Here is a 72089-nt window from a genome sequence, read left to right on the forward strand (position 1 = left end):
GCAGGATATTGATCAAGTCCAAACAATATTTGAACTTGATTGTTGTCACAATTTTGGTCAACATATCTGTGGGATTTTCAGCTGTAGCAATCTTCTGAAGAAGTATCTTGCCTCCATCAACAACTCGTTGATCAATAGTATTATTTTTCTCAAATACTATACCAACATCAATCATATTCATAATATATCTCAAAAACCATTTCATAACTTGCCAATGTCCTTTACCCGGATCATGCATATACCTGCTCACAATCCTAACAACTTGTGAAATATCAAGTCTAGTACAAACCATTGCATACATCAAACTACCAACAGCACTTGCATAAGGAACTTGTGACATATACTTACGTTCCTCGTCTGATTTAGGAGATAAAGTTGTACTAAGTTTGAAATGAGGAACAAGAGGAGGGCTTGCTGGTTTTGACTGCTCAGACATGCCAAAACTCTGTACTACCTTCTTCAAATACTGTTTCTGAGACAAACTAACTCTTCCTATCATTTTGTCTCTGCAAATCTCCATGCCAAGTAACTTCTTTGTTTCACCAAGATCTTTCATCTCAAACTCTTGATTTAACTAACTTTTCAACTTGTTGATTTCTTCCCTGTTCTCTGAAGCTATCAACACATCATCGACATACAAGAGTAAATATATAAAATATTCATTTTGTAGTCTACAAAAATAAACACAATGATCATGTTTGTTTCTGATGTACTTCTGACCCATCATAAACTAATGAAATCGTTTGTACCACAGTCTTGGAGGCTATTTTAAACCATACAACGATTTACCCCATTTACATACCTAATGTTCTTTTCCAGCAACCTAAAATCCATTTGGCTTAGTCATATAGATTCCCTCTTTCACATCACCATGTAAAAATGCAGTTTTTACATCGAGCTGAACTAGTTCAAGATCAAATTGTGCTACCAAAGCCAACAAAATTCGAATGGAAGAATGTTTAACAACTAGAGAAAATATCTTATTATAATAAATGTCTTCCTTCTGTGAGTAGCCCTTAACTACCAATCTAACTTTGAAGCGAACATTATTTGCATCTGGAAATTTATGGTTGTATCTGAACCTGCATCTTTCTCAGAAACAACAGCTGCTTAGCCAATAAATGTACTACCTTGTAAATAATACAAGTTATTTTTCCTTATTCCTTTCATCACCACCAAAGCCCCTGATTTAATCTTTAAGGTTCCATCTTTCAAAGTGATAGTGAACCCTTTAGATTCTAAAGCACCCAATGAAATCAAATTTTTCTTTAGGCTTGGAACATACCTAACATCAGTTTAAGATTTTAATAGTTCCATCTTAACATTTCAACTATATTGATCATATTCCATTTGTTTTATAGGTATTATCATTTCTCATAAAAACAACCCCACCATCTAATTCTTCAAAATTAGAAAATCATTCCCTATTGGGACACATGTGATAGGAACAACCAAAATCCAAAATCCACTCACCAAAATAATGTGATGAAGATGTTTCAACAAGAGAAAAAGTTGACTTACTTCCATCATCATTGGCAATATTGACATTAGAATGTGCTTTGCGCTTATTCTTCTACTGTAATTTAGGGCAATCTTTCTTCCAATGCCCTCTCTCATGACAAAGGCGCATTCATCTTTAGCAGGTCTCCTATGAGTTTTACTCCTCCCATGAGATTTACTCCTCCTTCCATGCTTATGACTCTGAGGACGTCTGCTTATTGTTAGTACTTCTGTTGTTTTCTTATAGACCCTTTGATCCTTCTTTCTGCATTCAATACTAATCAATGCAGTACAAACAGCATCAAAAGTAACTTTATCTTTCCCATTCAATAAAGTGGTGGTCAAATGTTTATAATCATCAGAGAGAGAGAGAGTTCAGTAACAATATAACTTTATCCTCATCTTTCACCTTTTTCATCTAAATTTAAAAAATCGGCCAAAATTTTATTGAAAGCATTTATGTGGTCATTAGTCGAAATACCTAGTTGATACTGGAAGTGAAACAATTTCTTTTTCAAATAGAGCCGATTTTCCAAACTCTTGGTCATAAATGTATCTTCTAATGTTTTCCACAATTTCTTTGCGGATGTCTCCCTCATAACACAATATTTCTGATTTTTAATGAGACACAGACGAATTGTACCACATGCTTGACGATTGATGTTTTTCCAATCTCTATCACCCATATCCACTGGTTTATCATCCAAAGCAATATCCAATTATTGCTGATATAGGATGTCCATCACCTTACATTGCCACATACCAAAATTATTGGTACCATCAAATTTCTCCACCTCAAACCGAGCATTAGCTATCGTCTTTGACGATGACGTCTAAGCTGAATGGGTTGGAGTTTGTGTGGAAAGAGTTTCTTCTACTACTGCACTAGTTTCTACCATCTTCTATATATTCAATAGCAACCAACAAAGCAAAAGGCCTAGGATGAATAGTACATACCAACTGTGTCTACTCTGTTTTATCCTATAAAATTCCACTTTGACCAAGCTGATCTCCAAGGAGCGACTGAGCCGCAATGGTTTCTGAGCACTCGCTTAAACAAGGTCTTTCTTAGGCATCAAACGTGGAATCAAGGATCCTAATAGAGGAACACCTCTGTATCGACACTATTCAACCTAACTTTGATACCAAATTGTTGTGTCGTACACCCCACTTGTGTCAAACATCAATACTACAACTAATGCTATTGAAAATATAAAGAGCTATAGCAAATGCAAAAACTAATAATAAAAGACAGTAAAAAGAACAAGACAAGAATTTAACGAGGTTCGGTACGAATTACCTACGTCCTTGGGCGCCGATGATCAATCCACTACTTCTTGACAAAGTACAACTTTGAGATGTGTTTTAAAAATGGAGAGTTTAGCTCTTATATAGCTTCAACCTCGAATGCAAAAAACACTTCTTACCAATGTGGGACAAACAAAGAAAAAATTCAAAACAACTTTTTATATCAATGTGGAACTATTCTACCAATGTGGGACAAAAAGCAACATGCTTTATAGAGACCAAAGAACCAGTTTACAACCCATGTTTTTTAAGAAGACAAGGCGACTAAAACAATCAAGCTTACAAAGAGAATTCCTAATAAGGAAGGATACACAATTAAATCTCACACAATAAACTCTCAAGAAATAAATAATTGAAAGCTCAAGAGTTTCCTAAACTATATATCAAGGATTTGCAATTAGAGCACAAAGAGAGATTGAGAGAGAATCAATATGGATAGCTTCTCTAACGTTCTCAAGGCTTAGGAGGGCATACATATATATATATAGAAATTGGATGAAAACTACACTCCCCCCCCCCCCCCTGTTAGAGTCTTTTTGTTGACCAAGTCAGTTGATCGCTTACTGGGTCCGATCGACTAATTACCAACCATTAGAGGGGAAAAGTGACCATTGTAAACAAAACCTACAATATCGGCCGATCAACCTTGGCATAAAGGTCAGGTTTGACCTACTTTCGTTCTCCTTTTTTCAGTTTAAGTCCAAATGTGATATGCCTTGTGTTTTCTCATGATTTTGCACATTAAAGTAGATTACAAAAGGGAAAAAATATTACAAATAAACCAATTATAGTCTTTAAATATCTTCTCTCGGTTCTTTAACTTCTTCTCTCAAATCTTCAACTTAAATGGCTTTACTTCTATAAAACACAACTTAAGCACCGGCTAAAAAATATAAATATTCTATATAGGAATTGATGATAATATTATCCTTTAACTAAGGCTCTAGCCAAAGAAAAGGCTTGGTTGTTTCCAAGAGAAACAAGTTTAAAACTCAAAAGTGAATGAAACTATATATATATATATATATATATATGCATACCCTCCTTATGTTAATTGAATTGTTCAATTAAAAGATTCCAACATATAATGAATCATTGGTGTATTGTGGGAGAGTGTAGGTGTGACACCACTTCTTATGATAATAATAATTATTTTTTCTTGTTATAACCAAGATAAGCATAGATTCATGATGTGTAGGCTTAGATAGAATGTGGAAAGCTAGAATACTTTGTATATTAAGAAATTTAATTTAGTCATAGTTTCAAATTTACTATGGTTAGAATTTTTGTTGAGGCTCAAGTTGTGATAACCTTCATTATGCATATTTTGTATTATATTTATGTTTATATTTATTTTGTTAAGATAAGTGGGAGAATGTTGATAGGGGTGTATAAGGATCAAAATTAGAGATCTAGCTTTGATCTACCTTTATAAGGACAAATTTGGGACTTCCTAAATAGATTTGGGTAGTAAATTAAACTTGTATTTCCTCTTGGGTGCAATCTCCCCCAATTAACAAAGAGATGGTCCACATTTTTATCAATGCCTTAAGAGGACCATTTTAGAGAAAAATGATTGGGTCCATAACTACCAATTTCTCAAACATATTGTTGATTGGCAGATAGGTTAAAGATGCTACTCAATGTGGACCTTCAAAAGAGAAGTGAGGTTAAGAAATATTTTTTTTTTTTATAAAAAGGAGTGAAAAAGATGCAAGCTATGTCAAAAGGTTACCCAATTAATGTTCTACCAAAAGTATGTACCCCTAAACTCCAAATCAGATAGCTAGGTCATTCAGACATAACGTATTACCTTCAACATCCCCCATATTGTGTCTTTAGTATATAAATCTCCCCTACCTTACTTTTTAGTTATGACACCCCTTCAAGTGTCAATGGATGAGACACGTTCATAAATTTTTCTTATCCCACAATTATCCCTGCAAATCTTGACCTCCTAAATACTAAAACAATATCAATTGAGCCTATACCAATCCTATAAGCTCAAGTTCTTCAACCCTATGTGGAGAAAAGGCTAATAGCTACTCAACTATCACATAAGGTCCCTAGTCCTATGAAGAAATGTTGTGATAGTGTAAGTACCTCATAGAAGCACCTAGGAACTCCATTGAGAAATGCTAACATTTTAAAATTAAGTTACGCCCTATAGAATCTAGGATTAGTCAAGTTTGAAGAAGTAAATAGAAGTCTAGACAAAAAGCCTGCTATGGAAGGGACCCATTGCCAAAGCACTAGTCATGAAGAGTTCCAAAACTACTAAGTTAATGATTTTTTTGTTCGGTTTTGCTTTTTCTTTTTCTTTTTTTCTTTTTTTTTTGTCCTTTAACTTTCGTTTCATGTTAAAATCCATTCTCCTAACACAATAAAAACTTTTATATTGACTTTTTCAAATTAATTAAAGCTTGTTTTTGAAAATTTTTCAACCATTAAAACATCATTACATGCAAAATGTTGACTTTAAGAAATGTAAACAACATGAATTAAAAATCATATATCTTTTTTATCACAATTATCATCTTAGATCCATGCTATACTTTTTTCACTACATGCCATAATCATCCATTTGCCAAGTTTGATACAAGACAGACTAACATAATGCAAACAAAGGAGTGGGGATTTGAGATAAAGAATGAACATTGTTCTCCTATCTCTCATAACTAATAAAACTCACAAATGTCCCAAGTTAAACTCATTCTCCTTCTTTTTAAATCATGGACAAGGATATCCCATGGATTCAATAGACTTGATTGTATCAATATTTCATTTGAGACTCGAGGCTAATTAAACATTAGCTCCATCAAAGTAAATTCACATCAAATTTAAAGAAAAGATTCAAGAAAGAAAGTAAACCTCGAGAATTTTTGACCAAATGTTGACTCCTTTAGTTGTTAGATGACACACACTCTCTCTCTCTCTCTCTCTCTCTCTCTCTCTCTCATTGTTTTGAGATAATAATTACGGATGCAAATAAAGTATAATAAAAAGGTAATTAATTGTGGGCTAAAAAAGAAATAATAGATGACCTAGATAAAAGAAAAGAGATGAAAAAGAAACAATTCAAGAAAGTAGCAAAATAAGTGAAATTCAAAGAAATTTTAGTTTAATAGAATTTTATTTCAAACTATGTAAACACTTGATCTTATACTGGGTAATCACACAACTTGTGGGAAAATAACAAGTTAAATTCAAATTTCTAAACATATTTAAGATTTTGATATTTTTGGCAAGGCACAAGCGAACAATGCACATTTTGAGCTAAATTTCCTTTTATTTGCTACACTCTTCTATGCATTTTAGGATTGCTTTGCCACAATTCCAATTGGGTTACTTGAAAAAGGTTTGTTCATAGACTTTGAGCTCAAACAAGTACCTCTAGGATTTAGGTTTAAAATTTGAAAAATTAAGCTCATAAGGAGGGAGAAAATAGGGAGGTAAACAAATATAGATGAAAAAAAGGTAAGGAAAGGATAGATAAATATATAAAGTGTTTGGACTAGTGTGCTTATGTTTGTGTGTGTGTGTGTGTGTGTGTGTGTGTGTGTGTGTGTGTGCGTGTGTGTGAGAGAGAGAGAGAGAGAGAGAGAGAGAGAGAGAGAGAGAGTGGCATTGTGGTTGATTTTATTTGCACTAGTCATGTTGAATAATATTTGAGGTCCTATAAGATTAATATCGAATCCACTTATACCCATCTCAAGTCAACTTTAAGGTAACAAATAGCTCTAATATTTGCACAAAATCTCGCTAATTAATAAAATTATCCTCGATTGGCACAAATTCAAATAAATTCCTAACATAAATGGATTAAATTGATATTGGCATTGATTGTGCCTTTGACCATTCTTGACTTTCCTTTAATAACTTCTTTGCTTCAAAAGGCTTCGCACATATTAGGACCCTTCACCTTAGTTTGGTAATTGGGACCATGCATGTTATCTCCCCTAGGCCAACCCTTTCGGTTTTGTGCAACCCTATGGTTCATGTATATGATTGACCTTTTGAAACTTTGAGCAATGACTTGATCTCCTCAACAGTCATGTCAAAGGTGAGTGTGTGTTCATGCCTTGAGATCATGCTCATGACCTTTCTAGTTAGGCAAGGCATTAACCCAATGTGTGTCAGCTCCATGAGCCATGTGGTCTATTTGGACTCCACCTTGCATCTTTGGAGGGTGTACAAAGATTCCACAAACAATGACCCATACGGTTACCCCCTTTGAGTGCAATTATTGCCTTTGAAAGGGGGGTAACTGTCATAACTCCTCAATCATGCTCATATCCAAGCTTTGGACCTTGGCCACGTGATAGTATGTAATATCCATTGATAGCCTAGGATATACCTCTGGTAACAGAAAACATAATAGGTCCCACCATGTGTGACAAAACTATGTTTGTCCAATTTAGTGCAAACACATTTTAAATGTGGTGAGATTTTGATTTGCTATAGGAATATGATAGAAGTGGATGTGTTTGGGATCCTATGCCTACTCCCATCAAGGATGCAAGGAACGTTGTCCTATTTTATGTAGAGTTACCTATGAAATAAGGGATTTGGAATTACAAAAATCATATCAAATTGTAGAAGGCGATGGAAAAGAAGGAGGTGAACTTATTCATATCAAAAGAGGTAAGGAAAGGATGGATAAAGAAGTAGAGGGTTTGCAATAACAAGAAAAGGGTGCAGGAGAGAGAGAGAGAGAGAGAGAGAGAGAGAGAGAGAGAGAGAGAGAGAGATAAAGTAGCATTGTGGGCGATTGTATTAGTAATAAACTTGTTGAATAATGTTTGAGGTCCTATAAAATTAATTTCAAATATACTTATACCCATCCTAAGTCAACCCTAAGGTTACAAATAACCCTAATATTTGCACAAAATCTCACTAATTAATAATTATATCCTAAATAGCACAAATTCAAACAACTTCCCAAGTTCAAGGGAGCATATTGATACTAGCATTTATTGTGTCTTTGACCATTCATGGCTTTCCTTCTTTCCTTCAAGAAGCTTCACACAAATCAAGATCATGCACCCTGGTTTGGTAATTGGGTCTATATAAGTTCTCTCCCCTAACCTAACCACCCCCCCCTTTTTTTTTTTTTTTTTTTTGAGTGACCCTGGTGGTTCATATCTATGGCTAACCTTTTGATACTTCGAGTAATGGCTCAATGCATAGGCAGTATTCATGTCATTAAGTAGGTGTATCTTCATGTTTTCAAGCTATGCTCATGACCTTTCTTGTTGGATGAGGTCCTATCCAAATGCACGAACCATGTAGCTGACTATTTGGCTTCCACATTGCATCTTTGGATGGTGCACAAGGATAACAACATTAGGTTGAGAACCTACAATTAGCCTATGAAAAATTAATGCAAAAGATGAAAAGCTTTGATTAAAGACTCATGCCAATCCAAAGTTTTAGGACAAAGCTAATTACAAATTCAACTAACAACCACACATAATCAATAATGATAATCAATTATCGTATTGTTTGAGTACATTGTACCATTATTTGACAGACTAGAGCCTAGCCTATGTTATATTCTTTAAGTCTTTATCATCAATGATCCATTACTCATGATATGAAGTTTGAATTTCAAGTTATTCAAAGACACCTTTCAAGAAAACATTCACTTCTCACACTATTACAAAAGAAAATTAAAATTTGCCTTTGATGATGTATTTGCACATTGTGCATTATCTCTTTGACCCTACTTGGGATAAAACAACCTTGAAACACAACTTTAACATATGCCTAGATTCTTGTGATGAAGCATCATCATATTGAGCCCATTATTGTCTATCCCATCACTCTTTCAATACTCACTTCTTAGTGTCACTCCATCCTATCCCATCTAGAGGCCATTAAGTGTCACTAGTCCGTAATTTTTTTTATCCTAATAGACTTAATCAAGATAAGAAATTAAGACTCAATAAAGCAGATGAGTTGTAAGCGGAAACCTACAACCAAAAAATTCTAGAAAAGAAGGATTGGAGAAATCTTTTTCCTAAAGAGGCTTTTTACTGTATGTTATGAGGTGGTGTAGTCTAAAAAGAAAGATTTATTTTCGAAGAAAAATTTCCAAACTTCAAGACTAGACACCTTGATTTGTTCTCCATAAGTCATTATTAAGTTTCCATATCTCCCAAGGTTCAATCATTAATCTTTTCTCTTTTTCATTAAGGTGGTGATTGAGTTTGATTTGAACCATTCCGTTTTACTTAAATTCAACAGTTAATCGGGGTTGATCTAAGTTGCTCCTGAATTCACTAGGAGGTGACTATGTTTACTTCATATTGCCCCCTGCACCCTTGCATTTAGATATGTTCTATTTGAATCAACCATTTCCATCTTTGCAATCAAGAATAAGTTGAGCTCTACTTAAGTTTCTTCTCATTCTATTAAAAGGTGATGGATTCAATTTGAACTAACCTTTTCATGTTTGCAGTGAAGGAGTTGATTGGTGTTAATTTGAGCATACTAGTGATTAGTTTGACTTGTTTCTAAGAATTGACTAACCACATTTCTACAAAGGCAATGCCTAGTTTGGTAACTATAAAGATAATTTAGCTTCCTAATTAAAATCCTATACTATGAAGGATTTTGCATCAGTTCACCATCATATGTAGTAAGCTTAGTGTTGGAAGCCATTGATGTATCAATGGGCAATTTTGTTACACTAAACAAATCTAATATACACGTTCTTTATGATAGCAAAATTCCAAAAAGTAAGCAAGATACTTCAATGCCCATAAAATATTTTTGCTGAACCAAATCTTTGGTTTGAAATATGCTCTGCAAAGACAATTTCAACTTTTGAATTCTCTTACTATCATAATCTTTAATGACAATGTCATTCACTTATACTATCAACAATTTTTTCTTGTTATGGTATTAGGGAAAAATATATATTGACCTAGGCTACATTTGTGAAAAGCAAAATCAATTATCGCTTCTCTAATTCTCTTAAAATCATGCACAAGGACATTGTTTTAGACCTTATAGTGACTTCTTTAGATGACAAACCAACATGGGCTCCCTTCAACTAACAAAAGTTGAATTCTCCATGTAAACTTCCTCACAAAGATCTCAATGCAAATAACTCTTTATGTCTAATTGATACCATGAACAATTAAAGCAGGCAACAAGATACAAAAACAAATGCACAAATGAAGTAATCTTGGGCATAATTTGAGTATATCCTTTAGCCACAAGGAAAACCTTCATCTAGTTCATAGTACCTTTCCTGTTAACTTTCATTGTGACCACCAAAAACAACCCCTAGCAAACATACCAAAAGAAAAGGCACCTACTCCTAAGTATTATTTTGCAACAAAGAACTCATCTCATCTTACATATGGGCACACCATCCAATATGGGACATAGTTTAAAAAACAAAGGTAAGAAGAGTAGTTGAGGAAACAAAAGCATAATATGAAGGTGAAAAATGATTGTAAGACACAAAAAACACAGGACACAAATTTGTTATAGGATAAAAAGTCTAAGTGCTCTTATTGTTAGAAACAACAATTGGAAGATTTAATTCTTAGGAATTAGATCAAAGGAAAAGGCAATGATTAGTGAAGTAGGTGAACCTATAGTCAACAACATAGGATGTCATGATGCTACTGAATATACACTTGAAAATCTAGAGATTAATGGCAAAAGCGAAAGGAATCAAAGGTACTAGGGGTTTGAATGAAGAATCAAAAACAAGAGTAGGAATAGGAACAAGTAATTAATGAGATTCATCAAGATCTATAAAATGTAGCGTAATAAAATAGTAGACAAAGAATTCAACATTAACAACAATGAATACTTTAGTCAATGAATGATTATAACATTGATGCCCATTTGATTGTAAAAATACACAAAAAGAATACAATTGACTGTACAAGGGTCCAATTTATTGATAATTGAAGCAAGATGATGTACAAAGGAAACACACCCCAATATACATGGATTTCCAAAAAAAAAAAAAAAGTTTTTAAGAAGAAATAATGAAATAGGGAGATTTTCTATCAAGAACTAGAGAAGGCATCCTCTTGATATGATAATGTGCTATGATAATTGCATCATTCCATAAGGTTTTTAGAGCATTCACGTGGAGCAATAAACAATGAACATTTTCCAAAAGATGCCTATGTAATATTGTCCTCGCATAAGTGTAGCTCTGTTATACATTTGGCATATTAAGGCAAAGGGAAATCTTATGGCCTTGGTATTCCTTCATCCCATGACTCCTCGCATATGATTAGTAGCTAAATCAATAAGTCTTGGTCTAAAAGGAAAAGAATTGAAGGAAACTCATGCTATGGGTTCACCTAAGTATGATATTGGAGGAACTTGACATACATAACATCTGACACTATTATAATTGTTGATTCCACACAAGCAAAAGAGGATGAATCAAATTTAAAGGGGTTATATCACACAATATTAGCGAACTATTTTGGCGTACCAATTAAATCCAAGAACTGTCACGAGTATGATTCTCGAACCTATAGTGAGTACACTTGTGAAATGAACCCTCTTCATGCCCTCCTATGCTGCTACAATTACCATATCAACCATGGAAGCATCTATCACGACTAGATTGGTCACCTCTATTTGATGATTATGCCACTAGTGTAGATTTCTCCATAGTAGAACTAACATCACTCAATAAACCTTATTTAGACTGTAAAATCCTACCATTAAATCAAATTTAAGTTTCAAACCACCAAAAAAAATGATTACAATCATTTGTTGCCTTTATTGTTGCATCTCTCTAACATTAGCAACAAGAAGTTGAAGTACATTCAACTCCTTACATACACATTTTGCCTCCGTAAATGCTCTAATATTGATTTATCTTTTTTATTGCAAATTAAAGAAGTGTCTGGGATATCAAACTTCCTCATTAGTATACAATGTAATTCCATAACTCCTTACATGCAACTAAATGTGTGATTTGGGCCTCTTCTCGACTCCATATGTTTTTTTTTTTTTTTTCTCAAAGGGTGATTTATCACTTAGATGACCTTGCTTTCCTTTATTTGTGTGAGGTATTTTAACAAATTTATACCGCTAAATATAATTAAAAATAATATTTTGTGGAGGTGGCAAGGTACACACAATTCTTTGCATAGGGTTCTTGTAGTTCATAAGAAAATCTCAGCAAACATGAAGAACAAGAAAAAAGCACATTGATAGATAGAGCACACCAGATGACCTAGATATTCTATTTGGACTCCATGATGCATCTTTGATCAACTCAAGTCAAAATCCAAAATCTTTCTAAATATGGGATTTATAACTTAACTTCCAGCTTTTTTACAGGTGGATTCAATTTCAATTCACAGATTTGGGAGAGATTTATAGTTGAATACTTTTGGATTGAGTTCCGAAACATTTTGATATGTTATATCTACACACACACACAAAGTCAAAACAAAAGTTGATTGGCATGTTGGGTACAGTTGACATTTTGGGAGACAAAACATGACTTCCCAATTGTGTTACATGTTTTCGAGGGTATCAAATTTTGAAACAAAAAACAGCTCAAACTAAGACGTTCCCAAATTAACACACCCACACATACTGACCGCACAATGAGGAGCTATCAAGGAGCAGTTGCCAGAAGTGGATCTGTCATCCCCACCATTTATGACGAGAGCTATAACAGTAATCTAATTTCTAAACCCTTCTTGTTTTTATTAGATATTTTATCACTCGTATGCTACAGCATAAGACAGTATCTAGTATTCAATGCACACGAGATGATGAGTGAAAAAAAAATATTTAAATATTTAAATTACGTAGAATGTGGGCACATTGCATCATGCCCCTATGAAGACACATTAGACGTCTAGGAGTCTCATACCTGAATTATAAATACAATGAATTCATTAATAGGAAATCCTAGATGCCCAATTCTTCAGGATGAAGCAAGTGGGAGCATCAAGAATTCTCAACTCATATTGCCGGGAGATTTGTTAGTGCTGCAATCTCTCCACCACTGCATCAACAGTACATATCCCAGTCTTACATTGAAGCAATGTTCTTAATACAGGATCTGCATGCACCTTATGTTTGCACATTTGAATCTAACATAGCCACAACATGCAATCAGGTATTGAAACTCCCACCAAGTCCAAACCCAAATATCTATTGCTAGCATCAATGCTAAGTGTGAAGCATTATATTTGGAATATGTGTGAATTGAAATTAGTCTAAATCGATACAAATTCAAATCCAAAGTATCAACTCATGCAAATATTAAAGATCCAAGTGGAGAACATATAATCCAGAACACCCCAACTGTTCGCAAATTCCTTAATTTTTTAACAAGTTAATGATCATTGATCGCAGCTACATCCTTGATTAATCACCTAATTTCCTGAAAAATAAACCTCAACAGTTCCTGGAATTTGAGAAAACCAAGCATCATATTTTCACTGGTGTCCAAACATGTCACATGGACAAGCGCATGCCGTCCACAAGACTATCACAAACACAGGGTTTAGATGGAAGCAACCAAGTTAAGTCAATCAATATGCAAGAAAAACACAAAAATAAATAGATGCCCTGAAGCATAAATCAATCTTGATATATAAAACCCAGAAGCTTTACACAGCTGACTCTTCTCAGGAAATCAACTTGCATCAAAGCAAAAGTATGAACGCTATATACCAAAAGTTGGGCAGGGGTGTGAGCTTAAAAAAAACTTAGGCAATGGTTAAATGCAAAATGCATCAAACAATATCCACATCTACCATCTCCTCCTCAAGCCCTTCCACATCCACATTTTCTTCATCACCCTCAAACTGCAGCCAATTTAAATTTCCCATGTTAGACTCCAAATTAAAAGGGAAATAAACAGTATTTATTGTTATTTTTTTATACTAGATAACATATTCAAAGTAGACAATGCTAGCATGCCAGTGTTAACTGATCAACTCAATTAACTGCCAGTCAAGAACTAGTATGGTCAAAATAAACAAACCTGTGAATAAGCATTTTTTGACACAGGAGGCAGCGGGGGAAGTGGCAATGGAAAATATGGGATCTTGTCTGTAGCTCCTTTCTCAGCCCTTGCAGAAGCAGTTTCGACAACCTCAATCTTCTCCTCTGCTTCAGTCACATCAATAAATTCATCAACAGCATGAGCAGCCATGCTGGTCAAAGGCAACACAGGTCCCAACTCCTGACCCTTCAACTGACAATCATGCAAAGCATTAAATTTCTCTTGTTCAAAGGGATTTTCGGGAGAATAAAGACACAGATAACCTTCAAGTCTGTAAACATCTAACATTAAAATGTCTTGGTTGACATTTGCCATGTGTGCACACAAAACTGCAATGCAGCATGAGTTGATCCCATTGGTTTCAGGATTCCCTTCTTTATCAGTATGTATCTTTATTTATCTAATAATCAAAATCGTAATGTACAATATTATGTGCTTCCATCAGGCAGTCAAGAATGACTGGGATAATAAGAAAAACTTTCTAATAAAATCATAATCAACATCATGTGTTTCAATAGGTCAACAATCACAGTATGACATGCAAAGCTTTCTGCTCTTCATAATAGATCCCCCAAAATAATTTGATGGTTTGATCTGTGTCATGAATTTTTTTCTATTTTCATTAAGGATAAGAATTCACCTTGAACCTATGTAACCATTTTGACTCATGCCAACACGACTCTAATATGACAAGGTTGGTAATCATCAAGATGCTGCATTTCTAGCCGGCTGTAACTCTACTACAAAACTTCAGATGCCTTTTGACAATGTTACTAGCAATTGGTTCAGTGGTCCAATGATTCATGAGATTTTTTTGGCATCATTTGAGACCCACTTTGCACTATATGATGATTCAGAATGAGTAGAGATGGTAGAAATTCAAATTCAAGCATTAGGAATTTTGGAAATTATTGTAAATTTTTTAAAAATATATTTGTGTTCCTTTTTTTGCTATAATTTTATTTGGTTATAAATTAGGATTAGGAGAGCCTAAATTTTATTTGTTAGGAAAATGATATCCCAGCAATATTAGGTTACCCTATTTTTATTTTCTCAGTTCCCAAGGTATTAGGCTTTTAAGTTCCACTATTATATAATTGTTTGGACTTGGAGGCTTGGTTTTGAACTGAATGTTGCTTTACGGTTTGTCCCTTCGGTGTAGATAGTGCATCTGCATTTACATCCTTATCGTTTGTTCCTCCCCAACCATCACCCATCTGCGTGCACTTGGGTGTGCGTGCACTTGGGTGTGAGGGCGGGGGTGTATACCAAAGTCTTTTGTACACCAGCAGCACCACCATCCACCTCCCTCACTCTGAAGTGCTGCAAGCCAGTGCAATAGTATCCACTTAAAAGTCAAACCCAACCGTCCCTTGCAAACCACTGTTGTGATCAAACCTCCTTCCAAAAAGGAGTATGTGAACCTCCATCGAAATATTGATTATTTGTCACCTAACTGCAATTATTTGCAAGGACTGACCATGAGATAACAAAAGCAGCTAGTGATTTAGAAGTGAAATGCCTTATTGAAAGATGTTGTAGGTCACAACGTGGGCACTGAGATGATCAGCCCATCCTAACTCAGGAATCAAGATGGCGGTGGAAAGAAATTGGTTATAGGTTCAATGGAGTCACCACTAACTTATTATTTTTTAGATGTGATTAGTTCACCTAATTACTACCAATTGAGTTGTCTCTAGGCTAATCCTAAGCTGAAGGAGTCCTTCCAACTTTACTCTTTACTAGTGTCGGTTAAGGAGCATGGTCATGCAAGGGGAAGATAGTAGCACCCCCTATAACTGTTCTATGCACAATACCTAATTAAACTAGGAGTATCTCATATCAAATAAAAAAAAATTCTTCCCATTTATTAAATTAACAAACATTTTAATATTGAGCTCACTTGTATCCATCTGGAAGTTCATTCAAGAGCACATAATAATCTCACAGGAAAACCTATGAGGGCGCAATTGCCCCACTCTCGAGCTCTCTCTTTGGATTAATTATGTATTCTATGGAAAAATAGATAAAACATCAGGCAAGCAGGAATGTTTAAATAAACCTTGCATTTGACATGAAAAAAGAAATTAGGAATTACAATGCCACTTGCAAATCATGAACATGCAACAATTCAACATGCAAAGAGGACAAGCAAATGCATGCAAAAATAAATTGGAAATGCTACCTTATTTTCTTGAAATTATCAAACATTTGGAATTTTTGGAAAATTGACAAATTTTCTCTTACAGGAGTATTTTGGCCATTTTTCAAACTTATGACATCTTTGGAAGCATTCCACTTTTCTTTTCTTTTTTTGTAGTTTTCTATATTTCTTTTTCTTTGGGATATTTTAAGGGAGTAACCTAATTAAATGAAACCAAAGAGAGGAAGACACCTCATTCATGCACGGAACGCGTGGATGAGGAAAGGGTTTCTGTAACTCAAACAGTAATATACTAACCTTCCTCTATCTTCTCTCGTGTTTGTACAGTGCTTGTTCATAAATGACTAGCCATCCCTACTGCAATCATCAAACCTGCGATGCTCTGCCCCCACAGCCACAAGTTTGTTTGCTGCCTGCATGCAGTACTGCTGTAGGGAACTAGCCATCCTTAGGCGCTCTCTCTCTCTCTCTCTGCGTGTTATCCTGTCTTTCTCCTTCAGCTACTAAGCCATGAGATCCTTCAATTAAGAGCCCTTTCTCTAGGTTCTATTAGATCCCTCAATTCTTCCCCTTCCTCTCCTTCTCTCTCTGAATGTTATCCTCTCTTTCTCATTCAGCTACTTAGTTACGCGATACCACGATTAAGAGACCTTTCTCTAGGTTCTCACAAGACTTCACTTCAAAGCTCTCTCAAGCAGTTCTCTCACTCACTCATCTATTATGCTCTTCACTTCAGCCACTCTCCCTCAATCCCAGTTTGCTTATTTAATTTTTTTCTCATGCCCTGCCATTGGGCCTGTTACAAAATTGAGAGCCCAATTGGGCCTTAATTCACAGGCTAGGAAGGGAATGAATGCTGAAGTCTTGACAGAGAAAGAGACAAATCATTGGGTGCCTATTTTTTTTTTTCCCAAATGGGAAATTCATGGGAAGTTACAATCCCCACCACATAATAGTGCTCCTACACAATGTTTTTTCGGATTTTTGAATTATGAAAACAAAATAACAATAAAAATGAAGAAATAAATAAGGGGTGGTAAAGGGCTAATCCTGTGTTTTTGGTAAATTGGTACTCAGACAAAATAGGGTGTCTACATTATGACAAGATTATTAGTTTCTTAGGGAGATGTCAGAGGCACCTCTAAACCTTGGCTAGTTCCTTGAAAAGGGCATGTGTTTTGTAAAGGAAAGGACCTGATGATCTCTTCTAACAATCTAACCTTTTGAGCTTGATGGAAAATTTTGTCAAAGTTCTCGACAATCTTTGTAAAAATTTATTTTCTTTACTATTTTCTCTACAACTAGAATTTAGGGATAGTAGTGACCATTTAAAAATTCTTGAGAGCACAAGACTCTTTTTAAGCCTCCTTTACAAGTGCAAAGTAATTTAAGGTAATCTTTTGAAAATTATGCATCAACTCCTTTTCGTGTATTCGCCTGATTCAGCAACATTCACAGATAAGACAACGCAGTCTATAAGCTAGATACGGGGGAACCTTTTGAGGCCAGATTCAAAGTTTGGAGTGTAGCCAAGAAAAGTTTTGGAAATACCTCATGAAATGAAAGCTAAACTGTCACAGATAGTCTCATGACAAATCTAAACAAAGGGGAAACGATGAGAAAATGATCAAGAAAATCATCCCCACCCACCAAGGTTCACACCAAGGGGAAACCATCTAAAATTGAGTGGAATGTGGCAGCTCAAAACGTCCTAGAGAATTCCAAAAGATGTTTTCTAACCAGCAACCTATGCGGCAAAGTCATCCTCACATTCACTCAATTTCTTTCCATATGTCAATTGCATGGCCTCTTTACCCCATGCAAAGAGTGCCCCCAATGGAGTCCGCCCAAAAAGCCTCAGCGCCTTAACCACCAGCAACTGAGCCAGAATCTATAGCCACAGGGCACCCCAAGAAACAATCAAGAAAGGAAAACCATGAAGATTCAGCCCATCCCCCTGACACATTGAATTGTTTCCCTAGTGCAGAGCCTCCTTCTTGTTCCAATATGAGTCCTTCTGCTACAAGCCTACAACCATCATATCCAAGGAGGTATGATTTTAATCCGTATTGCGAGTATCATGGCAGGGCAACCCAACACAACGAAGAATCATATTCAAACAAAAAGTGCAATTTCTCATAAATGCCAAGTGGCTATACTTTTCCAATCCTCTAGAGGAACCTAATACCCACTACTGAAACATTAAAAAAAAAATTTTTTAAATAGTGAAATTAGCTGATCACATAATTGAAAGAAAAAGAGACTTCTCATAGGTGGAGATTTTGAAGGTTAAATATATTACCCTAGTCAAGGCTCAAGCTATTCAACCCAAGCCTTCACCGCCTAGCCCAGGCATTTCAGTCCCTCTTGGAAGAAATATGTGGGTTCCAAATGGAAATACCTGGGCACTTCATAGAAGATTGTTAGGAATTAAGGAAGGAACTTGGAGCCCAAATACACTCACATTAAATAAAATTTGAGCAAGTATTGGAGAATTCTGTTGAAGGGGAGATGAAAATAAGAAGAATGGCATGTCTACAATGCCATGGCATCAATTGTTTGTCCCAATGTGTCATGAGCCAAGCTTGTTCAGGGCATTATGCTTGTCTATGACCACTTATCTCATGGACATGGGGTGGGTAACCATCATGTAGATGTGTTTTATTCTTTGAGTAGGATAATGCCTTGGTCAAATATGAGAGTATGACTCCTTAGTCAATATGGTGTTTCCCAGTGCTAGAGCTAGAATAGTATAGAAAGATTTATGTGAGGGTCAGTGTTCATCAATATTTGTAAACTCACTAGCTATTGTAAACATATATAACCTACTTGCCACCCTTGCTAAACTCACTAGCTAGTGTTTACATACATGCTCGTTTACTGCTTCCACGGATGGTTGTGAATTTTTTTGTGGTGAGACTGCAGCGTACTATTGGCTGACTAGTTATGAACTATTAGCACCACATAGCCCTTCACAAGGTGTGAAGTGTTTCGCCAGTGATAATTGAGGGCATCAAGGTACCCAAAACAATCTTGGTGATGTTGGAACTGAGACTAATAATGATCAAAGTATCCGGTCCCTCCCTTTACAAAAGTGAAAATTTGGTATCTTGGTAGTACAATGTTCGAGATGAAAGAGAAGGATCCCATCATTGAGAATTCAGCCAGTATCACAATGGTAGTAAACAGGGAGAGGAATAGAATGTGTGACCAAAAGCGGAAACTATTATTCTCCAAAGACACTAGAACATTTAAGGAAAAAGAAACTAAGGAAATATGGGACTAATTGATCAACAGAAGGAATGAACTTAAAAGGCCAATCACAAGAGAAGCACAAGAACTTTTAAAGATCATAAAGTAGAGAGAATAAAGCATCATTGAGAAACTAAATCACATGTCAATTGCGCTTCTTGATAGTGTCACTGTTGATGAATTCCAAGTCTCACCAAAATGCTCTTCTACATTAGCTCAATCAAGCTTATGTCCCTCATAACAGTTGAGAACCTCGACCATAGTAGCATAGTGGCTACAAAATACATCACAGGGATACCAAAGCAATTCACATCTCAATAAAATGCAAAAATCAAGTGTCTAGGGTCCTCACTGACAATGCTACATAACTAAATTTCATGTAAAGATCCATAGGGTCTCTTTAAGCCTACAACCATTAAAATATAACAACTAAATTGTACAAGTTAAAGAATAGAATGTAGCAACTAAATTTGCAACCCCACAAGGTAAGGCAATCATTAAAGAATAGGAAGGCATTCCTCAAACAAAACAAGGAGATGAGTCGAACAAAAAGAAAACAGTAAAATGACCCAAACCTTTCCTTAAAGAAACCTTTCATGCTTTACTTTCTTTATCTACTTAATAATTACTACCATGGAGATTTCACCTAGTAGTGCAGAGACTTTTACCTCAAGCATTGTCATTTTTCAAGAACATGCAAAACAAATGAATCACCAGATTCATTCTCCCACACATGCCTTGAGGAATAAGCCATTGAATATTTCAAGTTAAGTCAATAGCATATTGGTGTTGCTTACAAAAATTATATGAAAGGCATTTAACCAAAGGGGTGAAACTTGATCTTAGGCAGAATGATTGAGGCATCCTAAAAAGAATCCAGAAGGAATGACCTCATAAACCCATTTCATGACAATAAGTGCATATCCAATTCCTCATTTTGATACCCATATAGGAATCTGTGGTGACCTAATTTTGGGATCCTCCACATTGATGCTTCACGTTCAATGAGGTTGACATGAACCCTACAATAGAAGAATAAGCCTGTGCTGGAAATTCACACACCATCATGGCGATGAGAATAAACCTTACTGCCCCTAGCCATATCACAATTATTTCCCTTATGAGTTATGACTACACTGTTCCCCCACAACATCACTACCACTTGCTTTGCAGTCCTACCGCCACCAATGAAAATCGATTCTCATTGGCCAGTCTTTTATCATGAACACAGTTCTCACCCACAAAGGAATTGGATAGATCACCTGAACTACCAGAATTGCCTGAACCACTTCTGAGTTTTTAACGGAAACTGTCATCAAAGCCCATTACCCCTCACTTATGGTGAAGATTTAGCCTTTCACTCTTCCAATTGCAGAACAACCCTATTACGGTGGCTGCAACTTTCATTCATGAGGAGCCAAGCCTCCACCAATCACACCATCTTTTGGAAGAGGTAATCTCTCCTTAAACTTAAAAGAGCCAAAACCTGGAGCAAGTGACTTAGGCAGATTATGGGCCTCAATAATGTATACTAGTGGAAACAATGGCCAAACGTGCTTCATCCTATGTGCAATGGGCTAACTGAATCCTGCCCTCTAATCTTTGTTGGATCTAACTAATGGATACCCAAAAAGCTGGCCTTTTATCTTTGCAGTGTAATATTGAGAACACCCAGCTCAACCCACTCCAAGGCCACACTGTTCCCCTCGCACTCGCAGGCCCCATTCTTTGCACAACCCAGCCCATTCCACTTTGTCTTCTCCATACATCCATCCTCCAAGGAAACCCTAGCCACAACTGAACTGACAGCAGTCAACCCTAAACACAGAGGATTCCCCACCAATGCATGGATGGGCATCACAACCTGTAACCACCCCCCCCCCCCCCCCCCAACACACCAATCACAAATATTGTTGCCTCGCGTCATCATAGCCTTGCTCCATGAACAAGTATTATTCAGTAGTCCCTCATCATTACAGGCTCCCCTACCATCACACTAAACTCCTTCGCCATTACAGGAAAATCCTGCACAAGTCCTCACCATCAATTTCCTTTAGACTCACCAGGAACAAAAACTGAAAGCACTTAACTTTCCATCCCAACCCTAACTCCAAGAACTTTTCAATCTTCATTGATCAAATCGCCAGCCAATACATGATGCTACCAAATTTGCATACTCCTCTACCCCTGTCCCAACCTTACAATCACCAAAGAAGTACCCTCCAAGAACCAATTCACTAACAACAAAGATAACCTCACCCATCAATTATGATTTAGGTTACATTCAAGCACAAATAAAAACTCAATCTTTCCCACTAAACCAGTCCCAGATCAAAGGTTTTCCCTTCAATCTGGACTGATCTTCTGCGATGCCATTCCTTAATGGCCCACAGCTGCCATAGCGATAGGCTGAAGCAATGACAACTATAGGGAGAGGGGGGAGAGAAATGAGAAATCTCAAAAAGAAAGGTCTCACAAAGCCATAATTTTACAAACAAATATTTCTCCTCACTGCTTATGTAATCAAATTTTGGCACAAGTAGTTCCACTTAACACTATGATTTATGGAAGCCAAAATGTCGGAAACATAAGGACGATTGCACCCATGCTGCATAAAATGGTAATATTACAGTCCATTACATACCATTCAAAATCATTCATGGATTGCATTTCACATCAATGGTTGAACAATCTAGGATATTTAAGGAGACAAAAATTAAAAAAAAAAAATTGAAATAAATTAGAACACCTTATCTGCAGAGGGGATGGTAGTCAAAACATATTTCCCTTGCTTATTCTTGCCTTCATAGGCTAGGGAACCACAACCATTGTTTGCATCATGTACTATCTCAGCTGCATTGTAACTATTTGATTGGACATGGTGCGCACTCCATCGAGAAGATTTCTCTGATCTGATTGTTCTCGCCATGTATCCTTCTTTTGTTAATTTTGCTGGTTCAACAAAAAAAATTACTAGACATCAGGGACACAGCAGACATGTGCATCTGACAAGGAATTGCATGAGCACTAGAATCATAGACAGAATCCAAAGAAACTTGGAAGATTATGATGATAAGTATGAAACACTTTCACAGGCAAAAATGTAACAAAAATAACACCCGTTCATTTCTGTTCATGAAATATCTTAGGGATAAAGGTTATGCATGCTTTGAAAGTATGCTGATGAAAGACAGGAAACGGGATAGAAGAGAAGGAATTGATGGGAGAGAGAGGGGGAGAGGAGGCAGAATTTGTCTAATAATTCATTTCCATTCATGCCAAGCTACTAATTCATTAGATAATAGATCATACTCATGTTTAAAGAACTAACTTGATAAGCTTGGGAAACAAGAAAAAAAAAAATTAGGAAACCTAATAACATTAGGATACCACTTTCCTAATAGATAAAATCCAAGAATTGTGATCTAATATAATACCACCATAAAAACATAACAAAATTTGAAAATTGTTGGAAAATAAAAATTCGCGATGTCCAAATATCCAAAACATTCCATATTTCCCAAATTTGAGTTGCAGGTCTCATCCCCCAGATTGATTAATAACCTCAGGTAGGAAAAACTCAACCTCGAGTTTTACAATGTCAGATGATCAAAAACCAAAGCTTTTCATGCAAGATAGGAATAGAGTCATCCCTTTTCAAGCTTCATCAAATAAATAAATAAAATTTGAAGATTGATGATAAACTCAACATATGGGACCTCTTCAAACAAATTCAGATCTCATAAGTGGAGCTTCATAGACTCTGCTGGACTTTCACCAGCATGAACTTTTTCCTCATTAAACTAGGAACCTCTTTGCAGTCTTAAGAGAGAGAGAGAGAGAGAACAAGCTAAAGATGACAAGAAGTCCTAAAAAGGAAAGCTAAAAAACAAAGAAAGAAGGAAACCCCAAGAGAGAACTGCCCACCAACCAAAAACCCAACAGGCATTAATGAAAAAAATCCCTTTCAGTCCCTTTTCAAAATATTTAATAGAGGACTGCAAATTTGCCAATTCCTGTTGTCACTTAGCCTTACTTTTACCACCATCCAAGCAGACTTCCTTTGCTCCCTAATTAGCTAACTGCAAAACCCATTTTTATCCAGCAAATATTGAAAACTAGATCCAGGATCAGGCTCAGTCTGCTCAAACTTGTCTCTTTCCTCGCCTATTCTATCCTTCTCCAAACTAGAAACTCCTTCTAAGACCTCCAATGGGGAGACACAGGCTTAAAGGAAAATACGCCCAATACATCAGAAGAATCTAACTCAAAGAATCTCATCATTAAGTAGCTCTCCACCACAATCAAAATCACTGTCCAACTCATCCTCCTCATCTGAACGACTTCATCAGTCTTGCTTCACACAAAATAGAGTCCGTATAAATTTTAATAATATGCCATCATTTTACCCCCTGCCAGAAAATCTCTGATCTGGGCACAAGTCTCAAATAGATGCAAGAAAATAACAAAATAGGTAAAAGATTATTATTTAATGCTGTTGGCCTTACAAGGCTTAATATCTTGTTTTGATGCTAACAAACAAGTAGAACTTAATATGCTTTGTTTAAGTGATGTATTTTCAGGACTCAATGATGAATGCAAGGTTAAAGAATTCATGAAAGCTTATATTTCAAATAAGGATGATCAATATGAAGCTTAAAGCATGGATTCAAAAATGGATTTAAAGATAAAACTTGAAGATCATAAGAGCATAAGGATTAAAGAGAACTTGATGAAAGCTTAAAGAAAGATGAAGCAAGCATAAAGACCTCAAGGAATTCAAGAATTGAAAATTTGAAAGACTTCATAGGAAATTTCATGCAAATACTTCAAAGAATTTCAATATGAATGCATGAAACTCTTAAGTAAATTTATTGGACCTAGATACCTTTGAACATACTTGGAAAATATTTTTATAAGGTCAAAAATTGTTTCAAAAATGTTAGAATCTTTTTTGGAATGAAAGGCACCAAAAAGAGGATTTTCCAAATGCTGTCAATTTTTTCTACATCCGCATTGAGGTGCATTTTTCTCGATCCAAAACTCTTTATTTTAAAAAGTGTTCAACATGAAAGTTGTAGGATTTTCTCTTAACTTTCATTTGACACCAAGATCATAAAATTTGGAGTTGCACAGAAAAAGTTATGACTGAAAGACTGAAGGGTGCTCGAAACTGACAGCAGCCTGGGTGGTCAAGACAGGCGACTGCCTGTGTCCTGGCAAGCAACTGCCACCCTACCGCCCCTTTAGAATAAACTAGGCAGGCGACTGACCAAATCAGTCAGTCTACTGCCACGCGGCTGTCTTGAATTTTTTTCATAACGGTCAATTTTTTAAATGAGGTTGCTTGGGGCTCAAAATTTGTGAAAACTTGGGGAATACTTCAGGTCACTTGGGAATCAAGTTACATACTTTTTAAAATCTATAAATAAGCCTCAAAGATCATTGAATTAATGCACCAAGAATTCAAATTCTGCAAAAATTCAAAATCTCTCTCAATTGTTCTCAAATTCTCAAGGCTCTCTCTGGCTCTCAACTTGCACGAATTCAACTGAGTTTTTACTGATCTTCTTCCACTGGAATTGTGCTACAAATTCTAAATCTTTCAATCATTGAAAGAATTAATCGGTGATATACTTCCTTGAGCTTCAAATTAAATTCCATATTGTTATTTACTTTGAAGTATATTATAATGCTGAATTGTTGTACTAATCAGCTCTTTGTGTGAGCAATTCTTTGTACACAAATATTTGATTTATTTCTTGTAGATTGACGATTCCAAGGATTGTTTGGATCGTTGGCTAAGCATGGGGATATTGCTTAGAGAGGTGGGCTCTAGCCTAGTTAAGGAGTGACCAGACGAGGGGATATCATTTGGAGAAGGCGGGCTCTAGCCTTAACCAAGGAGTGTTGTAAAGGTATTGTTCAGCCCGTCAAAGGAACAGGTTTAGTAAATCCTTTGGTGGTTTGCGAAAGGCGAGGACGTAAGCTGGGTATAAGCCGAACCTCGTAAAAATCTCCTTCTCACTCTCTCTTTCCCTTACTTTTTATTTTCAGCATATTTAAATTGCGTGGATGGTTTAATTGATAATCATATATACTACGAAATATAGAAATCAAGTAAACTTGAAGTCTAATTTTGATTTAGGTTGCGGAAACCGAAAGAGAGTACGTTGGTTATACCATACCTTGCGGAAACCATATGAGAGTATGTTACTTGGTTAACAGCTCAAGGATAAATTAATTGAGAGTTTAGTTGAGTTTTGAATATTGAGAAGAGTGTAGATATTATGTTGATTGGATGTTATATTGCACATCATATTGAAGAAGCAAAACCATCAATACAGGGCTTTATATCAGCAAGTACAAATTTCATATATACAGGGCTTATATAAACAAACAAACTATTTTAAGTGCTTAAATTGCCAAAGTGGTGTATGTGTTAATTTTGGTTTGGTTGTTTACGTTTAATTTGTTATTGATTGATTGGCTTGGCTATTTGGTTGAATGATTGATTACTTGTTTGGCTAAGAAATAGTATTGTTGATTGGATAAAAGAATCTAAGTTCTTTTGTGATTAAAGAGTTAAACAAACAAGTCAAGAATTGTTTAAAAGAAATAAAAGAAGTTTAAGAATTCTCAAAAGGAATTAAAAGAAAATTTTAAAATCCAATTCACCCCCCTCTTAGGACTACACCTTGCGTTTCAAATGCATCACATTCAAGATAAAGCATTGCCAAACAAGGCTTAACCCTTGCAAGTGTCAAGAATGGAGATCCTCTTGTTGTATGAATGACTGGACTTGTCATGGATCTCTTCAAAGTTTATGCAAACAACTGAAATACATATTTCATTTTGGTATCAGGGTAAGAAGTATCTAGAGAAGTGATCCTCACAACTTCACTTACACACACAGCAACATCAACCTTAATATCTAGATTTGAATTATGAAAAAACTCAAGTAAACAAGGGTGAGTTTGGCCCACTTTTTCGGATGAATTTCTCCTTTTAAAAAATAAAAGTAGAGCATCATATGTTTGGTAAACAGTTCTTTCAGCTTTTCGCTTTTAGCGAAAAGCTAAAAACTAGCTTTTATCTTTTTTAGGGAACTTCTAAAGCTACAGATTTGTGGCTTCTAATAGCTAGCTTTTTTCCTAACAGCTATTCTATTTCATGGGTATCCTTGGGTTTTGTCCAAATTATCTATAGATTAATTACATCTTCTAAAATGACATCCATTTTTGTCATCTTAAACATCTCAGGCACCTTACATCTGTTTTATTAAACACCAAGGCATTAGGATTCCCAAATCAATTGGATTGAATCCATTAATGACTAGGATTAGGATATTTTACATTCCTAATACGAGTAATTTTCCCTACCCTATATATATATATGTATGTATGTAACCCTATGGGGTTCCATCCAATCAATAACATAACGCATAGCCTTTGGCTAATTTGGAGGCAGATTCCCTCGAACTATGGGGTTCCATCCAATCAATAACATAACTCATAGCCTTTGGCTAATTTGGAGGCAGATTCCCTCGAAGTGATCAAACACTATTTTCTCTTACTATTTTCCCTTACTAAAATTCCCCCAATCTCTACACAATAAAACCCTAGAGTCTTATCATTTGGTATTTAGAGCCAGCATTCTCGTGGATGCCCTTGACCCGCCAACAAAATCAAGATCTTGGAATTCTTAATCTTCACTCATACGCAATGGCCTAAAAAAATTCAGCAAAGTCCCAAATGGAAGCTAGGCTAAAGGCTGAACTTAGCAATATGTTTAAGTCTCAAGTTGAAGAGATCCAAACATCACTCTCTAAACTACTCATTACATCTTCCCACAAGGAGAGAGAAGATGATGCCTCTAGATTAGCTAAACGTAGGGAGCATCATGCACGAAGGAGGTTACCAAGGAGAGCATGATTGTGGTCCTTTACATATGAACGTGGAATTTCCTCAATGAGGCAGTGATGAGCCTCCCAGTTGGGTTTCTTGGGCTAAAAAATACTTTCACTTTCACCCACTCCAAAAACATCGAAAGTTAAGAATGCTTCTATTAGTCTGGATGGCGATGCTATTCAATGATATGACTGGTTTGAAGCTCGTTATGGAATGCCTTCAGGGGAAAAATTTGTTTTTGGATGACTTGTCCGATTTGGGCCCACTGGATATAAGAATATTGATGGAGAGCTAGCTAAAATACACTCAACTAGCACTGTATTGGAGTACCAAACACAATTTGAGCAGCTATCAAACAGGACTAAAGACTGGAATGAAAGCCAACTCGTCGATACTTTTATTGAAGGGTTCCTTGATATTTGCGTGAGGTCAAAGTACGTCAGCCACGAACTATGACTATAACAATTTCCTTTGCACTATTAGAAGAAGAGAAGTTGGGAGAAGAGCGACATCGCTCCAACAAGACCATTAGCAAGCAGAATGTCAGCAGCACTATCACACCACCTGCTCCTCGGAATCCACTTGCCAAACAATTGACTCAAGAAAAACTTAAAGGTATGTGCTGGCATTGTGATGAAAAGTGGCAGAGAGGGCACCATTGCAAAAAAAGGACAACTGTCGATGATTGAACCAATGGAGAAGTAATACGAGGTTGAGGATGATTCCCCTTATTTAGATTAGAAAGGTATGGAATCTGATGATAATGATGACTCTATCACTTCTTCAATTCATGCTTCAACCTTCCAAAGTCTCATGAATGACATTTTTTTACCATACCTATGTAAGTCTGTTCCTGTATTTTTTGATAATATCCTAATATATAGCTCATCTCTTGAAGATCATTTAGGTCATTTGCAAATTGTACTAACCACTCTTCGAGAGCATCATATGTTTGTCAAGAAATAATGCAGTTATGCTTGATCACATGTGGAATACCTTCGGCATATCGTTTCCCAAGAAGGTGTTTCAGTTGACCCTTCTAAAATACAAGTGATTACAAACTAGCCTATTCCACAAACAATCAAAATGCTACATGGATTTTTGGGGTTAATTGGTTACTACTGCAAGTTTATTAAGGATTACAAAAAGATTAGCACTCCATTGACCGCTCTACTGAAAAAGGATGCATTCAATGGAGTGAAGAAGCTGAACAAGCCTTTGTCAAGCTTAAGCACACAATATCCACCACACCAGTTCTTGCTCTACTAGATTTTAGCTAGGTGTTCATCATTGAGTTTGATGCATCAAGAGTTGGCATGGGTGCAGTTTTAATGCAAGATAGACGCCCCATTGCTTTTACCAGTAAGGCTCTTTATCCATCCCGCATCGGCCTCCCTGTTTATGACAAAAGGATGCTAGCCATAGTGCATGCGGTTACAAAGTGGGGACCTTATTTAATTGGTTAGCACTACCAAATCTGAACTGATGGTCAGCACTACCAAATCTAAACTGATCACAAGAGTCTGAAGTATTTTTTGGAGCAATGAATCTCTTCCATGGAACAAAAAAAGTGGGTCACTACGTTGTTGGGTTATGACTATGAGATTATTTACAAGGGACCGAGAATGTGATGGAAAATGCACTTTCACAACTTCCTAAACAAGTTAAACTTACATCTATTTTGTACCTGCATGTACTACTTTTGAACAAATTATGAACGAATGGTGGCAAAATCTAGAGACGAAAGGTATTATCCCAAATCTACAAAAAGAGCCAACTTCAGTCCTCCTTACCTTTGGGGCTCTTTAAACTTACTATAAAAAGAGAAGATTTTATTTGTGCCTAATTCAGCCCAAAAGCAAACCATATTGCAAGAATTACATGCATAATTGGCTGCAGGTCACTCTGGTTTTCTTAGAACCTACAAGCACATTTTTCGAGAATTTTACTCGAAGGGAATGAAGGGTGAAATCAATGTGATTGTCAACAAAAAAAAAGGGAAATGATGGCAAGTCCAAGCTTTCTACAACCTCTTTCTATTCCAAATGAACCTTGGACTGATATCTCCATGGATTTCATTGAGGGACTACCATCTTCTCATGGTAAATCTACTATTTTTGTTGTTGTGGACTGTCTCACAAAATATGCTCATTTTTGTGCCATAGCTAACCCTTTTAAGTGTTGCTCTAATTTTGTTGAGAATATTGTCAAGTTGCCTGGGATTCCTCAGTCTATTGTTGGTGATCGTGACAAAGTCTTTACCAGCAACTTTTGGAAGGAGCTTTTCCATTTACATGGAACACAATTGAATATAAGAATTGCATATCATCCACAATTAGATGGGAAAGCTGAAGTTTTTAACAGGTTCTTGGAGACTTATCTTGTTGCTTTGCTAGCGACAAACCGAAGGATTGGGTGCAATGGCTCCCATGGGTGAAATGGTGGTATAATACCACTTATCAGTCCTCCATCAAGTTGACTCCATTCGAGACTGCTTATGGTCAAGCTCCTCCTGTTCTTGCTGGCTATTCAGCTAGATCATCCAGAGTTGATCAAGTTGACAACGAGTTACATGATCAAGACAAAGTGCTTCAACTCCTCAAGGAAAATCTTGTTGTAGTTCAAGCTCGTATGAAACAGAAAGCTGATAAGCGCCATAGTGAAATGGAATTCTCAGTGGGACATTGGGTATTTCTCAGGCTACAGCCCTATAGACAAATATCTGTGGCTATTCGTTCTTCAATGAAGTTGTCTCCTCGATTCTACGAGCCTTATAAGATCCTAAAACGTATAGGCCCTATTGCTTATCGTCTTGACTTACCAACAGGTTCTAAGGTACATCTAGTTTTTCATGTCTCTTGCCTCAAAAAGAAAAAAGTTAGGGGAGCAAGTTACTGTGCAGCGCCACTTGCCTAATTTTGCACCTACGGGTGAGGTTTAAGTGCAGCCACAAGCAATTTTGGATCTCCGGATGATCAAACGTGGAAGTCGAGACATCATAGAAGTTATAAATCACTGGTCTCACTTACCATCTGAAGATGCAACTTGACAAACTTATCAATCCTTGCAGGAGAGATTCCCAGAGTTTATTGTTGCTCAGCCTTGAGGACAATGTGGATTTGAGAATGTTAGGATTCCCAAATCAATTGGGATTTCTAACTACTCTATTATGATTCCCAATGAATTCTATTCAATGTTAAGATTATTTAATGTTGGGATTTTTATTTAATGTGACAAGATTCCCAAATCAATTGGGATTGAGTCCATTAAGGACTTGAATTGGGATATTTTACATTCCTAATATTCTAATAGGAGTAAGTTTCCCTACCCTATATATATGTAACCCTATGGAGCTTTTCCATCCAAGCAATAACATAATTTGGTCTTTTGGCTAATTTGGAGGCAGATCCCCTCAAAGTGATCAAACCCTATTTTCTCTTCTTAAAATTTTCCAATTTCCCCACAATAAAATTGTAGGGTTTTATCACAAGGTTTGGCTTTTTCTTTCTAACAGATTTTTTCTCAAAGACAAACAATTTTTTACAATCTGAATTCCTTTTCATTGGATCCTTCTTAGAAGTTCCTTTTCATCAACCACAGGCAGGCCAAACTAAGTTTGAGGCCTAAATCATTGGAGAGATTGCATCTTTCAATCACTTCAGAGAGTTGCTCCACTTGCATCAAGGATCTCTCAATTAGATCCAACAAGAGAAAAGCATATTCTATAGAAGATGGAGTGCACAATAGTTGAAGACCAACCTTGAGAAGTTGCTTCGACTTCTGTCTCCATAGCCACCCACGAGGACTCAGTGAACAATTTTTTTTTTTTTTGTTTTTTTTATTTCATGCAAGATGTTCTATGTCTTTAAAATGAGAAAATCCAGCTAATCAGTTCATTTGTCCCTGTTCCATACATTTTCCTGCAAGCACAATCAATTTCTTGAAAGCAGAATCAGGTTATCACGAAACTGTTTCATTTCTCGTGGAATGCCATCAATTTCTGACAACTATGATCCAGTCACAGGCGGTAGGGAGTGGTACGTGCTAGGCCGATGGGGTTTTAAATGAAATGATCATTACTGATCGTGCTGGGCAAGCAAGATAGAATCTAGGTTGGTCAAAGGTTGGTTACATGGATCAGTTAAAAGCTAAAAAGGGGGAAGAGCAGGACATCACCCTCAGCTGCTTCAGGAGGATGAGCAGCTCATAGGTAGGGCCGCAATGATTAGAAGGTCGTGCCTGCCATCACGGAGAGGGCAATGTCAGGGAGGAAAGATGACATTGGCAACCAGTGAGTTTTGGAAATATTCAGTACCTATTGATGGTTGCCCTTAGACAGATTGCAGCAAGATAACTTCCATACAAGTTCCTCAGCCCACAGTGATTATGCTTGAATGCAAGAAAGGTGTGAATGAAAATATCGGCAAGGTCTGGGGATAGTGCATGGTGGTGAGTGACTGAAGCCTCAGAATAAGCATGGCTGCACAATCAGTGCCAGCTGACAGCTGGAATGGAGGGTTTTGCTAGTTGTTGGGCTCCCAACACTCCTGTTGAACTTTGAGAATGAGGCTTTTGGATCAAAGAAGAAAGAAAAATGGGAAAGAAAAAATAAGCAAAGGAAAAAATAAAGGGGCCAAGGGGACATTTTTCAACAGTTAAATTCAATTTAGTCCAAGCTACTTGTTCTTTGCAGACTAGGGTCCATGATGAGGCACATGCTACAGGCACGGCAGAAGCAAGTTCAGAATAGCAATGGTTCAGGCCAATATGGGGGGCTGACTGGAGTTTCTGTGTTTTCAATGGGAGAGGGCTACTGTCATGAAAAGATCACTTAACATCCATTTTTATTTTTATTTTTATTTTTCTTTTTTTGGTTTTTTTTTTGTTTTGGGGGGGGTTGAGGGGGGTTGGGGTGGTTTTTGACTAAGAAAGTAAGAATCATGAAGGATGCGTGGAGGATTTTCAGGGTAAAGAAGATGATGTAAGGGATTGGCTACAAAAAAAAAAAAAAGAGTAGGGGAAAATGTTAGGTCCCATAGGCAGGATGTTGAGGCAGGTGTACATTATGATTCCATGTTAGGAGAGGACAAGAAAGAATTTTAAAACTAGCCACCTCTGATTAAGAAAACCCCTCTTAAAACCCTTCTCTTCATTATTAATAGACCTCTGAGGTTTAGCCAGTTCGTGCCGACTTTTATTTGCTTTTCTCTTAGCCCCATCCAACCGGACCTCATTCCCTCCATGATCCTCCAGTCACAAACCCAATTCATCCAGAAGTTTTTGAACACCTACATCCTGCACAGTAACCTCCTTCACAGGAATAGGTAAAAACCCATCACTACGTTTTGATTAATCACAGCCAAATCTAAGCCCAAACACCCCCCCCCTCTTCTCCCCTCTCAAAAATAGCAATTTCATCGACAAAAGGCCACTATGACAGGTGAAATCACTACCAAACTCACTGTCTTCATCTGAAATATCCCCAATTTTTATCCTTCTGAAGATGATTTCCTCCTTTATCAGAATCAGATGTTGATCAGAATCAGATGTTGATCAGTTCTGAGATTCCCCAACATATAACATTCCCACCTCATCTACTTTTAGAAAATTTAACTCCGTGTAAGTTTGAACTCGTACAATTATTAACAAGTACAGTCTTCTTTTCCCTTCCTGCTGTACAACACTTGTAGACCTTTATATCCTCAGTCATTTTACGCTCTTTTGCATCATTCTTTTACTAGAAAAACTCATATCCTGTGTATGCAAACCATCACCAAAGCAGTCCCCAATCTGACCTTCAAGTGGCTGCAAGAGATTCTGGCCTCCAGCTGATTGGAGGAGGTTCTCGTCTCCAACTGGTTGCATCTCCTGCTCCTCCAGAGAATTTCCAACCGTGACTCTTTCACACATGGACGAACAACCCTGCTTTTTATAGCAATCAATAGAATTTCAGGCCTCTCAGATAGTTGAAATCCCACGGAAGGAAATCCTTTGATCCTTCTTAGAAAATTGATCAAGTCTATGGATAATTACAGCTACCTGCTGGGCCCTATAAGCACTATTCATACACTGGTCCTGTTCTTGGCCCAACTGGGAAGAAATGAAGCCCTCTTTATTATCCAGAGAACGTTTCATGTCCAACCCTTTTTTATCATGAGAATGGGCCTGTTGGAGTGGCAGGCCCAGCTTCGACATCAAAGAGCCTCCCCCTTTTTCAAGAATCTGGCCCAGGTCTAAAACAACAAACACCCCAGCCCAACCTTCATCTCTTCATCCTTCCCAAGAGAAACCCTAGGCACCTCTACCAATCTCACAGCCCCTTCTGTAACCCTAGCCACTTTGACTGACAGAATATTCATCTCTGAGCAAGAACTGAAGGTTTCCAGCAAAGAAATCCCAACTTCCTTAGATTGTCACCCACTACTACACCAGGTACATAACTGATCCTTGTCATCCTCCCTCCATATCTGCTCATCACGATAGCTTCCTTAGCCTTAAATCAATTTCTCTACCGACACCACCAGGCTCCACGATCTGTAGACTGGCTCGCTTTGTTCATATTTGCCACCACATTCAAGATGGAGCTCTCTCACCACCTCACAAAACCCATTAACAATGCTTTCCTACCCATCACCCTTCAACCAAGGGGACGAACCAAATAACTCTTCCCTGTCCACCCCAGCCCAAACTCCAAAACCCTCCCCACCTTCGTTGGCTGAATCGACATCCAATAATGGACAATAACCTTTTGAACGCTTCTAAATCCCTTCCCCATCCGCCCAAAGTTCAATAAACCATCATAGAGCCAGTAAGTAGTATCTTTGGGAAATCTCACCCACCTAATGCATGAATGATTATGTTCCCCTACTTTGTCCAATCTCAGATTGAAGGTCTTCCCTTTGATTTGGATCGAAGGGAAGAGAGAGAGAGAGAGAGAGAGAGAGAGAGATGTCAAAATGCAGAAGGAAGTTTGCATATTGTGGAAACGTTAGCAAAGCAAAGGATAAGAAAAAATGATTTCCTGCATTGGAGAGAGATCGTGATGACAAAAATCAGTTTGATCAAGGCAGTGGTTTGCCCCTCCATTTGGGAACAATATGTCTACAGTTCTGATTCATCTGATTTACTTGTGGTTTTATCATATATACTTCCTTTGCAGATGAAAAGTCTGGAGGATATTCCTATCTTCGAGGATGACGGAATGGGTAAAAATCAGCAGTGTAAGGATGGGATTTTACCTATTTCAGTGGAGGATATAAATGAGAAGGGTTTAGAAGCTCAACAACTGCTGCATAAGATGGGCCAGTGGCTGTCTGACACTGGAAATAATGAAGTTTGTTTGATAGGGGTAAAAGGAAGACAAAAAAGTGTCAACAGAACTAGCGAAACTGCAGTGTTTGGAGAATAATGAGAAGAGGTAAAAGAGGGGTTTTCTAAATTAGTTTTCTTATTTCTTTTGTTTTCTTTTGTTTTTACCTTCAGGATTTCTTGTCCTTTTTTAAAATTGTAATTATTCTCCTTTTCTAATACAGTTTCCACCATCATCAAAAGAAAAAAAACAAATCAGCCCAACCTACTAACTCATTACATAAGAGATAATACTCATATTTAAAGACCAAATATGTTTGGGAAACAAGTGAATAAAAGTTATTAAATTAGAAACCTACAGACCAAAAGCCCATATCCACATATTTTAGATGAAGTTTGGGTGCCTACGAAGACTTCCACATTGTTTACTTAAATTTAAATAACAAACATCCAATCAGTATGTTACTATTCTATGGTTTTACCACATAGAGAAGAGAGTTCCAATATAGACAAATACAAATCCGGATTAATCCAATCATATACATATACTTGTCCTATAGTATCTAGAGTCTTAGGAGTTTCTATGCCCAGCACCTGATGTCCATGTCCACAAATCATACAGGTTTACCCATTTTGATGTTCCAAAACATGCCTTAGGATTGAAAAAATTGAACATTAAGATTTCTCCCGATATTTATGAGAACATATAATCGAGAGAGAGAGAGAGAGAGAGAGATGCTATAGATTTCACATAGTCCATAAAGCTTTATGAGCATAGATATTAATTAGAGAAATACCCCGTTTTGATTCTTCAGCAGCCTCCAGGTTAATATGCTGCCTTTTCTTGTTTGGGGAAGCATCATTTTGCAGATCATTCAGCAGGCCTATAACATGATTACCAGTAAGTTCACCATCACTCACGATATTGATGCTAGAATCATCTCCATTAACTCCAGGTGCAGTAGCATCTGAGCCAAGCAGATCTCCCAACTTCTGAAGCCGGGCTTGTGACCTACATAGGTCAAAAATACTAAGTCGTGAATGAGAATCATCAAATCCTAATCGGGATCTCATCAAACTACTAAATCTAGAAAATTTTAAATCTGTCCAACCAACGAAAGCACACACAAGAAACAAAGTAACAATGAAGAACAGGAACTTGCCTCTTTAGCGCATCTTGTATCCGTATATGACGATTATGTGATTTGATGAACTTCTTAATTTTTGAAGTAATCCTAAATGTATCATCATCCCAGAGAAAAGTGATTAGATCAAGGAATAATTCAGCATTAAATTTAAGTCACAAGAACAAAAATCAATCCTAAAAGAATAGCCATGAGCACCTTTTACATTCTTCTTTCTCTTTGTACAACTGCGACTCGAGCTCCTGAATTCTAGAAGCAAGACTGTCAACTTCTTGGCCACGGTCTTCCAGGTAACTCTTAGAACAGCATGTAGACAACACATCAAAGACATGAAAATACTTTTTCTCTATTTTCATCTCGTTTAAGCTTCATCTTAGATATAAGTCAACATTAACATTTACTTTTTATTTTAGTGAAATACATCAACTGGTTAAGCTTTTAACAGATATCCTCACATAGAAACAAGACCCTTTGCATTTAAACATAGAACTGCAAATGCATTACCAAAATCATAAATAAAGTATGTTAATGCAATTTTTACAACATAAATTACAAATATACAACCAAATTCCAGCAAATATTCCACATCTCAAACCACCTGCAACAAAATGATAAGCTTGCAGGAAAGAAATGTAAAATCATGCCACAATAGTTGACAACAAATAAGTATTTGTTTCCAGCAAGTAAAAACACAAATTGTAGATAGCAAAAAACTCTCTATCTTGAAGATCAAATTTTCAGTTCAAAACACAATAGAAAGGGAATACAAATATATGAAGCAGAAAAATATCATCTGGCAGAGCCAAGACCTTTTATCAGTGGGGGCAATCACTTTAAATTTTTTTTACAATATTAAAATTTTATAAAGTGTTAATTATCACACACTATAGAACTCATGATGTCAATCCAATCATAATTTATACTTGAGGATTTCAAGGTTGCAAGTTGGTGTATATTAAGATTTTATAGTGCCATAGAGATGAAAATAAAATTGAATGTGGGTGCAGTCAATTAGGAAGCTTATTGATACTATGCAAGGAGCAACCCAATTACCCTCATAAAACCTTATACTATTTCCCAAGACTTCAACATAAGACGTTTAATACAAACTTGTCATGATATATCAAACCATTGGATGTCTTTTATGTAGTGTTTCCTTTGTTGATTCAACCAATGACTCCCAATAAGCTTCATTGTTTTTCAGGTATTCCTACGTATAATTCACATTTTATAATCGGGAATCCCATTCTTGAGAATGATACATATTTCTAATCAGAAGACTCTTCAACATCAACTTCCCTATTTTTAAAAGGTTGTATCCGGATTCCCAACCTGGAGAAATCCCCTAAAATTATAAAGTGACATGTATAAAACAACATAATAAACTTGAAGCAGGCTTTGAATTATGAGTAATTTATAATCTTATTCTAATTATTACTCTTGATATTGTTTTTTTAATGAATTGAGCAATTTTTTTTTAGAATTTTTTTTATACATTCGAATTTTGAATTAAAATACTCTGTACAAGAATTTTTCGGTGAAGTATAATTTGTCCAACTTAAGGATATTTTGGTAATAGAAAGTTATGTATCGTTGTTCCTATAGGAATACCTGTGTACTTGGAAATCTATCAATAATATATTTCTAAACCAAAATTGGAAATCCCACATTCCAAGTATCAAGATTTTTTTTACTCACAATGTCAGAGGGCATCTTAGATGTTGCAAGTGAAGTGTCATATTAGGAAATGAAAAAGCAAATATTTGTATCTATTAGTTTTAAGTTTGTTACTAAAATTTTAAAATATTTAATAAAATTTAGCACTCTAGGGTGACCCCACTATTTTAAATCTGAGTGGGGTCAAGTTGAAAAGAAATTGGACAATTGCCTTGTATACCTACATAAACACAAAGCTTTTAAGAAAAGTTTTTAAAATCCCATAGGGGGCAATTGACCACACTGGAATCTATATAGCTCTGCCCATGCATGCATGCACACACACACACACACAAATATATGATGGGGAAAAAGAGGAAGCAGAAGGGTAGCAACTTGTACTTCAAATGTCACCAATAAGAAACTGTGACTACAAAGATGAAACTGACCAGTAGTTGACCCTTTTGGTCTTCATGCTTGTCAATATCCAATAGCACTTGTTTTAACTGCAAAGATCCAAATAGAACAAAAAGCAGAACATGTCACACCAGAAGCAGCTGCTGAACATTACTCAAGACTAATAACTTTTCCATTATACACTCCAGGGAAGAGATTCCTTTTTCCTAATACAAGTTCACTTGGAACAAGATAATTTGCACACCTGTTCCTCAAGAACATATTTAGAATCAGAGGACGTCTTCTTCTCTTCTCTGGCTTGGTCTTCAGTCCCACTTGAGCTTTTCAAACTTCCTGAATGATCGCTTTGGCCATCCAATTGTTGTTTATTCCATCGTTTTCTATCACCACAATAAAGAATGTATGAACATTTCAATTATATGTGCAAAATGGAACATTAAGGTGTGTTCAGAGGTTCTCTGAAATTCAAATGGCCCCATTGCATCTTCGTAATCATAACATTAAATTTTATCATCTCTAACATGCTCACCAAAAAAAAAAATTGAAAGCTTCACAAATATTTTTTTATATAATAAAACAACTTCATTAAAGAAGAGAATAAGATATCATCCATTCAAATTTTTAAAAAAAATTTTACATAATTACTAGCTGGTTAAGTTCTTCTCGAAGGCTTCATTCAAGATGAAGGATTTCTTTCTTGGAATGCTAAACAGAAGCAAATGCAGCCATTCAATTTCCATGGGACCCTTACTACTCCTATAAGCATTTTGTAAAATTAGAAAATGATAAATAAATAATAAATAAATAAAACCATATAAATAGCCACAAGCACGTGCACACAAAGACACGCAGGATTCAAAAAAACACATAAAATAATTTAGTCCATTTTGGAAAATGAGAATTACCTTCCTCCAATCAGGTTACATGTGTTCACACGGCATGCCTATAGCCTTATACACAGTTAAAACACGATACACATTGTAGGCCCACAACTTAACAGCTTAAGCTAAAGGTTAGGTGGGATCTGAAATGAGACCTTTGGCCAACTTAGTGAGTAAAATAGGGAAGAGGAAACGAAGGGGTAATCAGTTGTATAATGTATTCCATTTTTTTTTTTCCCTTATTTGTTTATACCAAAGTATCCAAAGTGGTTTCTACAAAATTAAGCGCTATAAAGCAAGTGTTTGATATCAAAGCAACAACTAATTGATGTTTCTTCTCCATAAAAATCATTTGTGAGGGGGTATCAAGTGATGTGATGAGCCTAAATCACCATTGATTCCAGCAAGTGATTCTCACACCTGATTGAAGTTATTGCAATTATTATGGGTTTTCATCAAACTTGTTACATTACCACTTTACCTAAAAACTTAAGTTGTTAGGTTGTGGACCAACAATGTATATATCAAGCTTTAACACTCCCCCGCATGTGCAACCCAACAGCACATGAGCAATAAACACACAATAGATAACACCCATTACAAGGAATACAATAATTTTTTAAACACCACATATTAAACACAGGCAATGAAACTAGAACCTAGGACCTCCTAGTAACTAGCTCTGATACCATGTTAGATTACAACTTTACCTAAAAGCTTAAGCTGTTAGGTTGTGGGCCAACAATGTATATCAAGCTTTAAAAATACTTTCAAAGTATTAACCTTGATTGTTTGGATATCCACTATATTTCAAAACTCATGGGAAGGCACACATCAATAATATTTCTGAAAAATGATAGAGTTTAAATGGGTTTTAAGGAAGGCGGTCTTATTTTGGTATGGACCTGGCAGGTTTGATAAGGGTTTAGGAGGCCAAATTTTAGGGCAGTCAGAGGAGCCATCAGACTGAAACTTTCGTCGAATGGAAGGGGTTGACTGTGATTGGACTTAAAAGTAACTCAAAGCAATAGGTCAGTATCAATCTGTTCATTTCCCAGAGAGAATGGATGCTTCAGGGTAGTGGATCCTTCTTCAAGCTTTCAAGGAATAGGAACTGTCAGAGTAGAAGATGCAAAGACGAATGGTGAGTTCAATTTGCAACTTGCCAATTGTAGTTCGTTGAACATTTGGAGAGTTGATGATAATGGGGGGAGGGTGAGTGCTTTTCAGAGGTATGCTGATGTGCTCAGAAAACCTCCATTGAAGGAGTCAAGCATCGCTGGAAAAATATTTGTCTGGAATTGTAGGGGTTCAAGGGCTATTATTCCTGGAACAGCTCCTTCCACTGTGCAATTTGGAATGATGAATTATAAACAAATTGGGTTTAATAAATTTGGGCATTTGGTTAATGGGCCTAATAAAGAGGCAGGCCATTTTTAGGTGGATTGAACAAAAATGGTCATTGAATCCCAAGGAACAGAATTTTTTGACATATGTAGTAGATGACATGGGTTTGTCCAAGCCCATGGTGGCTAATGGAGTACATAAATTAAGAGATGCCTATCAGGAACAAAGGGGGCTGGTTTTATTGCTCAAAGGCAGAACATAAGTTCCAGAAACAAACAAAAGTTTACCAGTTGAGAATTCAGTCTCCACAAAGGGAAGCTAGTTGCAACAAAAGTGCGAAGCATGACTGTACACCAGATACAAGTATTCCAGTTCAATGAACTCTTATCTTCCCTTTTGATGGCTTTAAGGGGTTTGTCGCAGTCTTGTCAAGATACAGGGGCAGGTAGAAACTCCTGTTTTGGTTCAGAAGATGAAATGGGGAGTATATGCGTACCTGGTAAAAGGATTGCTATTAGATCAGTTGTTAGCAAAAAATGGGCGCAAAGGAGAGGATAAGTTGCCTGCAAACTCTAGATTTGATATTGAAAATGATTCAGGTAATCAAGTAGACTTGGAAGACTGGTCTTGGTTCAAACAACATGAAGGTGGGGAAGGTAATCATAAGAAGCTCTCTGAAGAAACATAGGTCGTTTTCCCCATTTGGAGAACACTTGACTTCCAGGTAAGAGACTTAACTGGGCAGGGATCCTTGGCCACTTTTCCTATTCTTGAAAATAATCCCATGGACATCCTGGATGATACCATCTCAGATGGGGAGGTGGGTGATAACGTGAAAGAGCTTCTATTGGAGAATCAAGAAATTTCTATTTCTCAACAAGGTATTCTTCCCAATCCTAACTTGTTTCAAATTTACAGATAAAACTTTAAGCCAAAGGGAGGATTCCAATGAGGGAGGACTCATTGCCATATATCTATTTGGGAGGGAGGGGAAGAGGTTGGAATAGAGACCATCAAAAACTCCTAGAGGAATGGAATTTAACTTAGTGAATCCTCTAGGACAAAAGGTGAAGTTGAGGGGTCAGTCCTAGAACCTATGAGTGGGGGACAAAAAGGTCCAGAAATAAATGAATAAGTCAGCCTCATCTATCAAATCTGGGGCCGCAGAGGGGGAGAAGACGTAAAAGGAGGAGGTTTAGGGGGAAGAAAAGGAGGGGGGGGAGTTAAGGGGCCATTTGCTATCACTGAAAATTTATGAAAACAAAAACTAAAAACTGAAACTAGCAACTTGTTTGGTCAATATTTCGGAAACTAAAACAAATAAAAAATTTTGATTGAACAAATGCTAATTTTGTCTTTAAATCAAATAACGATTAAAAATATAATTAAAATTAAAAAGAATATAAATTACAACTAGCAACTTGTTTGATCAATATTTCTAAAACTAAAACAAATAAAAAATTTTTATTGAACAAAACTTTGTCTTTAAATCAAATAACAATTAAAAAACATAATTAAAATCAAAATAATACAAACTAAAAAAATTATTATTATTGCAATTATTTTACTTTATTATTATGTTTCAGCACTCATTGCTTAGTGCTACAAAAACAATTTTATTGTACATGACAATTGAAAAATAGTAAACATATTTTGTAAATGACTTATTATTTTTTTCAATTTTTTTGCAATTTTGTTGATATTTTTTATTTTAATTATATTTTAACTTCACACAGTCATTTTTTTTTATTTTACTTAAATATACATAATTAAAAAAAAAAAAAAAGGCTAGCAACATAAATAAACACGTAGCCATAATATGTTTCATTGTGCAAAAACAAAAATAGAAAACAGAATGATACCAAGCATACCCTCAGATATGAGGATCATCAGTTGGAATATTAGGGTTTAGGGGATCTTAGGAAGAGGGAGCTGATTAGGAAAGTCTTGGTTAGACATTCTCCTCTACTTCTGTTTTACTTGAGGAAACTAAACTAGAGAGTGTAGATGAGGAGTATATGAGACGGCAGGTGCAAGGAGTGGGAGCTTCTCCCTTCTCAGGGAACAGCAAGGGGCATTGTTCTTGTTTGAATTATTCATTCCGTTTATAGAATTGATAGCCTTGTCAGGTTTTGTCCCTTTCAGTATTGGTAGATGTGAATGTAGGGATTGTAGCATGAGATATATTCCTTTGGGTAATGCTTTATTCTCTTGGTTAAAGGGTAGTAAGACGTCTGTTGCTAGTTGTTTAGACAGCGATTTGTTTTTTACTGATTAGGAGGATGAGTTTTCAAATTTTTTAAAACTAGTCTGTCTATACTGATGTCTAATCATTTTCCTGTTTTGTTGGAGACTAACAAGGTTGAGTGGGTCCATCATCATGATTCTTTTTCCTCTTTGTCTGGGAATTCTTGGTGGAGGATTTTGAGAGGGGTTGGGAAGAGTTTTGATCATAAGGAAAAGAGGAAGGATAATGTGTCTCAGAGAGAGAGAGGTTGAGTTGGGTTTCTTTAAAGAATGAGTTGGGGGGATATGATTTTTATGGAAGGAATTGGAGGCAAAAGACAAAATTTAAATGGGTGAGAGACGGAGACTGTAATTCAATATTTTTCCATGGGTTGGCTAATGGAGATAAGAAAAAACTTTATCAGGGAATTGGATTATTCTTTTTTTATTTTGGTTTGCTTTTGTGGGGCGGGGTTTTTATCCTCATTGATTGCAAATGAGATCACATATTTTGTCGAATCTCTACACTAAGGAGCATGCTTGTAGACCTATGATGAGGGTTTAGATTGAAACCCATTATTAGACACCACGTGATTTGGCTGGAAAGACCTTTTAGGAAGAGGAGTGAGGATAATTGTGTTTTGAATGGAGATGGATAAGGCTCCAGGTCCCTATGATTTTAATTTGGCTTTTGTTCACAAGATTGTTGGGATGTGATTAGATTGGATTTTTGAAGGACTTCAATGCATTTTGTTGGAATGGGATCCTGCACAAAAGTATTAATTCCAATTTCATTACTTTGGTGCCTAGGAAGAATAGATATATTAAGCTTGCTGATTTTTAGACCTAATAGCTCAATGACTAGGGTGTACAAAATTATTGATATAGTGCTAGTTGATAGGTTGAGTTCAAATGATATACTCCTCATGTACAAAGTACTTTGGGGGTTAGGCAAATTGTGTATGCTATTTTGCTAGTTAATGAGGTAGTGGATGATGTTCATAGGAAAAATGAGAAGGGGAATATTTTTAAATTAACTTTCAAGAAAGCTTATGATAGGGTAAGTTGGAACATTTTGGGTAAGATGTTTGTTAGGAAGGGATTTACTAAGAGATTGTGGTTTTCAATGAGGGATTGCCTGTCTGATTCACTCTTCTGTTATTGTGAATGCTGAACCTAGGTCGTGGTTTAGAGCGTCAAGGGGTGCTAGACAAGGGAATCCGCTATATCTTTTCTTATTTCTTATTTGTAATAGTTGTTGATGTTTTGAGTAGAATGATCGATATGGCAGTTCATAACGATCTCATGGAAGGGCTTGAAGTGGGAAGAGAAGGGGTAGTTGTGTCTCACGTTCAGATTGCTGCTGATGACGCTATTTTTTCCTTCGGAGATCACAGAGATTGTTTTTTGAACGTTTTTACTCTCCTTCAAATCTTTGATCCGTTCCTGGGGTAAAAATTAATCTAGGGAAGAATGATATTACCCCTATTAATCTGAGCTCCAATGCACCTAGGGAGTCGACTTCGTTAGCGAGTTGTGGTATTTTGGACTGCCATCATCTTATTAAGGGTTCCCTTTGGGTGCTAATCCTAGGTTGATGAGTTTCTGTGATCCAGCGATGGAGAGGGTGTCTATACGTTTGGATGATGGAAAAGTGTGTATTTCCTTTAGGGGGCCATATTACTCTCATTCAAGCTAGTCTTGCTAATATCCCTCTTTATTATTTGTCACGAATTGCTCTAAATATAAGAAGCACAGATTGGTCTGAGTTGATAGGAAAAAAGGATTGAACTTAAAATCTTTTCTAGAGATATCCATTTTCCTGGAGAGAAAGATAAGATATCCCAACACAATGGCATCTTGATACCACCAGGATAGCTAGTAAACTTGAGAAAAATATGATTTGTCTGGGGAAGGGGAGAAGAGGGATCACTTTGTTAGTTGGGAGATAGTGTGTACGTTTAAGTTGGATGGAGTTTTGGGTTTTAGAAAGTCGGTGTCTTAAAACGATTCTGTCGAGGTAAAATGGTTATAGCAGTTTCTCTCAGAGAAGACATCTCGTCAATATAAAGTCATTAAAGTAAATTTAGACTGCATGTGAATGGGTGCTATGCTATGGAATTAGATGTTCTAGAAACAACCCCTGAACATGTAGTTCTCATATTTAACCCATCTTCATTCCTTACACTAAATTTGTTTTGGGAAATGGTTCCACACTTCCAGTATTCATTTTTAAGAAGATATTTGGGTGGGTAATATGGCGTTGTTCATCTCCTTTCCTCGTCTTTATCATTTGTCTTCAAGGCATAATGATGCTGTTTCCTCCTTTTGAATATATGATCGTCTATGATTATGTACAAATCTGATGCATTTTTATAGAAGTATGGTGTCAAATCAAGAAATATGAATGCAGGCATCAAATGTAGATCAAATCTATTTGTAGAACATACATTAATAATGCCTATAATGCATCATCAATTTATTTTTCCCCAACATTATATATCTAAAAGAAAAAAACAAAATCAATACTAAATATTCCAAAATTAGTCTTTTTTAAAAATTAATTACTTGACATATCCCCCACTATTTTGTATGCATGTTTTTTGAAAATTGTTGTCACCATATCAGTATTGTTTCGTGCCTGTGACACATGTCAATATAGGTGCTTCTTAGATGATGACTGTTACCATTACATGGACCAACACATTTTCTCAAATCATGGTTACAATTTTACTTGAAATCATGAACCGTGTCAGTCAATACACTCACAAAAGTATTGCGTCAAGTCCATTGTAAACCACTTAATGCAAGACAAACATCCAAACAGGCTCAGTTTCAAATTCCAAATTGCACTCTCTAAAATTAATACACAAGCTTTTTCTAGGTTGAGTCTTGTGGACTTGTGGCATCTTTGCAGTTTTATGGGAATTTGGATGAAAACAAATGCTCATACCTTTTCTGGAAAGAGGAATTCTGGTACTTTGCTTTGTAACAGCATTCAGTACTTAGATTCTCTCTGTCTTTTGCCGCTGGCAGTTTTAAAGGGGTGCCTTCCTCTGGTCTTCAAAGAGATTAGAAGGTGGTTTTATTTTGATCGTTGCCTACTCTACTTCAGTTTCTTCTTTTTATAGGAATTTTTTTCTCCTCTTTGTACATTCTTTCCTCTTCAATGAATATCTTCTTTTTCTATTAAAATGCTTGTATAGAGCAAGAAAAATAATTTTACAAACCTAAAAAATGAGAATACTGCTTTCTTAAATAATAATACCATAGAATTTGGGGATTTTGGAAGATAATATCCTAATAAAAATTATCCTATAGAATTACTAAAATTACAAAAAAAAAAAGAGTTAAAACTGTATAGATAAATATGCATGGTCACCTACTGTGTCAGTGCATCCCTATTACAAATTTCACCAGCTACAAATGGTTCCTTGGGGCCACCCTAGGGCTTGTATGGCCCACTTTACCCAATGTCATGGATGGGGATACTATGGTACCCAGAGTAGCCCACTACCTTACAGTCATACCCCAAGAAAAAAGAAAAATAATCATCAAATTAGTTTAAACGCAACCAAAGGTGCCCCAAAATTGAATAAGCAAAAGAGCAAGCGTATGGTTGCCAACTTTCAACAACTTCTTGCTCTAGTTAAACCACTTAATCAGTAACATAAGTGAATCATCTCCAACCAGAAAAATATTGCTTTATAGTTCCAATATACCTAATCTCCCCTCCACAGCCTAACATGAGCAGCCCAGAGAAATGTTTTTTTTTTAATAAAAAATAAAATAAAATAAACAATTTTCAGCAATACTAATAATACTAATGCTGGGGAAAACCAAAAAAAGGCTCCACAAACAGCCTTAACCTCCATTTGCCCCCCTTTGAATTCCAAAAATCAAATGAAAAAGGTTGGTTGAGATTATTATAAAAATTGTAAACCCTCCCCCCCCCCCCCCCCCCGCCCCATGATGAAAAAGGCGCTTTTAGAAAGAAAAAGTAAATTCTAAATGTTTGGTAAAAAGGCTACTATAAAGAGCCTAAAAGTATTTAAAATGTCTAGAATGGATATGTATTTTTAGAAAATGTAATTAATGCATTGATAATTTTGTAATTTTGAAACAAATAGGTCAACGACTCAACAATGGAATAAAATAATAGAAGGCTAGCATTTAGCTTTTAAAAGCTTCAAATCTGTAGCTTTTAAAAGTTCCCCAATAAAGTTAAAAGCTGGGTTTTCAAAAATCATACCAGCTTTCACAAAAAGGAGAAGTGAAGGCAAAAAGGGGAAGCCAAACTCACCCTTTTACTGGTGGATATAGCTCATGATTTTAAATAATGGCTACAACCATTACGTAACGCTGTTATGTAATGGTTTTTTGCGTTTCCGATACCGTTACTGCATAATTGGTGATAAGAAAAATCACAGTCGTAGCGGCCGTTACATAACTGCTACAGGACTATTACACCAAAAAATCTTTTATTTTTATTTTTTTAACTTTTTCTTCTCACTTTTGTTTTTCCCCTCTTTCATAAATCATTCTCAATATACTATGTGGTGAGAGGGGGAAGAGATTCTAATAAGGATGATAATGATACAAAATTTACTATTATTTTTAAATACTCACAAGAAATGCATTAATTAACAGTTTGAAAATATTAACTTGTTAGGAAAATATTTTATTTTGACAAAATTAGCAATTTGATATTTATGTTCTATATTTTTCAACTTCAACCTTCTTATCTTTTCTAATCATTGTATATTTGTATTATTCATATAACTGTATGTCTTATGTGTCTAATAGATTAATGGAGTGTATAATGTATTTTGCTTTATTAATTAATTTATCACACGTAAGAATTTATCATGCATAAGAATAATGAGAAAGTGTAAATACACACACACACGTACTTTTTGTGTCAATTGTGGTTTAAAAAAAATGTAATTTTTTTACCTTCACGAAACAACTTAGTTGAACTAATGGAGCCAAAATGTACTAAAACTCTTTCTAAGAAGGGTTAAAAACTTAAAACATGCAAATACACTAATGAGCACAAGGTTGTGCATGTTTGAAAAAAATTCACAGCCATTACACACATTCCTATATGTAACATGCGCCACTGGGCTCACTCCTGCTTCCCATTACACCCATTAACATTACATTACGCTATCCACTACTACGATGGAAAACCATGGCATAGCTTTAAAAGGTAGAGGTGAGAGATGCATGGAGAAAAGAATAAAAAGAAAACCCCACAGCCACACAAACGAACCACTTAATTTGATAGAAAAAGAAGACCTATTAAGAAAGGAGAAGAGATACAAGGAGGGCAAAGTATCGTGTGAATACCTTTAGAAAGTGGGGGTGAAAGCCCCCCCCCCCCCCCCGGTGCGGCGGGGGGGATCTTAGAAAGAAAAAACAAATTCTAAGTGTTTGGTTAAGGAGTTCTAAGTAAAAAACTAGCATATACGCAATAATTTACGCATAGCACTGGTTGAAAATAAAATAAGAGAGGAGCAACTTAGATGGTTTGGGCATTTGAAATGCAGACCTAGTAGAGTACCTTTGCGGAGAAGTGAGTTAGTTATTGTTTCTAGTATGAAAAGGGGTAGGGGTAGGCCTAAAATAACTTGGAATGAGGTAGAGATGAAGGATTTAATAGCCATTAATCTAATCAAGGAAAACACTCTCAATCAGGTGAATTGGCGAAAAAGGATTCATGCAGCCAACCCCACCTACTGGGACCTAAGGCTTCTTGTTATTGTTGTTGTTGTCGTTGTTGTTGTTGGTTAAAAAGTTGTGAGTGCTTAACAGTATTTAAAATGTCTAAAAAGGATATGTTTTTTAGGAAATATAATTAATGCATTGATAATTTTGTAATATCTAACAAAATTAGGGCAACAAAGGAATAGAATTATTGGTTGGAAAAGCTAGCATTTAGCTTTTAAAATCTTCAAATCCGTAGCTTTTAAAAGTTACCCGATAAAATTAAAAGCTGGCATTTTAAAAGCTGAAAAAATTGTTCACCAAATGCATTATATCAGCTTTCACTTTTAAAAAGGAGAAGTTGGGGCAAAAAAAGAGGAGGCCAAACTCACCCTTAATCAATTACTGGTCTGCATAACTTTAAAAAGTGGGGGAGAGAGAGAGAGAGAGAGAGAGAGAGAGAGAGGGAGGGAAAGAGTGAGAGATGCATGGAGAAAAGAACAAAAATTAAATTCCACAGAAAAACAAATAGACCACTTTATTTGATAAATGAAGAATAACTATTAAGAAAAGAGAGGAGATACAAGGAGGACAAATTTTCGTGTGAAACCTTTAAAGAGTGGGGGTGAGAGAGAGCAAGAGAGAGATGCATGGAGAAAAGAACAAAAAGAAAACCCCACAACCACACAGACGGACCACTTTATTTGACATACAAAGAAGACCTATTAAGAAAAGGGAAGAGATACAAGGAGGGCAAAGTATTGTCCTAGAAGCATAAAAGAAAATAAGGATAGGACACAAGAAGCCGCACAAAACTCACCAGTTCCATAAAAATCCTACATCAACATGGAAGGCAAAGTTTCATGTGAATACCTTTAAAGAGTGGGGGTGAGAGAGAGCAAAAGAGAGATGCATGGAGAAAAGATTAAAAAGAAAACCCCACTACCACACAGACGGACCACTTTATCTGATAGACGAAGAAGGCCTATTAAGAAAGGGGAAGAGATACAAGGAGGGCAAAGTATCGTCCTAGAAGCATAAAAGAAAATGAGGATAGAACACAAGAAGCGGCGCAAAACTCACCAGTTCCATAAAAATCCTATATTAACATGAAGATCCTTCACAAGTGTGACAAGCATTCACAGTAACTATTTGCAACCAGATGGTGCTATAGCCTATAAATCGTTAAACACATCCATAAGCTGTCCTACTTAGCAAAAAGCTACTGTTGGGCATCACATAAAGAGAACAAATCATTTGGAAATCTCAACTCAAGCTCGCAAAAATTTTGAGAAAGACAAATACCAAAGGACGGACAAGGAGAATGCAGATTCATGGAAGGTATACTTTAAAAAACACGCCAACTATTTAAATAATACAATAATAAAACCAAGCCAATAAATGACTAATGAAGTTGAAGGTAAATTGATACCAGCAATATTAAAAATGATGGGAAAGTTCATGCGGATTACCTCTTTTTCCCAAGGGATCTAGAAGGACTGTATCCTGCAAATTATTTTTCCAATATAAAAACCAAGAAAATAGTTAGGGAGTTATAAGATGCACAACAAGAATACAAAATGTTACATGGATTCTAGGAATTATTAATTGGTCTTTTGTAGCAATCACTATTCACCAAGTTACCTAAAAAGGTAAAAAGGAGTGAAGGAAATTAAACGCCAAGCACCATAACCTTTATATTGTGCAAAAAAAAAGAAAAGTGAAAATTAAATTTATAATACATAATGCTTGGGGCTGTGTTAATTTGGTCCAAAAGTTTCAATTTAACCACACCAACCCCTAGTTTTCAAACATTATGACACATTGGCCCAATCCTAATAGAGCCACCAATCTGCAAATGGAATCAGCTAGGGTGAACTTTTATAGGGCTAATATACCAGAGTGTGTTAATGAATGCAAATTAAAACATTAGAGCCCAGTTTGACACAACCCCCAAACGCCAGGAACTAAGAGCCCAGTTTATTATTATTATTATTATTATTATTATTATACACCTTCAATAGACAGCAAGCAATCTCTAAGTAGGGGAAAAAAACTCAGATTAAGGGGAGGAATAAAGCTACAGCAACAGAATTGCCAACAACCTCCCCAGTGACTTATGAGCTGAACCCACAAGCTGAACCATGCAAATGCCACCTCTCCATTGATAAACTGGCAATCTTGCAGCCATTTTGTTCAGTGAGCCCAGAGCTAAACCACCATCTCCCATCAATCCAGCAGCACAAGGTTGCAACCCATTCTCTAACAACCCATCAACTGCCATAAATTTTTTTAATTTAAACTTTGCAAATAAAATTTTTAAAATAAAAATTCTGAAAAATTTTTAAAAAAAATAATTGATTTTGTAATTTTTTCAAAGGGGGATTTATGTGGTCAAACTCTGTGTGTGTGTGTGTGTGTGTGTTAAATGAAGAAAATATTAGCATGTGAGGACAAATTTGTCATTTTAATAGTTTTATATATTCAAAATTAAAATTTTAAATTCTACATCACGAAATACATTATGTAAAGGGAATTTTGTTATTTTAAAATATTTTAAATTTTTAAAAATGTCAATTTGTGAAGTTTGAATAAAGAAGAAAATTATATAATTATAAAATCATGTTTTTAGGCATTTTACAATTCCATGGGCCCTTACTTCTTCTCCACCATCCCCACCTCCTTAATGACATGGGCTGTCAGAGATTGAGTTGCAATCTTGCAGGACTGCACCAGTGGAGTTTGTAGTTCAACTCATGAGTTGCTAGAAGAAAATGGCCATAGATCATGGCCTTATTGATGAGGAGGAGGAATGTGTCAGGTTCGGCTCATAGGTCATCAAAAAAATGGTGGTTCATTTTACGGGTCACCATAGAGGTTGTCGGCAACTTAGTTGCTTCATCCTGAGTTTCCCCCCCTACCAAAAAATCCTCTCTTTCGTGATATAATAATAATAATTTATACTACACTGTTAGTCCCTAATTTTTGAGGTTGTGACAATTAGGTCCATAAAGTTTCCATTTGGGCATATTAACCCCTAAAGTCTACAACATTGTGACACATAGGCCATAAAAGCCCAGATGCACTAACACCATTGGCAATTTGATGATTTCATGAGACATTTGAACAACATGCCATAATGTTGGAACATCAAGGGTTCATGTGTGTCCAAATTGGAATACAAGGGATTCAATAAACACAAAGCTCAAATATTAGGGAGTAAGTATAATTTTTCGAGAATGAAATAAGAACTTGAAAATATTTTGGCAATGGCAATAGAAAAGGAGGGAAGAGGGGGATTATATAAGGATGTTGTTTCTGACCATGAAATGCATGTCTGCCTCTGGTATCTCTCCTTGGGGAATACCTTCTTCGTGGAGAATGCCTTCTGTCAAGCTTATCTCTCAAGTCATTAACTCGATAATCCCGCCTGCCTGAAATGAGGAAAAGATAAGAATTTCTAGTAGAGAAGAACTTAATCAAGACGAGTCATATTTCAAGCTTGAATACAGGCAGAGGGCCCATAAATGATAATAAGGCTAAGCTTACCATTACATGGAACAACATCAGTAACACTATAATGAACAGTAATGATGTCTCCTTGCCAGTCCGAAAGGGACCATAAAAATTAGCACCCTCGTATAAAGAATAGATAGGGAAATGGCGATATTTTGAGCTACCATAGATGAAAACCTTCGAAGATCAAAGAAGAAACCAATATAATATAGTTGACACCCATCCTCTTGAGCAAAAAGAAATATAATGCAATCATTATTGCAACAAATTTGGTCACCTCTGACCATACTTCCCACAAATTTTGCAACTTTTCCTCATCCACGAAATCCATTTGCAATTTCTTTAAGAAGATATCACAGACAAAGTGAATACCATATGCTCCACCATTACAACCTGCAGAACTCACTAGAACAACGTTTGGATGTCCCATAGAAACTGCTTGTGCTCTAAATATTTAGGAAGAAAATATGTTCCATAAAAACCTAATTCTGATTCCTCATGCAAAACTTTTCCATTTCGTAGATGCTATATCAAAATTTGGGAAGGATTAGCCAGGGAACCAAGCAGCATAGTCCATCCTGATAAAAAAGATACTAATCCCATCAGTCACAAACTTTCTACTGGTCAAGGAAACAGCTACCCTGCTGATATAATGTGACAACTTCCAACCACTGCCTCCATGAATTGAAATTTCCTCAAATATGTTCCACAATTCATCATGCTGGTAGACAGCCCTCAGCTCTGACTCATGACGTGAAGAATCAATTACAAAGACAATACCTACATGACTAAGTTATACCCAAACCCATCATAATTTCAGGCAAGTGTAGAAAACCAATCATAATTTCCGGAAGTAATATTAGTAATAGAACACAAAAGGCAACAAATCTGGAAAAAAATAGCAAAGAATGAAATATATAAGTGCAGAAAAATGTTCAAGATCAATGTTAACCGATAAAATAGTATTAAAGAAAATATGTATTGCATGATAAAAGAAATTACATTTCATGGTTTATAGTTTTTGTGATTGAAATATCCTACTTTCAGTAGATTTTCCATTCAATCTTCAGCATGTCATCCAAAGTTTCACAACCAACAGTAATTAACATTAAACTATCATTTTCTGCACTCAGCTTCCAACGTTTCCTTTTTTTTTTTTTTTTTGGACAGAAAAACAACATAACAGGAACATAAAAAGATGATCTTATGATACAACGCATAAAATATGAAAATAATAATGTGAATAACAAAAATCATATGCAAGCAACAAAGAAAAAGGAATGCATTTTTTTAAAGCAAAGTAATAAATAACATTTCTTGTTTTGCAGTTGGAAACCCTGGTGATTACATAGTGATCACTTGTACTAGGGTTGATTTTCACAACATCTCAACTCCAAAACTAGTACAATAAAGTGCATCAGCACTAGGAATGGAGTAATTGGTCTAATTTGAAGATAAAGTCCACCCAATATAGAATCTGCAAAAATTTTAGACTCGTCATTTACTAACAAGCAACAACAATTAAGAAAGAAAGGGTGCATAAAAGGATTTGTCTCATATCCATATGTGTGCTGATGCAAACTGCATTATTTTCTATCAAATTTCAACAACCATGTATCAGAATGTAAACAAAACAGGATGAGGACTGGTTTTGCAAGAACACAAAAATTCAGTTTAATAATAAGAAGCTGCATTAAAAAAAATTCCAAAATTTCCTAGTACTAATAATTTCTAAACCATGCACTATTCTGAAACACAAACACAGGGAAAACAAAAAACAAAATAAAACAAAACAAAACAAAAACAAAAAATGCACAATAAAATATCATTATTAATTTATTATTAAAAAAAATAGCATATATCCACAAATTTGACTGAAGCAATAATACCAATTTGATATTTCATATATAATCCTCACACCTACTTGGTGAATTTGACAGAGCAGTGCATATCTCACGCAATTACCCCCCGTTTGGTTCCAGTATAATCAATTCCATTGATTCCCAAAATTTAAAACACCTTTTAACAAGAATCGTGAACCTGTGCGACTCCAACTCCTATTTAGCCTACAATTATTAGCAGGAAGCATAATGAGAAAATTTACCACTAAATGATGAATTGTGGAATCGCCTAAGCTCCGCATCACCGTGCGCAAATGAGCAGCTCTGCCGTGGACAGTGACCCCTCTTGTACAGTACGCAGAGCTTCGTCTTATATAGTTTTCGTTCAACCATGGCCGATATATGTCAACCAAGGAGTGGAACTGAATGCAAGTAAGAATCTATCGCCGTTTCATAAATTTGGGAAAGTTGTGAGGAGTGCTAAACTCCAAAAATATACTATTAATTCCCGCAACTCAACAATTGCCCCCGGCTGTGAGTTTGATTCAAGAAATTGCAGAAAATTGAATCAGACATCAAAACGAGAATACAAAAACATTGAAAAGAAAATCATTTCTTATGGAAAAAGGTACCTGTTACGAAGAAAGAGTCCTGTTGATTACGCGAACCAGAGAAGATAAGAAATTGGGATACTTGGGATTTTAACCCTAGAGAACGTGGCAAGGAACGTGAAGACGGGGAGATGACCAGGTGACCTTCCCCAGCTAAATTTTACAAGAGAACTTGCTAGAAAATGTTCATCAAATTGACAAAATTAGGCTCATATATTTATACTTATAAAATATATGTCACCCCATCTTTCACATTTTTCTCCTACTTAACAATTCATATTGTCGTATAAAAGGGCACACTCCCTTTCTCATTTGAGACACATTTGATGCTTAGACTTATAGTGAGGATAAGAGAAAAGATAAAGAGGAGATAGAAATATCTTGTATAAGATCGATTTAATATCCTATTGTATTTCTTCCCGTGTAGGGAAATTTTGATACCACGTAAAATTTCTATTTCGTTTCTGTTTATTTTCTATTTATTTTTTACATTTTTATAATACGTTATCAGCACGAAATTCTAACCGACTGACATATTTCTTTAATTCTTATTTAATTCACGAGACTCTAACCGACTAATATATTTCTATATACCACCTTAATAGACGGTTTTATTTCTGTTTATTTCTGATATATATATATATATATATATATATATATATATTCACAAGAAATGGTATAATAGTCTTCCTAAAGTAGTTATATATTTAAATCTTCTGTATATATATATATCTCGAAGAGATAGTCCTCCTAAAGAGGTAATATATTTAAATTTCTTGTCTATATTTTTAACCTCGCGAAGAGATTTAAATTCGACCTTCTAAAGAGGTAAAACATTTTTTCTCTATATGAAATAGTACATTTAACATCCTGAAGAAGTGTTAAATTATTACTCAATTTAATATTATAAATTAAAATCATACTTTTGAAAAGTACAAATTGTAATGTTCCAAAAGAAACATATTTAAGTACCTCAGAAAGGTAGAAATACTATTATATTATTATCACAATTTTATTTTAGCTTTTACATTTTTTAAAAAAATTATTTTATTATTGTTAATTTATTCAGATGTCGAACTTAAGTAAAGTTGAATTTGTTCCCCTTGATATCAAAGGCAACAATTATTTATCATGGATTCTTAATATTGATATTCATCTAAATGTAATGAACTTGAGAAATACTATTTTAGATGAAAATACCGCATCCCTACAGGATCACGTAAAAGTTATGATCTTCCTCCGTCATCATTTAGATGAAGAATTAAAGACTTAACACCTCGCTGTTAAATACCCACTTATCCTATGGAAAAATTTAAAGGATAAATTTGCCTACCAAAAAACTGTTTTTGTGATTTTACCAAAAGCTCGATATGAATGGTTGTACCTAAGGTTGTAAGATTTTAAAACAGTCGGTGAATATAACTCAACCCTACATAAGATTAGCTCGAAGCTAAAATTATGCAGTAAAAATATTACTGATGATGACATGTTAGAAAAAACTTTTTCTACTTTCCAACTCACTGATGTGCTCTTGCAGCAGCAATAGCAATATAGGGAAAGGAAATTTACTAAAATTTCTGAACTTATATTATGTCTTCTTATCGCTGAGCAAAATAATGAACTTTTGATGAAAAATCACCAAACTCGTCCAACTGGTTCGACCCCATTCCCTGAAGTGAATATGAATACATCTCATGGTCGAAAACGCGGCTACAGGCATGGTCATGGGCATGGTCGTCGTCATGGTCGAAATAATCACTGGCATCAACGTGAGGCTACAATCCCTCAGAAAAGAGATAACCCCCAGAAGAGGGATGACCCCTAGAAGCGAGTAAATGATCAAAATTAGCAACCCAGACAGCACAAAACTAAATGTTACAGATGCGGAGGAAAAGGTCTTTGGTCGCATACTTGTCGTACGCCCAGGCACTTGGTAGTTCTATACCAAGCATCTATAAAAGAAAAGGAAAAGACTAAAGAGGTTGAAACAAATTTTGCTAATAATGTTGTTCCAATAGATACTATACTATCCAATTCTGTTTATCATGATGTTGCTGATTTCCTTGTAAATCCAAATGAAAACAATGATGTAATATAGAAAGTAATATTGTATTTTTGTAAATTGCTAATAATATCAATTATAGTAATGAGTTTTTAAAATATTTGTTGTAGTGTGAATTGTCTTAAAGCTTTGATCGATTCGATATGTCTTTGGAAGAAATTTGTTTAGCTGACAGTGATACAACACACACAATTCTTCGAGATAGGAAATATTTCCTTTACTTGAATATACATTCAACAAATGTTAATACAATATCTGGTTCAACAAATTTAATTAAAGGCTCCGGAAGAGCTAATATAAAGTTACCTGGTACTTTATTACAAATTGATGAAACTTTATATTCTAGCATATCCATAAGAAATCTGTTAAGCTTTAAAGATTTAAGAATTAGTGGATATCACATTAAAACTACAAATGAAGGCAGTAAAGAATTCCTTTATATTACTTCTATTGTTTCTGGGAAGAAACAAATTTTAGAAAAGCTGCCAACTTTATCTTTTGGATTGTATTATACAAAGATTAAAGCAGTTGAATCATATAATGTCTTACACCATAAGTGTAATGACCCAAAGTTATTTACACTTTGGCATGATCGTCTTAGACATACTGGAGATGTAATGATGGGAAGAATGAGAATTCATATGGTCATCCACTAAAGAATCAGAAGATTCTTTTATTAAATGATTTCATGTGTACTGCTTGTTCTCAAGGGAAATTAATTGTCAAACCATCTGTTTCAAAAGTAAGTCTTAAATCACCCAGTTTCTTACAAAGAATTCATGGTGATATATGTGGACCAATACATCAACCATCTGGACCATTTAGATATTTTATGGTCTTAATTGATGCATCTACTATATGGTCACGTGTTTCTCTACTTTCTACGCATAATATTGCATTTTCTAGACTTCTTTCTCAACCGATTAGATTACGAGCTCATTTTCCCGATTATTCAATTAAATCAATTCGTTTGAATAATGTTGGTGAATTTACATTCCAAACTTTTGATAACTATTGCATGTCACTTGGAATAGATGTTGAACATCTCGTTACTCATACCCATACACAAAATGGTTTAGCTGAATCTTTTGTTAAGAGACTTCAACTCATTGCTAGATCTATGATTATGAGAACTAAATTGTCTTTATTTGTTTGGGGACATATTATTCTTCATACTGCATGTTTAGTCCGCATAAGGCCAACTGCTTACAATAATCTTTCACCCATACAATTAGTTTATGGGCAACAACCTAATATTTCTTATTTAAGAACTTTTGGTTGTACAGTATATATTCCTATTGCCTCTCATCAAAGAACTAAAATGGGTCTTCAACGTAAGTTTGGTATCTATGTTGGTTTTGATTTCCCATTTATTATTAGATATCTTGAACCTTTAACAGGTGATTTGTTTAAAGCATGGTTTCAATATTGTCATTTTGATGAAGTAGTATTCCCTACATTAGGGGAAGCTAAATTAGTGCCTGAAGCACAACATGAAATCACGTGGAATGCCATGAGTTTATCTCATTTAGATTCTCGCACAAATCAAAATGAACTTGAAGTTCAGAAGATTATCCATTTGCAAGGGATTGCAAATCAATTTTGTGATTCTTTTTCAAATACCAAGATCATACTAAAATCTTATATACCTACTACAAATGTTCTAGCACGTATTGATGTCCCTAAGGGACAACAGCCGACTAATGAATCTAAACCACAAATTAAGCGTGGAAGGCCTGTTGGTGCAAAAGATAAAACTTCCAAAAGGAGAAGATTGAAATTTGTAAACACTCTAGAATAGGTTACAGAGGTGGATTGTAGAGACTCGGGAAGAAAAAAACTGGCGGCGGTTTTTTGAAGTGAAGAGAAAATCGACGATGGTTATGGTTTTTTGAAGTGAAGAGAAAATCGACGATGGTTATGTGGAATTACCGTGAGTTAGTAATGGGTTAAACGGTAAAAACAGGGCTGGTTAAAGAGAAAACTAGCGATGGTTTTCTGGAGGGCTGAGAAAATCGAAGACGATTTTCTCTGTAGAGGTGATATAAAGGAGAGTCCTACAAGTGTTTATTAAATGAAATCAAAATTTCCTTTCATTTCTCTCTGAACCCTACGGTTCTTCCTTCATTTTTCTTCGATTCTTGCTCCATAAAAGTTTGTTTTGACGATCCGAAACCACCACGAGATTTGTGGGATCATTCCTGGCAAGGCTGTCAGAGCAAATCGTTGATTTGGGATTTTGAGGTACCATCCCAAAATCAAGGTAAGAGAGATATTTTAGTATTTAATTGTTAGATTGAGATATATGGAACTTAGGAAGTATTAAATGAGTGTTGTTTGAGATTTGAGTTGATAAATTAGGGTTTTTGAATTAGGGTTCAGGTGAACGCCGCAAGTATCGTCTCGGGGTCCCTGTCGACGTATTTCAAGAAACCAGGTAAGGGGAATATATTAAATCAGGATTTTTGTGAAATTAACTGGAAAAAAATGGAAAGTTTATGTGTATATGTATATGATTTTCATATGAGTTCTAAAAAGCCAATCGTTTAAATGGTAAATTCCTGAGCCTAGGGTCGTGTTACTAGTTATTATTTGTGAAAAAGGAAAGATAAATGGGCAAATTTTCTGAATAATTGTGTAAGAAATTAAATATATATTTTCAATATATTAACGATGATTATGGGTTGGTTTATTTTCAGTAAACATATGAAAATATGTTGTTAAATTGTGTGACATGAGTAAAAGGAAATTTCTATGCTAAACTATGATATATGTACGAGATGCAGGAAATAATGGAAATGTATTGAGAATTAAAATGCGATATGGTTTATTCTGCATGTGTTTGGGATTGTTAAATGACAATGTATAGTTTGAGAACTCTGGTAAACTGGAAAATGGACACAGTACTATTACATATATATTTGGCAGAGCTAGTGCACCCACACATCTTAGATAGAGTGTGGAGATGAGATGGTCGATTGTGCTAGGAAGAGTAGTGTCCTCCTGGAGTCCAGACTAGTGTGGGAGCAGCCAATCGGACCTACAGAAAGTAGAATGTGGTTGATTTAACTCTAGTGGGCCGACCAGAGTTAAGTCCAGCTTTCGGGCCACACAACCCGTCATGGGGTGGAAGCATGACTATGATATAATTAGTACAAAGAGTTCTAAATGCATAATTGTTATTTTAACCATGGATAATATGGGAAATGGTAGATATGAGAACAACAGATACGGAAATTGGCAAATGGAAATGATATGGACAAGAATGATATGGAAACGGATTATAAGAATATGGAATATGAATGTAATGAACGATATAGAGATAAAAGATATAGAGTAAAGAAATAAATGTATTATATATTGTATTATTGCATGTATTCGGGGGGGGGGGGGTATGCTCTTCGCTTAAGGGCTTGCTGAGAAAGGTGAGTGCCCTGATAGGTATCAGATGTAGCTGTGGGCTGCATAACGTGTTAGGGTAGAGGGAAGCTACTTGTATAAGAGGATAATCTTCCCTATTCTCGGGAACTTCTACCAGTAAACTTTTGTGTGAATATGTGAGTACGAGATAAACTAATCACTTGAGGGGTTACTGAGTAAGGTAAGTGCCCTGATATGCTTCAGATGTGACCATAGGTTGCTTAAAGTATCAGAGTAGAGGGGTGCTACTTGTATAGTCAGGTAATCACCCCAATCCTTGGAAACTCTCATTTGTAAAATACTTTGCATGTGTTTGATTAGGAGTAGAAAATGGTTTTATAAATATGGTCTTATTTGAAAATAATGAATATGTATGTATATTGTACAAGAATCTCATGTTGGCCACACACTGCTTTAATGTATTCCTTCCTTACTGAGATGTGTCTCACTCGATAGTTGAATTTCTTCTTTTTTTTTTTAGGACCTCAGCGAGATCGAGCTTAGAGAGCCCGGGCTGTGATTATAATTTTTGGGGTTGTAATATATTTATGTTTTCAGAGTTGTAAATGTTGTGAATACTGGATGTTGGGTTATGTTTTTGAGATGTATATAGATATATAAACTATGGTATATTATTGAGGAGTTGTTATTATTTTCGCTGCGTAACTGATATAAAGTCAAGTACAGGTAAATGGATCATGTGGCACATGGGCCCTACTTGGCGGGTTCGGGGGGTCACAAGGTGGTATCAGAGGTATTCTTCAAATAACACTCCAGACCCTAGTTTCGGGTTCGGGGCGTTACATGGATAATCCATTCGACATTCACAAACTCATTTCTCCTAAAAATGAAATCCCTATTATAAAACCTTTTGAAGAGGAACCTCCTGAAGATGAATCTCCTGAAGAGAAACTCCTGAAGAGACATCCCTTGAAAAGGGAGAGGTACCTGGAAATAATAATGAGATTTTAATTCATTACACAGGAGAAATATGGGACAAAAATAAAGTTGTTGTCAACAACACATTTGCATATGTTGTGGCTACGGATATTACAAGAAGTAATGAAAATCATGAACCTAAATCTATTAATGAATGTTGATATAAAAGTGATTGGAAAAATGGAAAGAGGTTATCACATCAAAATTAAACTCTCTATCAAAAAGAGAAGTTTTTCGACCTGTAGTTCAGACACCAGAAGATGTTGTTAGCTTTACCGTAAACCCAAGAGGGGGGGTGAATTGGTATTTTCAAAAATTAATGCCCTAGGTTAATCCCCTAACAACAGTATTACACAAACTTATGGTCAATCTAATGTAGATAAATTAAATCAATTCAAATATGTCAGGAAATTAAATTGCACAATAAATTTAACCAAGCATGCACTAGAAAGTGGTAAATAAGAGATGATACCCAGAAATGTTATCGAGGTTCGGCAAACTGCCTAAGTCCCTACCTTGGCTAACAAGTACAAGGATTACCACTATAAGACTCACTTAACGGGTGGAGCGGCACCTAAATAATCAGGTCAATTAGCACAAGGCTAACCACAACCTTTACAGACAATCCTTACCGAACTGGATTACCGCCCCCTTAGGCCATGCTTGGAATATAACAGTATTTTCACAATATGACAAGGCATAGTGATTGTGCTTCTTAGTAAAGTAGATGTGTACCAAACGTAATCAATCACCAACACATCAACATTATAGGATATGTAAGCTCAGTGATGTGAATACTTTTGTGCAAACAACACTCAACAAGATATTATCACCAAAATGTTCAAGATTTTCCTAAACAAGCTATATCTTTGAAACAAGTTATATTAAATCTCAATAACACATCACGGTTTCATAGATGTAAATCAAATACTCAAACTAACTCAAAGGATTTACTTCAATGAAATATGCACAAGAGTAGTTTGAAAATATTTTAGCTTGTAGGAAATATTTTTGCACAACAAAAACAACACTATATGACACTTGTAATAACAATGCAAATATCCTAAAACTTGTCAGTTTATCCCAACACAAGATTTATAATAGTGAAATCTGTGGGATAAACTTAACTAAAACTCCCCAAGAATAACTGAAACAATCAAACAAGAATAGTGGGAGTATTAGTAATATCTAATAATCACAAGCACACTCAATAAGCTCTCACAATATCAAGATGTATCAAAGGAATGAATTTTGAGAGTATTTGGGCAATATGAGCTTTTGAAAGTAGAGAGGATTTTCACTTAATGATTTTTTGCTAATCACCCTTAATCCACACAAATGAACTCATATTTATAGACAAAATATATATATATATATAACCGCTTAAGACCTATAGGGTAATATTAGAAAAGGTTAAAAATGTTTTAGAAAAATTAACTTTGCTTTGTGCTTTTTAACCTCGGTAAAATTTAAGTAACTCGAGAAGATTCAGGTGGTTGAACGTAAGTTTGGTCGCCTGAATAGACTCAGCTAAAAAAACTATTTTAAACAATTCGAGTATCCGAATTTGGATTCGGTTGGCTGAACCAAAGTCAGAAACATTGGCGCGCATTTCGGGTGCCTGGTGCAAAGTTTGGTTAACCAAACTGACAAGTTAGATCACATAAGGCCTGATTTGAACTATAAAGTTCGGCAGCCCAAGTTGGTGAGAAGTCCCTTTGTAAGGGTTCAGTCGCTCGAGGACAATGCATTCATTCTTGGTTCAATAGCTCGAACCTCAAGCCAAACTACTGACTTTCCAATAGTTTGAGCACCCAAGGAGTTTTGAACTCTTGGGATTTGGTCGCACGACCTCACTCATTTTGTGCTTATTATGTTCAATTCAATTTCTTTTTATACACGTGATTATGAATGATATTTGTGTATGAGTGTTGGGTCCTAAGGTCTTACTAGAGTCTTACTGAGCTTACAATATATCCTATATGCATGACATACAGGTAATTATTACAGACCTTATATCCTACTTACTATTACAGACCCAAAAAAATAGGACATTTCCCAAAAAAAATCCTGTATAAAAATGACCTGTTTTGAGTTTTTAAGATCTAACAGTTTATCGACAACTATTCAACTCAAACAATTCCAATATGATCAATACATAAAACATAAATACAATCATCATCATGCTGTAGATATGAGAATTGTGCATTGCAAACATAACCAATTTCATAAAGTCCAAACTGATGAAAGATACCAGTTGTTATATTAATTGCTAGACTTTGAAATTATTAGAAAGCTGCCCCTAAGTTTATGCAAACTATGAAATATCTAGGAAGCATATCTACTATGCATGAGACCTACTTCACGTCTAATTTGTATGAACCTATCTTCTGGAAGTGGTTTAGTGAAAATGTTCGCCCACTGCTCACTAGTGCATACAAACTCAAGAGTCCACATCCCCTTTCTGCACATGATCATGAAGGAAGTGATGTCTAATCTCAATGTGTTTTGTTCATGAATGTGAGATAGGATTTTTGGAGATGTTGATTACACTAGTATTATTACATTTAATCAGTACTGTATCGTAGTGCAATCCAAAATCTATAAGTTATTGTTTCATAGAAAGAGTTTAAGCACAACAACTTCTAGTCGCGATATATTCTACTTTGGTTGTAGATAGGGCAGTTGAGTTTTGTTTCTTGGAGAACTAGGAAATGAGAGATTGTCTTAAATAGTGACAAGTGCCGCTAGTACTCTTCCTATCAACCTTACTACCGACAAAGTCAGCATCAGTATAACTCACAATCTCAAAGTAGTATGCTTAGGGTACCATAAGCCTAACTCTATGTGTAATGACTTGAATAATAATGATATTTAAATAATAAATAGGGAGGAAAATGGAAACAAAAACAGAAGGAGACAGCAGTGCATTCGTCGATAACATTGCACTTTGGGAGTAAAAACCGAGGAATTTAGATCAAGGACTCATCGACGAATACAGAGGATTCATCTACGAGGATAACGTAGGGTCTTATTGACGAGGGTGAGCTTCGTTGATGAGAAGATACCAAGAGGGGTTTCTGGGCAACTATGAATTTCGTTGATGAAGCAGAGAGTTCGTCAACAAGAAGCCTTCTTGACCTCGTTGACAAGGTGACGTGGCTCATCGACGAAGGTCAGTGTATAAATAGCCTAAACTTCATTTTTAAGCATAATTTTCAGCGCAAAACCCTCTTTCTCTCCTCCCTTCAATTCTCCACCCATCTCTCTTCGATTTTGGGCCGAATTTTCATCGGTTCAAGGATCTGAAGCCACCACGATGCTCCTTGAGAAGTTCTCTGCATATCTACCGGAGCGGATCGTTGGTGGAACTTCGTTGAAATTCATCCCTGAGTTGAGGTAAGGCTTTTTATTCAAAATTTGGTCTTTCCACAGTTGAAGGAAATGATGTACTCGAATAAATACTGAAGTTTAGTTATGGGAATTATCATTTTAGGGTATTGCTTAGGGTTTCCTACGGGTGTAAGACAAGTATTATAGAGGAGCTTTTTAGTTGCCAGGTAAGAGGATAAATTAAAACAGTTATTTTCCATTGAAATTACTATTATTTAATTGTAAAATCATTTTCATAAAGTATGTGATTATATATGAGTATAATTGAGAAAAGGTAAGTTTGGGAAAATATTGCAATTGTATAGGAAATGTGATTTCAGAACAGAATATATGGTTTCAATCAATTCGTGCCAATTTATATATACATATATATATATATATATATATATATTATACCATGTTAAGTTAAATTTATAAAGTAAGCATGTTTACAAATATTTTCAGGAATAACATGATAAACACAGTAAATTATGATTTCAGAATATATGATATGTTCGGCGCAAGGCCGCAATTATTTATGTTATTCGGCGCAAGGCTGCATTTATTCATGTTTTTCGACGCGTGACCTTAATTATTATGTTAATATAAAATTCAGAACATGTTATTATTTTATTTATGATAAACAATATATGTTTATGTACTATATGTTATCAGAACCCGGATGTTAGTTTAGTTTAGTTTCAGGAGCACGGTACCGTAGCTTATAGATCAGATATCTATGATCAGATTGGTGCTAACCACCCTACGAGGGGGTGGGAGATGGATAGTCGATGTGGCTTTCAGTGTAGAGTATAGACGTCCACCTGGCAGGCTAAATCAGCGTGTGGTGGGCCCATTGTACTTACAGACATTTTTGACTCGACAGTGGTCTGTCAGCCATTATCAGGTCCTGCCTTCGGGTTGCACACCCGTCATGGGGGGTAATACATGACATCAGCTAACTATTCATCCTGGGTAGTTTTCAGTATTATAGATTATATTAGATAATACATGATTAGTATGATTACTTGGAAGTGTGAAATTATATGTTTATTTAACCGTATTACGATCAATGTTTTATGATATGTGAAATGTATGGTATATGTATTATAACATCAAATATTCATGTTGTCACACAGCTGATTTTAATTTATCTACCCTTACTGAGAAGTGTCTCACCCTAAGTTTAAATTATTTCAGGAAACCCGGAGAGACCGGAGGGTCAAGGCCACTGCTGAGTGAGTTGAGCTTCCCTACTAGAAGGGTAAGTTCTAATCTAGGATCAAGAGATTTTTGTTGTAAGATCCTAGGTTTATTTTGATATTTTGGAGATTGTATGTATAAACACAGTATCTTTGGAAATATAATAGACTCTGGTATTATGTAATTTATAGTTGATGAATGTGATTTACATTTACTACTGCTTAGGTTTCGTTGTGTATGATAGGTGTCCCCTCTACCCACAGGTTCGGGTTGACTATTTTATTTATTATGTTTCATTTTATATTAAGATAAGCTGGACATTACACTATGGTTCCAACTAGATATTTAAGGATTCGTGTAACTGCTAATAGATGAAATTCCTTAAGAGTGGCCTGAAACCTATACACTAAACATGACATCAGGTCAACTAGCAATAAGATATAGGAGACTCCCAATCATGCCACAATATAATTTTAAATCAGTAGGGATTCCTTGTTCATCTTTATCAAGCTTAGTGGAAGAGCTCATAGGAGTACCAAGAATTTTACCGTCTTCCATGTTAAATTTCTTTAACAAACCCCTAATATATTTGGATTGGCATATGAAAGTTCCATATTTAGCTTGTTTAATTTGCAGTCTTAAAAAGAAACTAAGTTAACCCATTATGCTCATTTCAAATTCACTTTGCATGCATTTGGCAAACTCATTACACAACTCATCATTAGTGGTTCCAAAAACGATATCATCAACATAAATTTGAATGATAAGCATATCATCATTTTTGCATTTGATGAAAAGTGTAGTGTCAATCTTGCCATGGGTGAACTCATTTTCTAGTAGAAACCCACTAAGCCTCTCATACTAAGCTCTAGGAGCTTGCTCCATACAAAGCTTAGACAACTTGTATACATGATCTGGATATTTATGATTTTCAAAATCGGGTGGTTGTTTTACATACACTTCCTTATTAATATAGCCATTTAGAAAAGTGCTTTTAACATCCATTTGAAACAATTTAAAGTTTTTAAAAGCAACATAAGCAAGTATCATATGAATGACTTCCATCCTAGCAACGAGAGCATAGGTTATATCAAAATCAATTCCATTTTCCTAATTATAACTTTGGGCAACTAGTCTAACCTTATTCCTAGTTACTACCCCATTCTCATCTTTCTTATTTCTATACACCCATTTGGTTCCAATAATTGTATGATTACTTGGCCTAGGAACTAGGGTCCACACTTTGCTCCTTTTAAATTGATTTAGTTCTTCTTGCATGGACATTACCCAAGACTCATCCTCTATTGCTTCTTTAATATTTTTAGGTTCCTCTTGGGACAAGAAGGCAGAATGACTCACTAGGTTTTTCAAGGAAAATCTTGTGGCTATACCACGGGATGGTTCACCTATGATTTGATTTATAGGATGGTTCCTAATGAATTTCCAATCTCTAGGCAAATCCTGAACTTCATTTTCATTGTAATTATCTTTAGATGATTTATCATTTATTTCAAAATTTTCACTTGCATTGTTTTCAATAGATAACTTGTCTAAGCATTTTCTTATGTCAATATCATCTTCATCATCTTTCTTAGAAAATGGATTAGATTCATCAAATACAACATGGATATATTCAATGACAGTTAATGTTCTTTTATTGAAAACTCTATATGTTTTACTATTAAGAACATAGCCTAGGAAAATGCCTTCATCAAATTTAGAATCAAATTTTCCTAGATGTTCATTATCCCTAAGCACAAAGCATTTACAACCAAAAACATGAAAATAGGAAATATTAGGTCTATGGTTGTTCCATAATTCATAAGGGGTTTTATTAAGTGAAGGTCTAATCAATACCATATTCATGACAACATGCAGTATTTATGGCTTTAGCCAAAAAATATTTAGGTAGCTTATGTTCATTCAGCATAGTTCTACCCATTTCTTGTAATGACCTATTCTTTCTTTCTACCACGCCATTTTGTTGAGGGGTCTTAGGTGTAGAAAAGTTATGTGATATGCCCTCTAGGTCACAATAATTTTCTATCCTACTATTTATAAATTCAGTGTCTCTATCACTTCTTATGTGAGTTATCTTATAGCCTTTTTCATTTTGAATTCTTCTGCAAAACTTAGTAAACTGTTCATATGATTCATTTTTATGTGAAAGAAATAGCACCTATGTGAACCTAAAATAATTATCAACAATCACAAAGGCATATGATTTTCCACCTAGACTTTGCACAAAATTAGGACCAAACAAATCCAAGTGGAGCATTTCAAGTGGTCTAGTGGTAGATATAAATTTCTATTTCTTAAAGTTAGATTTGTTTGCTTACCCATTTGACATGCATCACATATTTTATCTTTCACAAATGGTGTTTTAGGTAAGCCCTTTACTAAATCTTTTCTTTATAGTTTTGACATTAAATCCATGCTAGCGTGTCCTAATCGCGAATGCCATAACCAACTAGTTTCATTTATTGTAGAGAAACAAGTTACTTGTTGTGAAGCTAAGTTATCAAAAGTAGTAGTATATACATTTTCATGGCGATCTACAGTAAAAAGAACTTTATGATTTGATTTACTTTCAACTATGCATTTATCATTTTCAAATGACACTTTGTATCCTTTATCACACAATTGACTAATGCTCAACAAGTTATGCTTCAAGCCATCAACTAACAGAACATTATCAATAACCAGGGAAGGATCCTTACCGACCTTACCTACACCAATGATGCATCCCTTTGCATTGTCGCCAAACGTCACATACCCTCCATCCTTGGGAATGATTGACGCAAATTTTGCCTTGTTGTAGGACATGTGTCGTGAGCACCCGCTATCCAGGTACCACCTATCTTTGGAGGAGGACGATCTCAAGCACACCTACAAGATAGACTAAGTGATTGACGATGGTCCCCAAATTCTGTTGGGTCTACCGGGGTTAGTGACTGGATCACCCTTAACTACCTACACTTTTCTAATTTTTACATGTCTATTTCTAAGTGAGCAAACAAATCGAATATGACCGATTTGCTTGCATTTAAAACATTTCGTTCTACACTTAGGATCTTTAGGTGGAATTTGAGATTTAGATTCACGTGTAAAATGTCCCAAGTAAAGATTCAATAGTCTAACATTTTCAATACCATTAAAACCTATACCCTCTTTACTTAGAGAATTTCTTTAGGCACTAAGTAATTTTTCAAAATTGTGTTGGCCCTCAGTGAATTTAAAAATAATTTTGGAGCTATCCTCCAATTTTCTCTCAACCTCAGCAATAGTCAAGTCTTTTTCTTTTAAAATCGAAGCATGAGAGGTTTTTGCAATTCCAAACAATTTTGACCAATTTTCGCATTTCTTTTTCAAATCATCATTTTCTTTGGTCATTTTATTCAACAATTTAGAGACACGAATATATTCAAATTGCAACTCTCTAAAAGTAGGCATGCTATCATATTCATAATCATTAGAAGAGTAATATGAAGATAAAGAACAAGAAGATGATACCTTATCATCATGTGCCATCAAGCACAGATTAGCAACTTCTAAGTCGCTTTGATCTGATTCTGAGTCACTGCTACTTAATTTATCCCATGAGGTTCTGGCTTTCATAGCTTTCTTCTTTTTCCTAGCATCATTTTTCAGTAGCGGGCAATCTGGCTTGATATGCTCAACCTTGTTGCAGTTATAACATGTAGGAGCATTTGACTTATCCTTTCTTTTACTTGAATCTCCCTTATCAGATGTAGACTCCCTATATTTGTTGTATGGTTTTCTTTTCTTCTTGAAAAATCTGCTGAATTTTCTAGTTAGCATGGCTATATCATCCTCAGAGTTGGGTTCGCTACATTCACTAGATGTATTAGTGGAATTTTTCAATGTAGTCACCTTTTTCGCCTTATTATGTTAATTGAGTCTCTCATTTATAACTAATTCATAGGTAATCAGGGAACCTATCAATTCATCTAGAGTCATGACCTTAAGGTCTTTACCCTCAAAAATGGTCATAGCCTTAGCTTCCCAAACAGGAGGCAAGCCTCTAAGGATCTTCCTAATCATCTCATATGTAGGATAGGTCTTACCTAATGCATGCAGTGAGTTATAATGTGTATGAATCTAGTGTACATGCTCTGAATGGACTCACCTATATTCATCCTAAAGGCCTTATATTCACTAGTTAGCATATCTATCTAGCATATCTATCCTACTATCTTTCACATCCCTAGTTCCTTCATATGTGACTTCTAATTTATCCCAGATTTCTTTTGCAGTAGTACATGCCATTACTCTATTAAACTCATTCACATCAAGACCACAATACAAATTATTCATAGCAGTGGCATTTAAACTAACAGCTTTCATGCCATCATCATTATATTTTTCCTTAGTTTTAGGAACTCTAGTTGTACCCTCTATTTTCATAGGAACATAATTTTCCTTAGAGATAACCCTTCACACCTTCCAATCTATATTTTCAAGGCAGATGCGCATCCTCTGTTTCCTGAAGGTGTAATTAACACCACTGAAAATCAGAGGTCGTGTGGAACATGGTCCCTTAAGGAAAGGGGTCACGGTGCTATGAGCCATCTAAGATCTTTTGCAAATTAATTATTAAGTCTATGCTGCATGGCTCTGATACCAATTGTTAGCTTTACCGTGAGCCCAAGAGGGGGGGTGAATTGATATTTTCAAAAATTAATGCCCTACGCTAATCCTTTAATAGCAGTATTACACAATCTTATGGTCAATCTAATGCGGATAAATTAAATCAATTCAAATATGTCAGGGGAATTAAATTGCACAATAAATTTAACCAAGCATGCACTAGAAAGTCGTAAATAAGAGATGACACCTAGAAATGTTATCGAGGTTCAACAAACTGCCTACGTCCCTGCCTTGGCTAACAAGCACAAGGATTACCACTATAAGGCTCACTTAACGGGTAGAGTGACACCTAAACAATCAGGTCAATTAGCACAGAGCTAATCTCAACCTTTATAGACAATTCTTACCGTATTGGATTACCGCCCTCTTAGGCCACGCCTGGAATACAACAGTATTTTCACAATATGACAAGGTATAGTGATTGTGCTTCTTAGTAAAGCAAATGTGTACCAAACGTAATCAATCACAAGCATATCAATAATATAGGATATGTAAGCTTGGTGATGTGAATATTTGTGCAAACAACACTCAACAAGATATTATCACCAGAATGTTCAAGAGTGTCCTAAACAAGCTATATCTTTGAAATAAGTTATATTAAATCTCAATAACACATCAAAGTTTCAAAGATACAAATCAGATACTCAAACTAACTCAAAGGATTTACCTTAATGAAATATGCACAAGAGTAGTTTGAAAATATTTTAACTTGTAGGAAATATTTTTGCACAACAAAAACAACACTATATGACACTTGCAATAACAATGCAAATATCCTAAAGCTTGTTAGTTTATCCCAACACAAGATTTATAATAGTGAAATTTGTGGGATAAACTTAACTAAAACTCCCCAAGAATAACTCAAAAAATCAAGCTAGAATAGTGGGAGTATTAGTAATATCTAGTAATCACAAGCACACTCAATAAGCTCTCACAATATCAGGATGTATCAAAGGAGTGAATTTTGAGAGTATTTGGGCAATATGAGCTTTTGAAAGTAGAGAGGATTTTCACTTAATAATTTTTTGCTAATCACCTTTAATCCACACAAATGAACTCATATTTATAGACCAGGGAAAAAATATAACCGTTTAGGACCTATAGGGTATTATTAAAAAAGGTTAAAAATGTTTTAGAAAAATTAACCTTGCTTTGTGCTTTTTAACCTCGGTAAAATTTAAGTAACCCAAGAAGATTCGGGTGGCTGAATGTAAGTTCGGTTGCCCGAATAGACTCAACTAAAAAAACTATTTTAAATAGTTTGGGTGCCCGAATTTGGATTCGGTTGGCTGAACCAAAGTTAGCAACATTGGTGCATGTTTCGAGTGCCCGATGCAAAGTTCGGTCGCCCGAGGCCTGATTTGAACTATAAAGTTTGGCAACCCGAGTTGGTGAGAAGTCCCTTTCTTAGGGTTCGGTCGCCTGAGGACAATGCGTTCATTCTTGGTTCGGTAGCCCGAACCTTAAGTCAAAATGCTGACTTTCCAGCAGTTCGGGCACCCGAGGAGTTTTGAACTCCTGGGGTTCAGTCGCCCAACCTCACTCATTTTGTGCTTATTATGCTCAATTCAATTTCTTTTTATACACTTGATTATGAATGATATTTGTGCATGAGTGTTGGGTCCTAAGGTCTTAATAGGGTCTTACTGAGCTTACAGTATATCCTATATGTATGACATGTAGGTGATTATTACAGACCTTATATCCTACTTACTATTATAGACCCATATTACATAAAATGAATTTACAATACGAAACAAATCTTTGGGATCTTCATGCTTTCACGTGCCATTACTTGATTTGCTAAAATGAACCTACATATACACTTGAAAGCCATCAGATACTTGAGTATTTGTTATTATCAAAAACCGGGTGTGACCTGTAAGGTCAATAGATGTCTAACCCGTTGGATACAAATGGGTATTTGTGCATAAGAGAAATGAAAATAATGAAATTACTCGATATAAAACAATGGTTGCGAGGAGTGCTAAACTCCAAAAGTATACTATTAATTCCTACAACTCAACAATTGCCTCCGGCTATAAGTTTGATTTAAGAAATTGTAAAACATTGAATCAGACATTAAATGAGAATACAAAAATATTGAAAAGAAAATCATATCTTATAGAACAAGGTACCTGTTACGAAGAAAGAGTCTTGTGATTACGCGAACCAGAGAAGATGAGAAATTGGGATACTTGGGATTTTAACCCTAAAGAACGTGGCAAGGAACGTAAAGACGGGGAGATGACCAGGTGACCTTGCCCAGCTAAATTTTACGAAGAAAACTTATTAGAAAATGTTTATCAAATAGACAAAATTAGGATTAGCCAAGGAAAAAAAAAATACACAGATGTTATAAAATATAGGTAGACGTCCCCCATGTCAACTATCAACCTACCTTATATATCTACACTAATTCATGTCCCATGTGTACCTACCCCATATATTTGTACTTATAAAGTGTATGTCACCCCATCTTCCACCCCTTTGATTTTCCCTCTAATAAATGCCCAGCTATCCATATTGCCCTATAAAAGGGCAGTCCCTTCTCATTTGGGACACATTTGATGCTTTCATGTAAGTAGACATATAGTGAGGATAAGAG

At 35.6% G+C, this 72089-nt stretch overlaps 1 protein-coding gene across 1 annotated transcript; it reads right to left on the reverse strand.

Moving 5' to 3' along the window:
- Positions 1-13384: 13384 nt before the first annotated feature.
- Positions 13385-54010, reverse strand: LOC131149771 (zinc finger CCCH domain-containing protein 13). The gene is made up of 12 exons (XM_058100513.1): positions 53836-54010; positions 53467-53735; positions 51170-51280; positions 49319-49352; positions 37928-38063; positions 37716-37772; positions 35809-35906; positions 35629-35700; positions 35263-35477; positions 21997-22199; positions 13811-14023; positions 13385-13631 (listed from the first exon to the last, which is right to left on the reverse strand). Exons 2-12 carry the CDS (start codon positions 53594-53596, stop codon positions 13560-13562), a joined length of 1341 nt encoding a protein of 446 aa, XP_057956496.1. The 5' UTR covers positions 53597-53735; positions 53836-54010; the 3' UTR covers positions 13385-13559.
- Positions 54011-72089: the final 18079 nt, after the last annotated feature.

This window comes from Malania oleifera, chromosome 2 (assembly GCF_029873635.1).
Source record: "Malania oleifera isolate guangnan ecotype guangnan chromosome 2, ASM2987363v1, whole genome shotgun sequence".
In the NCBI taxonomy this organism is placed as follows: domain Eukaryota; kingdom Viridiplantae; phylum Streptophyta; class Magnoliopsida; order Santalales; family Ximeniaceae; genus Malania; species Malania oleifera.

Coding starts and splice junctions, on each gene's coding strand:
- LOC131149771 (XM_058100513.1), bottom strand. CDS start 53,596: ATGGTTGAACGAAAACTATATAAGACGAAGCTCTGCGTACTGTACAAG. Junction 37,773..37,927: donor AATATGTTCTTGAGGAACAG/GTGTGCAAATTA, acceptor GGATCTTTGCAG/TTAAAACAAGTGCTATTGGA. Junction 35,907..37,715: donor ACCAAAAGGGTCAACTACTG/GTCAGTTTCATC, acceptor TGCTGTTCTAAG/AGTTACCTGGAAGACCGTGG.